General features: G+C 42.0%; 3 protein-coding genes across 6 annotated transcripts; 2 read left to right on the top strand and 1 right to left on the bottom strand.

The window, feature by feature from the left end:
* The first annotated feature begins 18479 nt into the window (after nucleotides 1-18479).
* On the top strand, nucleotides 18480-35518 carry LOC109901836 (FXYD domain-containing ion transport regulator 6-like). Of its 3 annotated transcripts, XM_020497822.2 has the most exons (10): nucleotides 18521-18821; nucleotides 29949-30005; nucleotides 30175-30201; nucleotides 30929-30955; nucleotides 32639-32659; nucleotides 33129-33152; nucleotides 33744-33818; nucleotides 34716-34752; nucleotides 35025-35065; nucleotides 35173-35518. In XM_020497822.2, exons 2-10 carry the CDS (start codon nucleotides 29954-29956, stop codon nucleotides 35181-35183), a joined length of 315 nt encoding a protein of 104 aa, XP_020353411.1. In that variant the 5' UTR covers nucleotides 18521-18821; nucleotides 29949-29953; the 3' UTR covers nucleotides 35184-35518. The 3 variants fall into 3 exon arrangements, with proteins under 3 accessions (XP_020353413.1, XP_020353411.1, XP_020353412.1); XM_020497823.1 differs by lacking the exon at nucleotides 30929-30955; XM_020497824.1 differs by lacking the exons at nucleotides 30175-30201; nucleotides 30929-30955 and having other exon boundaries at nucleotides 18480-18821.
* Nucleotides 35519-36188: 670 nt separating this feature from the next.
* On the top strand, nucleotides 36189-40612 carry LOC109901838 (phospholemman-like). Of its 2 annotated transcripts, none has more exons than XM_020497830.2 (5): nucleotides 36189-36626; nucleotides 37958-37993; nucleotides 38114-38188; nucleotides 39120-39157; nucleotides 39411-40612. In XM_020497830.2, exons 1-5 carry the CDS (start codon nucleotides 36614-36616, stop codon nucleotides 39513-39515), a joined length of 267 nt encoding a protein of 88 aa, XP_020353419.2. In that variant the 5' UTR covers nucleotides 36189-36613; the 3' UTR covers nucleotides 39516-40612. The 2 variants fall into 2 exon arrangements, 1 of the variants encoding a protein (XP_020353419.2); XR_004202503.1 differs by having other exon boundaries at nucleotides 36210-36626; nucleotides 38280-39157.
* Nucleotides 40613-40716: 104 nt separating this feature from the next.
* On the bottom strand, nucleotides 40717-49069 carry LOC109901829 (NF-kappa-B inhibitor delta-like). The gene is made up of 11 exons (XM_020497813.2): nucleotides 48920-49069; nucleotides 45257-45418; nucleotides 44886-45127; nucleotides 44531-44748; nucleotides 44251-44356; nucleotides 43953-44099; nucleotides 43789-43840; nucleotides 43496-43662; nucleotides 43084-43200; nucleotides 42681-42845; nucleotides 40717-42591 (listed from the first exon to the last, which is right to left on the bottom strand). Exons 1-11 carry the CDS (start codon nucleotides 48933-48935, stop codon nucleotides 42520-42522), a joined length of 1464 nt encoding a protein of 487 aa, XP_020353402.1. The 5' UTR covers nucleotides 48936-49069; the 3' UTR covers nucleotides 40717-42519.
* Between the last annotated feature and the right edge of the window lie 23020 nt (nucleotides 49070-72089).

Genomic DNA, 72089 nt, shown 5'->3' with positions numbered 1-72089 from the left:
GAGGTTACTCATAAGTGGATGGTATTGTTAATTAAGATGTAATTGTACTTTTTTAGGATTATGTCAATATTCTGAATTCAACATGTGGTTAATATCTAGCTAAGGTATTAGCAGGCTATTGTTTGTGTGAACGATGGCTAAGCTCCTCGAATGATCCCAATCCCTCCTATTGTGCATCTATTGTAGAACGAGGCGACGATTCTCAGAACATATGTGCTCTACAAATGTTTTATTCCTTTTGGATGCAGATGCAGGATGCAGAGAGTCAGTTTTGCTTGATTAAAACTACCTGATCTCCAAAGTCCACGTTTATAGTCTCTATCAACCACACACAACGCAGAGTTACAGCGGTGCAGTATAGCACCGGCTACACTAGCAAGGCATTGTTGTCATTTTATAAAAGGCGATAAGCAGAAATAAGGGAGTGCTATCTCATAGTAGTATATGTGAGTTTCTGTTTCAAACAATCCCCTGGCCTTGTACACAGCTAATGGCTAACGTTAGCCAAAACAAGTTATCTAGCTACTGATAGTGCAACCCTAAGTAACAGTACAGATGATGAAAAATGATCAGGCCTACTGTAGAATTTCTTGTTGAAAACAAGTTTGTTGGAACCGTTGCTGTTAAAATACAAGTCATTTTTATTCTGAACTGGAATTAACTGTTTGAAGCAAGACACTGAGGCAAACACACAGTTATTCCAGTTCAGAATAAAAATTTATCATATGACCTACTGGACTCAAACAAGGTTCAGAATGTCCATTAACTACCATTCTATATTGCATACCCTTTAGTTTGTCAATTTTCATCTCACACATTTTTACATGAATTTTTCAAAATGTAAAATTTCAATAGCTCCTTGGTTGCTCCGCTACAGCAGGAAGCGGTCTCCTGCCTGACAAAGCAGTAGATGTTCTGTTCCTGTTTGGCACCACCTACCTATGTCACTCAGGGTTCTCAACTCTGAATTACAGAAACAGTCTCAATGCTGAGCGTGACCTCAATGTTGCACTGTCAAAAACTGAGCCCAGAATAGACATGCTTGTTGAAAACTTCAACCAGCCGCACACCTCTCGTTAGGAACCGAGGTAAAGACAGTTTCAGGTTGTATATTCGACAGATATTCGCCTGTAGTTTTCCTTACCTCCACCAACAGCAGTTAGGGACCGTCAACATAGTGACAAATCACTTAAAAAAAAAAAAAAAGTCAATAGCTATTTAACCATTACTCCTAAAACTTTCAAAACTGGTTCTAGCTAACCTGATGGTATAGACACACATTGCACCAATTTCCCTTTATCGATTTACATCTCGCATGATTTTAAATTATTTATTTGCATTTTTGAATTTCTATAGCTCATTAATCATATTACCTACTGGACTCAAACAAGGTTCAGAATGTCCACTAACTACCCTTCTATATTGCACACCCTTTAGTTTGTCCATTTTCATCTCACATGATTTTACATGAATTTTTCAAAATATAGAATTTCAATTGCTCTTTGGTCATGTGACCTAATGACCTCAAACAAGGTTCAGAATGTCCACTGAATATGCCTTCATATCGCACACTCTGATGTTTGTCTAATTTCATCTCATGCTATTTGACTTAAATCTGTAAGCTTTACAGGCCATCTACATCAAATCTTTTTTGTTTTACCTAATTGTCACATAACAGCTACCCATTCATTATTGAAAAGTGAACTATCAAACCTGCATTACAAAGACCCCACAGCTGAAGGTGTCCTGCTGCATGGTGGGAGTTATTTCCCCTCCTTTACACTTTATGTCCACCCAGTTGTTTTTTCCATGGCAGGATCTTCTCATTTTGGAGTACGCTTTTTGTAATGTAAACATAATGGAATTCTGATTACACAGGCCAAATTTGTATGCTGTTTTCCTTATCACTATAATCTGGTAGTAATTTAGTAGTAGAGAGAATTTCCTTTATGCCCCCTTCTACACACAGCCTAAATTATAGGCACAGAACCATTTCCAGGACAATAATAAAAGTAGCATATAGGATCCAACCCTATCACAGAGTGAATAAATGTAGAGCGTTTGTAGACTTTAAGAAAAAAAATATTAAGTGACAATTCCATCAGTACATGCTTAAATAAAGTCATATCACAGATGACAGTGCCCACCAAATCTATGACAATAGAGAATGAATTGTAAGCACCAAAGTGTGTTTGTCAAAATAATATCTGAAAATGTCAGTTGTTGAACATACATTGCTATTGCAAATAGAAGTATTATGATATATGTTGAGGAATATTCCATTTACCAACACTACATGTATTACAGACATAAGACATTCCCACATATAGTATATATTTTTTAAATGTATTTTTTATTTCACCTTTTATTTAACCAGGTAAGCCAGTTGACAACAAGTTCTCATTTACAACTGCGACCTGGCCAAGATAAAGCAAAGCAGTGTGACACCAACAACAGAGTTACAAATGGAGTAAACAAACGTACAGTCAATAACACAATAGAAAAGCCTATATACAGTGTGTGTAAATTAAGTAAGATTAGGGAGGTAAGGCAATAAATAGGCCGTAGTGGGGAAATAATTACAATTTCGCAAATAAACACTGGAGTGATAGATGTGCAGAACATTAATGTGCAAGTAGAGATACTGGGGTGCAAAGAAAATAAAAAATATAAATAACAATATGGGGATGAGGTAGTTGGATGGGCTATTTACAGATGGGCTATGTACAGGTGCAATGATCTGTAAGCTGCTCTGATACCTGATGCTTAAATATAGTGAGGAATATATGAGTCTCCAGCTGCTATGGTGACCAGTGCGCTGACATAAGGCAGGGCTTTACCTAGTAAGGACTTACAGATGACCTGGAGCCAGTGGGTTTGGCTACGAGTATGAAGCGAGGGCCAGCCAACGAGAGCATACAGGTCGCAGTGGTGGGTAGGATATGGGGCTTTGGTGACGAAACAGATGGTACTGTGATAGACAGCATCCAATTTGCTGAGTAGAGTGTTGGACGATATTTTGTAAATGACATCGCCGAAGTCAAGGATCGGTAGGATAGTCAGTTTTAGTGGAGGATGCTTTGTTGCGAAATAGGAAGCCGATTCTAGATTTTATTTTGGATTAGAGATGCTTAATGTGAGTCTGGAAGGAGAGTTTACAATCTAACCAGACCCCTATTTATTTGTAGTTGTCCACATATTCAAGTCAGAACCGTCCAGAGAGTAGTGATGCTAGTCAGGCAGGTAGGTGCGAGCAGCGATCGGTTGAAGAGCATGCATTTAGTTTTAATTGCATTTAAGAGCCGTTGGAGGCCACTGAAAGAGAGTTGTATGGTATTGACGCTTGTCTGGAAGTTAGTTAACACAGTGTCCAAAGAAGGGCCAGAAGTATACAGAATGGTGTCATCTGCATAGAGGTACATCAGAGAATCACCAGCCACAAGAGCGAAATCATTGATATATATACAGAGAAAAGAGTCGGCCTGAGAATTGAACCCTGTGGCACCCCCATAGAGACTTCCAGAGGTCCGGACAACAGGCCCTCTGATTTGATACACTGAACTCTATCTGAGAAGTAGTTGGTGAACCAGGCGAGGCAGTCATTTGAGAAACCAAGGCTGTTGAGTCTGCTGATAAGAATGCAGTGTTTGACAGAGTCGAAAGCCTTCGCCAGGTTGACGGCTGCATAGTATTGTCTTTTGTCGATGGCGATTATGATATCATTTAGGACCTTGAGCGTGGCTGAGGTGTATCCATGACCAGCTCGGAAACCAGATTGCATAGTGGAGAAGGTACGGTGGGATTCGAAATGGTCGGTGATCTGTTTGTTAACTTGGTTTTCAAAGACCTTAGAAAGGAAGGGTAGGATAGATGGAGGTCTGTAACAGTTTGGGTCTAGAGTGTCACCCCCTTTTGAAGAGGGGGATGACCGTGGCAGCTTTCCAATCTTTGGGGATCTCAGACGATACGAAAGAGAGGTTGAACAGGCTAGTAATAGGGGTTGCAACAATTGCGGCAGATCATTTTAGAAAGAGAGGGTCCAGATTGCCTAGCCCAGCTGATTTGTAGGGGTCCAGATTTTGCAGCTCTTTCAGAACATCAGGTACCTGGATTTGGGTGAAGGAGAATTGGGAGAGGCTTGGGCAAGTAGCTGTGGGGGGTGCAGAGCTGTTGACCGAGGTAGGGGTAGCCATAGAAAAATGCTTTTTGAAATTCTCGATAATTGTAGATTTATCGGTGGTGACAGTGTTTCCTAGCATCAGTGCAGTGGACAGCTGGGAGGGGGTGCTCTTATTCTCCATGGACTTTAGTGTCCCAGAACTTTTTGGAGTTTGTGCTACAGGATGCACATTTCTGTTTGAAACAACTAGCCTTTGCTTTCCTAACTGCCTGGGTATATTGGTTCCTAACTTCCCTGAGAAGTTGCATATCGCGGGGGCTATTCGATGCTAATGCAGTATGGCACAGGATGTTTTTGTGCTGGTCAAAGGCAGTCAAGTCTGGAGTGAACCAAGGGCTATATCTGTTCCCTGTTCTACATTTTTTTGAATGGGGCGTGCTTATTCATGATGGTGAGGAAAGCACTTTTAAAGAATAACCAGGCATCCTCAACTGACGGGACGAGGTCAATATCCTTCCATGATACCCGGGCCAGGTCGATTAGAAAGGCCTGCTCACAGAGGTTTGTGAGACGTTTGACCGCGGACCCATGGCGGATGCAGGCAATGAGGCAGTGATCACTGAGATCCTGGTTGAAGACAGCAGAGGTGTATTTAGAGGGCAGGTTGGTCAGGATGATATCTATGAGGGTGCCTGAGTTTACGGATTTGGGGTTGTACCTGGTAGGTGCCATGATAATTTGTGTGAGATTGAGGCCATCTAGTTTAGATTGTAGGACATCCAGGGTGTTAAACATATCCCAGTTTAGGTCACCTAACAGTACAAACTCTGAAGATAAATGGGGTGCAAGTAATTCGCATATGGTGTCCAGGGCACAGCTGGGGGCTGAGGGGGGTCTGTAACAAGCGACAACAGTGAGAGACTTATTTCTGGAAAGGTGGATTTTTAAAAGTAGAAGCTCAAACTGTTTGGGCACAAACCTGGATAGCATGACAGAACTCTGCAGGCTGTCTCTGCAGTAAATTGCAACTCCACCCCCTTTGGCAGTTCTGTCTTGGCAGAAAATGTATACACATACGTAGAGGCATTTTCCAGCTATGATTTTACCACTCAGAATCCAGAATGGATATGACAATGGGGCCAGCACAGGATGTAATACACCCTTACAACAATCTACTTTTTGTTCTTCTTGACTTGTTATCTGGTGAACTGCTACTATGTGTCAAGAAAAGAGCCCCAATTAGGGGTTAGTGTACTCCAGTAAAAAAGGGCTGGTTTAGATGAAAAACTATTGCTCTGTGTTCTTGTTTATAGGGGCATGAGAGACTAGTCAGTGGTAGAATTGAGTTGGCACTTTATTGGCCCAAACACCCATTGACCCACAAGGTTGAGGTTACTCATGGACAGTAAAAAAAAAAATGTTTTTGCATTGATGTATTTTGTCTTCTAACTGTCCAAGAATAGGATCCAAAGTGTTAGGACATATTTGTTCCCATTAATACAAAGAAGGATGTCTCTTCTCATACCTCTGGCACTTTAGTCAGACTGCCAGACTGTGTAAAAACTTTATGATGGGGCTGGCAATGGAGTTCCCATTGACTAATTAATCAGGAGAGACTAGACCAATCAGGTAAAGGTCAACGATGCCAATTGAAAGTCAAGGGGTGTGTGTCCCTTTTGGAATCCTCTCTCTTTACAGAGAACCCATGTGGTTCAAGTCAAGAGTGACCCTTCCCATTTCAATCTGCTCTGCGCATGTCTGAAAGGGACAGAGCCAGCAGCCAAGAGAGTTTTTCACAGTATGTCATAAAAAATACATACATTTATAAGTGTATGTAAAATGCTAATATGTATTAGATCCAGTACAATGGAATAACTATGACCGGAATTTGAATACAGCGTGTTCCGATTCCTCCTTCTCTTTCTGTCCAGCAGGGTCAACCAAAAACACTTGGCCTGATGGTTCATGCAGATACTGGGGAAGCAATATAGAAATGTATTGATCCCTTAATAAATGATTTTACTATTAAATGATCCATATCACAACCCTCATACCTGTTCACAAAAATGTACATAAATCAATTTTGGAAAAATGACTTTACTCACAAAAGACGTAGGAATTTATTTTTCCAGTTAGAAATAGTAGGCTATGCATCAAATAACTATTTTCATTAGAAAAACGAACCCTCAAATGCACGATTGCATTTTGTAAGTTGTCTGCAGGTGGCTTGTTGTGAATACACTCAAATATCAAGTCATTATCAGGTTATGTAAACTGCATTCTAATACTCAACATAGAAGGCCAGTTTCAACTGACCTGAGCCCTAGGACCATGCCCCAGGACTAGGCCAAAGAGGCCTACCTGTGCGCCTTCCTTTAAGCACCTCTGTTCGAACACCCTGTCCTTGTTCCATACCACATAGAGCCATTTGCGGATCTTTTCAGTGTCCATGTGAAAGATGGTTATTGCGAGGCTGGAACATTTTGTTAACATTAAAAAAAGTAAAATGAAGGTCTGCAAGCTTACACTTAAATTTAGAAAAATGTATGTAAAATAATGTGAGATGAAAATGGACAAACTCAAGGGTGTGCAATGTGTAGGCCCACTGAGTGGACATTCTGAACCTTGTTTGAAGTCACTAGGTCACATGACTAAGGAGCTACTGAAGTTTTACATTTAGAAAAATTAATGTAAAAATATGTGAGATGAAAATGGACAAACTAAAGGGTGTGCAATATAGAAGGGTAGTCAGTGGACATTCTGAACCTTGTTTGAGTCAAGTAGGTCACATGACCAAGGAGCTATTGAAATTCGAATGTAAAAAAAGTTTGTACTTTAACATTCCCTAACTAATTCAACTAGGAATACAAAATGTTGCTCACATTTCCACATGTTTATTAGCTTTGGAAAGCGAATGAATGTCCAAATCGTGAAAATAAGACCTGTGCAATGTTGTGTGCAATTTTTCCAACATCATGACACTTATTTGGAGTCTGTGGCTCAAGTGGTTTGAAAGGTATTGAGGTTTGAAAGTGCGAATATCTGTCGAATATCCAACTTGAAACTGTCTTTACCTCGGTTCATTAGGACTGTGTTTTTGTTTTCTGGTCTACATCCGTGTGATTTTTAAAAAATATATTTTTTTAAATATATTGAACCTTTTTTAACTAGGCAAGTCCGTTAACTTCTTACGGCTAGGGGTTCTGCTAGCGGCACCCCTCAAACATTCCTCTGAAAAGGCAGCGCGTGAAATTCAAAAATATTTTTTTGAAATATGTAACTTTCATAATTACAAGTGCAATACACCAAATGAAAGAAACTTCTTGTTAATCTACCCATCGTGTCCGATTTCAAAAAGGCTTTATAGCGAAAGCACAGTTAGGTCAGAGCCAAGTCACAAAAACACACACAGCCATTTTTCCAGCCAAAGAGAGGAGTATTGCATATTTATATCCAAAAATCTGTTTACATTGGCGCGTTACGTTCAGTAATGTTTTGCTTCCAAAACATCCAGTGATTTTGCAGAGAGCCACATCAATTTACAGAAATACTCATAATAAACATTGTTAAAATATACAAGTGTTATTCACAGAATTTAAAGATATACTTCTACTTAACTTCTTATGGTATAGGGGACGCTTGCGTCCCACTTGGCCAAAAACCAGGGAAAATGCAGCACGGCAAATTCAAATAAATTGATATAAAAATCTAACTTTCATTAAATCACATGTAAGATACTAAATTAAAGCTACACTCGTTGTGAATCCAGCCAACATGTCAGATTTTAAAAAGGCTTTTTGGCGAAAGCATAAGAAGCTATAATCTGATGATAGCACAACAGTAACTAAAGAGAGTAGCATATTTCAACCCTGCAGGCTCTACACAAAACACAGAAATAAAATATAAAACATGCCTTACCTTTGACGACTCAAATATGTCCCATAAACATCACAATTGGTCCTTTTGTTCGATTAATTCCGTCCATATATATCCAAAATGTTAATTTATTTGGCGCGTTTGATCCAGAAAAAAACAGCTTCCAAAATGTGCAACTACAAAATATTTCAAAAGTTGCCTATAAACTTTGCCAAAATATTTCAAACTACTTTTGTAATACAGCTTTAGTTAATAAAAAAAAACGTTAATAATTGATCAAATTGAAGACGGGTCTATCTGTGTTCAATACAGGAAGACAACAAACCAAGCTACTTTTCAAGTCTTGCGCAACTCTCAACAGTGTTACGCAGTTCCTAGTTGGCCCTACTTCTTCATTGCACAAATGAATAACCTCATCCAAATTCCAAAGACTGGTGACATCCAGTGGAAACGGTAGGAACTGAAAACAAGTTCCTAAGAAATATCGTTTGCCAATGAGAACTCAGTGAACAGACAGAGACCTCAAAAAAGAGAAATTCTGAACGGTTAGTTCTTGGGTTTTTGCCTGCTACATAAGTTCTGTTATACTCACAGACATGATTCAAACAGTTTTAGAAACTTCAGAGTGTTTTCTATCCAAATCTACTAATAATATGCATATCTTATTCTTGGCATGAGTAGCAGGAAGTTGAAATTGGGCACGCTATTTATCCAAAAGTGAAAATGCTGCCCCCTATACCTTAAGAACAAATCATTATTTACAATGGCGGCCTACCCCGGCCAAACCTGGACAACGCTGGGATAATTGTTCGCCGCCCTATGGAACTCCCAATCACGGCCGGATGTGATACAGCCTGGATCAGTCAGTTTATTCCAGTTCAGAAAAAAAAGATGACTTCTATTTTAACATCAACAGCGCCAACCTAGACTTTCTTTTGACAATAATTTGTACAGGCCTGATCATTTTTTATCATCTATACTGTTACTTAGGGTTGCACTATCAAAAAGCCTGCGTGTCTGTTCTGTTATGCATCTGTGTGATGTGATCAATCCGTTTTTTTTTTTTTTTTATGAACAGCAACAGTTCCAACCTAGACAGATGTAAGAGTTAATGGGGGAAATAAACATGACTAGCTATTTCATTATTTGTTTTTGTCTATATTGCATATGTTTTAGGCGTAAGGGCAATAAAATGTACCAATATGGACGTATAGTTGCATATGTTCCTAAGCTTGGGTCCCAGGAAAGCACAGAATTTCTAATTTGGGTCCCAGGCTCAAAAAGTTTAAGAACCCCTGCTGTATAGGGACAGAATGTATGGGGGGGGGTTGTATATTTACAGGAATTTATAATTATGTTAGTATTTTAAGACTCACTAAGTGGTGGTTTATTTTCTACCACACATGGTGCTGTTACAGCTATTTAAGCGTTCAAGTCCTTAACATTTCATTGGGAATTACTGGATTAGTGAACAATGGAAAAATATTAAATCTATAGGCTCCCATATAATTCTCCTTTCTCTTTTGTCTCAGTTGGATGGACAGCTTGTGTCCCTGCCCCTGGTCCTGAACAGTCAGCTGATGGTGTTCTGCAGTGGCCAACGAGCGGTGGTGGAGACTGCTGCGGGTATCACGCTGACCTTTGACTGGCACAGCACGGTGCACGTCAATCTCCCCAGCCCCTACTAGGGGCCAGTCTGCGACCTGTGTGGCAACTACAACGCCATGCCCCAGGACGACCTCACTATGCGGGACAGTCATCCCGCTCCCGACGCCACCTGGCTGGGTAAGAGCTGGCGGGTGGCCCTTGTGCCTGGCTGCTCCTCTGGATGCCAGGGGACACAATGCCAGTCCTGCTCTGACACAGAGAAGAACACGTACAGATCCCGCTGTAGCATCATAGCAGACAAGGCCGGCCCCTTTAAAGAGTGCCATGGCAACGTGGACCCTGCTCCGTACCTGGAGGACTGTTTTCGATGCCTGTTATAATTTGGATCAGCTTTAATATTCCAGATTGTGGCTTATACACATGTTTACTTAATTTCCCATCCTCAACGAAACAAATTGTGTATATACTTTTTTTCACTCCTAATCGGAGTAAACTACAACTCAACCCTCTTCCTTGTCCTACAGTTCTCTCCTGTCCAGCCAACAGCCACTATAGCCTCTGTGCCCCAGGTTGCCCTGCCACCTGTACAAGCCTCTCTACATGTCGCCAGTCCTGTTTTGAGGGCTGCCAGTGTGACAAAGGCTACCTGCTGAATGGTGACGCCTGCGTACCCATGGCCCAGTGTGGCTGCTCTTACGGGGGGGCACTACTACAGGAAGAGGGAGACCTTCTACCCCAAGGGTCTGGAACAGTGTACCTGTGGGGAGAACGGAGCAGTGGTGCCGGGGAGGCCTGTAAGGTGGTAAACGGGGTGTTGGGGTGCCACCCAATTGGGCAGGCCACGTGTTTGGCGTCAGGCGACCTCCACTACAAGTCATTCGGAAGCAGGTTCGACTTCCAGGGCACCTTCGTCTACATGCTGGCCAAGGTGTGTGAAGACAAAGGCAGATAGACCGGCTTCACCGTGACTCAAGGGATTGAAAAGTATGGCTATGGGAAGGTGGCTGTCACTAACATGATCGCTGTGTCTGTCACACCTATGCCATCAGCATTGTGCAGGGGATGAGCTGGAGAGGGGTGCGTCACCTGAGTGGGTTGATTCACTGATGTGGTCATCCTGTCTGGGTTGGCGCCCCCCCTTGGGTTGTGCCATGGCGGCGATCTTTGTGGGCTATACTCAGCCTTGTCTCAGGATGGTAAGTTGGTGGTTGAAGATATCCCTCTAGTGGTGTGGGGGCTGTGCTTTGGCAAAGTGGGTGGGGTTATATCCTTCCTGTTTGGCCCTGTCCGGTGTCCTCGGATGGGGCCACAGTGTCTCCTGACCCCTCCTGTCTCAGCCTCCAGTATTTATGCTGCAGTAGTTTATGTGTCGGGGGGCTAGGGTTAGTTTGTTATATCTGGAGTACTTCTATTCAGTGTCCTGTGTGAATCTAAGTGTGCCTTCTCTAATTCTCTCCTTCTCTCTTTCTTTCTCTCGGAGGACCTGAGCCCTAGGACCATGCCCCAGGACTACCTGACATGATGACTCCTTGCTGTCCCCAGTCCACCTGACAGTGCTGCTGCTCCAGTTTCAACTGTTCTGCCTTATTATTATTCGACCATGCTGGTAATTTATGAACATTTGAACATCTTGGCCATGTTCTGTTATAATCTCCACCTGGCACAGCCAGAAGAGGACTGGCCACCCCACATAGCCTGGTTCCTCTCTAGGTTTCTTCCAGGTTTCTTCCTAGGTTTTGGCCTTTCTAGGGAGTTTTTCCTAGCCACCGTGCTTCTACACCTGCATTGCTTGCTGTTTGGGGTTTTAGGCTGGGTTTCTGTACAGCACTTTGAGATATCAGCTGATGTACGAAGGGCTATATAAATACATTTGATTTGATGACCAGCCTTTCGAAGCACTTCATTGCTACAGACGTGAGTACTACTGGTCAGTAGTCATTTAGGCAGGTTAACTTTAGTTCCTGTGCCCAAGAACACAATTTTATTTGACCTTTATTTATACAGGTTTTTGTCATTGAGATAACATCTTTTTTCCAAGAGAGACCTGGTCCAATAGCAGCAGAGGGAACAACATTTCAGACAAAACAATTTACATACACTACATTAAACAAAACTATAAACAACAAAAACATTGTACATTAAAAACACAAAAGTCTTGACTAAAAACAGCTGGACTAAAAACAATTACACTCTATGATATATACATCGATCAAGTCTGTAACGATTGTCATCAGGAGAAGAGGACCAAAGTGCAGCGTGGTGCAACAAAAACACTGAACAGAAAATAACTACCCACAATCCATAGTGGGAGAACAGGCTGCCTAAGTATGGTTCTCAATCAGAGACAACGATAGCCAGCTGCCTCTGATTGGGAACCATACCAGGCCAAACACATAGAAATAGAAAACATAGAACACAAAACAGAATGCCCACCCCAAACTCACGCCCTGACCAAACTAAAATAGAGACATAAAAAAGGAACTAAGGTCAGGACGTGACAAAGTGTTTAAATTCCACCAACGAAACTAGATCATCACATTTTAAAATGTTCATTACAGAATTCCAGGACCACAGCGCTAAGTAACTAAAACTATTTCTACCATGTCCTGTTCTAATTTTTGGTACTGTTAGAAGCAAATCACAATGGGACCGTAATTTATATTTATTTACTGACCTGACTAAAAAAGTACAGAGATAAAATGGCATTTTACCCAATATGGCCTTATAAATCAGTGTATACCAGTGTTTAAGCCTACGCAAGGCCAACAGCGCTGTAGAGATCACAATGATGTGTTAGACGTTTCCGATTTGAAGGCTGATTTGAGGGCTGCATGATACACTGAATCAAGTGCTCTTAGGGTAGGTGCTGAGGCCTGCATATATATAACATCACTAACATCTAAAACCAACAGTAATGTACATCGTACCAGCTCCTTCCTGGCCTCAAAAGAAAAACAAGCCTTATGCCATTAATACAATCCTATTTTCAGCTTGAGCTTCCTTATCAACTTCTCTACATGCACAGTGAAGCTCAGCTTATCATCAACCCACACACCCTAATATTTGTACACTTTAACTTGCTCTATAGTATGTCCAGCCAATGTAGCAATGACATGATTTGTAACATGCCTTGCGTTTGAAAATATCATGCATTTTATTTTACCCGAATTTAGAATCAGCTTTAAATCATACAGATTCTGTTGTATGTGTCACGTCCTGGTCTTAGTATTTTGTGTTTTCTTTATTATTTTGGCCAGGCCAGGGTGTGACATGGGTTATCTATGTGGTGTGTTTTGTCCAGTGGTGGGCCGTCAGGGCCAGCAAGGCCTTCTCTGCTGGCCTAAACATCATCAGAATATTTAAAAAATTTAAATATATTTTCCCACATATGTATTAAATTATTCCCCAGAGTAAGAGTTACACTCTTCATTTCATAGCGTTCCTCTTGGTTGCACTGCTTCCAGCCCCAGGTTGAGATTTGGAGGGCTGGTCTTTATGTTAGATCTTTTATCCAATCATATTCAGCCATAATGTGTTGCCAGGGGTCTAAAATCTGCCTTCAGGCATTCAGAATCAACAGTGCGGGCACTTGTAGCTTAAAGTGAATGGAAATTAAAATTTAGTGTCAACCAATCAGCTTTAGAGTTGGCTATTGTAGGCCTGCTGGCTGGCTCCAGTGTTACACAGGAGCCAGCTAGCAGGCGTAGTGCGTGCACGTCTTTTGATTGGATTACCAATATTGAGAGGCAGGTCCTATATGGGCAGGTCTCAGAACTAGGAAACTGAAATTGATCAACGAATTAATTTGCGTACTACTAAGCTGTTTTTTCAACCCACAATGGCGGAAGGAGAAGATATCGACTTGGTCGAGGATATAATTATAACGCCATTCTTAAGACAAACTTTTCAAAAAAAGTTAGAGGTAGACTCCGACGCTACAAAGCCTGTCACAGGCGGGAAAGGGTTTCGTTCGCCACTTTCAACTATGGGCACTATCAATGACTCACAGGCTCCGAGAAGCACTGCAAACTGTACTGCTGGGAATGCCTATTATTTGCAAGTGATCGATTTGGTGTTTGGAGCCACACTGGCTTTGCAAACCTGAGTTGTCTAACCAAGGCAGCAACGAGACACCTAAGTACGGCTGGGCACTTACAAGCAATGGTGCTTTTGAAAACTTTTGGGGACACCCGAGTGGATCTACAGCTCAACGAACAAGCGCGCAGGGCAACGAAGCTGCACAATGAAAAGGTATTGTACTCTTCCCCTGCAATTCTCGGAATAAAAATGTAAATTTCAAGGTGACGCAACGCCTGGTTATACTGCGTTTCTGTCTAAATGTATAGTGTCTAGAGCCATGGCATCATAATGATGGTAATAAGAGGTGGATTAATTCGGGTGGGACTGTGTAGGACTTCACTGAAGGCCCAGGCCCCAGAATCACGGCACGCTACTGGTTTTGTCTAGGGTTTTTTTGTAGGTAATGGGATTGTGGTTAGTGGGGTTGTCTAGAAAAGTCTATGGTTGCCTGGATTGGTTCTCAATCAGAGGCAGGAGTTTATCGTTGTCTCTGATTGGGAACCATATTTAGGCAGCCATATTCTTTGAGTGATTTGTGGGTGATTGTTCCTGTCTCTGTTTGCACCAGATAAGGCTGTTTAGTTTTTTTTTTAACGTTTATTGTTTTGTATTGTATCGTCATTATCTTTATTAAAAATGTATGAAGATAACCACGCAGCATTTTGGTCCTCTCTTTTGACACAAGAAAACCTTTAACAGTATGATGTTAAATGCTCTTTGAGCATTTTCAAAAGCTAAAGATAAACTAATACCACTTGAATAAAGAACAGTATCATCTGCATAAAAATGAACATCCGCTGTTTCAATAAGATCCCCAATGTTGTTGATATACAAAATGAACACCTTGCGGAACAAGGTGGTCTGCTTGAAAGACACTTGCCAGTTGGTCAGCGCATGCTCGGAGTACACGTCCTGGTAATCCGTCTGGCCCTGCAGCCTTGTGAATGTTGACCTATTTAAATGTCTTACTCACATCATCTACGGAGAGTGTGATCACACAGTCGTCTGGAACAGCTGGTGCTCTCATGCATGTTTAAGTGTCATTTGCCTCAAAGCGAGCATATAAGTAATTTAGCTCATTTGGTAGGTTTGTGTCACTGGGCAGCTCGTGGCTGTGCGTCACTTTGTAGTCTGTAATAGTTTGCGAGCTCTGCCACATCCGACGAGCGTCGGACCCGGTGTAGTACGATTCAATCTTAGTCCTGTATTGATGCTTTGCCTGTTTGATGGTTCGTCGGAAGGCAGAGCGGGATTTATTATAAGCTTCCAGGTTAGAGTCCCGCTCCTTAAAAGCGGCAGCTCTTCCCTTTAGCTCCGTGCGGATGTTGCCTGTTATCCATGGCTTCTGGTTAGGGGAGGGAATTACGGTCACTGTGGGAATGACATCATCAATGTACTTATTGATGAAGCCAGTGACTGATGTGGTGTACTCCTTAATGACATTGGAAGAATCCTAGAACATATTCCAGTCTGTGCTAGAAAGTTATTCCGGTAGCTTAGCATCTGCTTCACCTGACCACTTTCTTATTGACCGAGTCACTGGTGCTTCCTGCTTTAGTTTTTGCTTGTAAGCAGGATTCAGGAGGATAGAATTGTGATCAGATTTGCCAAATGGAGGGTGAGGGAGAGCTTTGTACGTGTCTCTGTGTGTGGAGTAAATGAGGTATTTTTCTCCTCTGATTGCACATTTAACATGCTGATAGAAATGAGGTAAAACTGATTTGAGTTTCCCTGCATTAAAACCAGAATTGGTCTGTGGTGGTATATAGACAGCTACGAAAAATATTTATGTAAACTCTCTTGGTAAATAGTGTGGTCTACAGCTTATCATGAGATACTCTATACTCTATACTCAAAACCTTGAAAAACCGTGCACCAGCTGTTGTTTACAAATAGGCATAGGCCACCGCCCCTTGTCTTACTAGAGGCCGCTGTTCTATCCTACTGAAAAAAATCTTAAAACCCGCCATCTGTATGTTAATCATGTCTTCGTTCAGCCATGACTCGGTGAAACATAAGATATTACAGTTTTTAATGTCCCGTTGGTAGGATATACTTGCTCGTAGTTCATCTATTGTATTATCGATTGATTGTACATTGGCTAATAAGACCGATGGCAAAGGTGGATTACCCTCTCGGCGACGGATCCTTACAAGGCATACGGACCGTCATCCACGATAACTTTGTCTTTTCCTCCTGCCAATGACGGGGAGGAGGGCCTTGTCGGATGTCTGGCGTAAATCCTTCCCGTCCAACTCGTTGAAGAAGAAGAATTCCTCCAGTACGGGTGAGTAATCGCTGCACTGATATCAAGAAGCTCTTTTCAGTCATAAGATACGGTGGCAGAAACATTATGTACAAAATATGTTACAAATAATGCAAAGAAAACATACACAGTAGCACAATTGGTTACGTGATCATAAAACGCTAGCCATCTCCTTCGGCACCATTATTATGTCCAACCGGGACATCAGGAGGGATCAGCCGAACGTGAAGAAGACAGTTGACTGCTCAATGGCGCTGCCCATGCTGTCACAAATGCGATAATGGCACAGATACAAAAATGAGTTCCCTATCCATCTCTATGGAAGGAATAGATAGAAAAGGTGTGTGTTCAATTAGTAAGCCTAACGAAGCCAACAGTCGATGAAAGTCGGCAAGTGAGAAGTTGGAGAGGTGCATCTGACAGCTAAAAGTCGGACACTAGCTAGGTTTCCATCTAAAACCTGGCAACAGGTTTTCATGGGAATATTCTAAAATCCTCAAAGAAAATATGCACATTTTCCCACCAGTGGTATGTTTCCAGCAAACTGACATGTTGAGGATAAAAGTCAGTGTGTGATGACACAATGCACACACTTTTTAGTTTTCATGTACCAAATAAAAATGGAATGTTCAATGTGTTTCCATTGCATTTTCAACTCTACCTATAGTTTTGTCACAAACTGTTGCATGTGCTTACTCTTGGCATGTACACTCTAGCCAACAGCTTGCAGATACAGTGGTTAGTCTACATGATGAGATTATTGTGGATAAGAGCAAGAATATTGTTATTTGTCAAACGACAGTCAAGCATCAATCATCATGTCATCAGAATAAGACCCCTCAACATTTATTGGAAAGGAGCATAAAAGTTCATACTGTGCACTTTCACCACCCATGTGAAGTTCATAATTTATTTAATCTGTAGCCTAATAAAGTAATGCTTTCCAGAGTCGTAGTGGGAGGACCACACACCATGTCATCACGACTCCAAATTTACTTCAATGATGATTATTCTTTCAATATTTGCACATAAAGGCGTTTCCACCATAATTTCTCGCATAATTAAGTTTATTGACACAAACAGATCCCACCATGTCAAACCAACAAATTATGTAGGCATTTGTAAAATTGTACCGAAACTTCCTGTTTCCATGACAGCTGTCATGATTTATTTTAATAAGGTATGACTTTACTCCCATAACTGGATGGAAATGTGGTTAGTGTCACCAAACTGCATTACACTCAAAATAATTTGAATTCAGATTCTAATCTGGTTGACGACACTAGTTAGCTAGCTAACCAAACCCATTATGATTGATAGCTAACTTTACTGCTACATACAAAATAATTGTTTGCAACAATAAGAGTCAAGTTTAATCTTAATGAATGTCTTAAAAACAGTCCAAAACAACATATAAGCCTGTTAGAAAAAAATTATATTATGAAATGTACAGGCAAAATGCAAACCACCACAGAATCTGTTGAGATCTGGTTACACTTCCGCATCCAGTTGAGCAGTGGCTCTCCCTGACGGAGTCATCCTTGAATCCCGCTCAACATCCACTCGAGGGCTCCAAGATAGACTGTATAGCCCGCAAGGGGGAGCCCTTGAGTGGATGTTGAACTTTATGCAGAAGTTGAATGTATAGCTCACCTGGACAGCCCCGCCATGGTGAGCCCTTGAGTGTATGTTGAACTGGATGCGGAACTTTCACCTCTAGTTCAACATCCACTTGAGGCTATTACTCAATGACTCGAGGGCTAGGCAGGCTACTCACGGCAGTAGGCCTACATGGAAAAGTCTTGATGTGTGGGATAGCATGTAGCTAACTTTTTAGGGCCCAAGCCAAGTTGGCATAACCTATAACCAAGCATAGCCTTTTGTTTTCTTTCCAAGGTTTGTAATTTTATTGTTTTGTTCTAGCCTAATTCCCACTAACCTGGAACTGACTCTGTTCTGTTGCCTCTGTTCGAAACTGCTGGGCCAACCTTACAGCTGCTGGGCCAACCTTAGAGATAAGACCATACCCCACTTTCTGCATGCTTAGGAAATCATTTGACTCCCACTGAATGTTACCTCACTCAGACCTAACATACAGTGCTAAACTTGTTTTGAACTGTCAAAATGCCAAATAACTGCACACATTTTTTATTTTATTAAACAGACTAAAACCGATTCAGGGTAGCCCAAACAGCCGATAGTGGGCGCTATATCTGCACTATTGTCTAGGATTGACGTGCCTTCCCGGTAATACACTCGTGTCCCCCATGGACCGGCTCGTAGTTGTACATAAAGCATCATCAAAGATTTGTATAACTAACCCAAGATAGACCACAGACTCTCGTTACCAATGGGAGCAAATTAATCGTAGTGGGCAGAACAAGCAAGCGTTTATAACATGTATTTTCGTTTTAGGATGGTGCACACCCTAAACTGAACGCGGTGTACAACAAATTGTCCGAAAATGTGAAAATGGTGGTAAAAAAACAAACATCAAAATAGAGTTGGTGGTAAGGTTGTTTACCCCTCAGTAGCAGGGTAATTCTGGAGGGCAGGTTGCATTTCTTCTCAGACTAACCCCCTCCCCCTTCTTTCCCTCGCCAGACGCTAAAATATATCCGACTACGAAAACTTTGCTGGATGTTTCAGGAGAAACATTTCAGGACCAGATTTTCAGTAATTTCCCTACATTAAGTACGCTCATTAAATCGTGTTTTATCAGTTTTGCAAAAGCGGACTTTTTGTGTCGATAAATTAGAACACTAGAAACATTGTTTCTGAAGGAGCGGAGGCAAGGCAGAGACCTAAGCGTTTTTATTATTCATCTAATCTCCACAGTCACCTATTTTCCATTAATTGGACTTCTGACAGGTAATTTGTTTTAATTTGCCATAAATCTTTTACCAAAAGGCAATTTTCCCCGTCAAAACATGTGAACAACTAACAACACGTGCTTTAGGGAACAAACTGTTTTTGACCTGTGCGCATAGCTTTAAAGTTTGTATAATTTGCTCCATTTATGTAAATAGCCTTGCAAGTAAGTCATGTTTAACGTTGGTTTAAGAACATTTAGTCTATAGAAAGTTCCCCATATCATTACATTTAAACGATTTCTAAATATCTTTGAGAGCACGTGACCATATATTTTGTATTTATTTCACCTTTATTTTATCAGGGAGTCCTACTGAGACCAAGGTATATTTTACAGATGAGTCGTGAATTACAGAAAATACACACATCAAAATATAAATTCACATTTTTTTTCAACTTATGGTGAAATGCTTACTTAGAAGCACTTACAGCAGTGCAGTTCAAGAAAGAGTTCAAGTATTACCAAATAAAGTAAAAATGAATACAAAACCAACACAATAAAATAACAATAACGAGGCTATATAGAGGGAATACTGGTGCCGATTCAATGTGCGGGGGTACAGGTTAGTCGAGGTAATTTGTACATGTATGTAGGGGTGAAGTGACTATGCATAGATCATTACAGCGAGTAGTAGCAGTGTAAAAACAAATGGAGGGGGGGGGTCAATGTAAATAGTTCGGGTGGCCATTTGATTAATTGTTCAGCAGTCTTATGGCTTGGGGGTAGAAGCTGTTAAGGAGCCTTGTGGTCCTAGACTTGGCGCTCCGGTACCGCTTGCCATGCGGTAGCAGAGAGAAATGTTTATGAATTGGGTCACTGGAGTCTTTGACCATTTTTTTGGTCTTTCCTCTCACACCGCCTGGTATATAGGTCCTGGATGGCAGGTAGCTTTGCCTTACGGTCAGATGCCAAGCAGGTGGTGATGCAACCGGTCAGGATGCTCTCGATGGTGCAGCTGTAGAGGATTTTTGAGGATCTGGGGACCCATGCCAAATCTTTTCAGTCTCCTGAGGGGGGAACAGGTGTTGTCGTGCCCTCTTCACAACTGTCTTGGTGTGTTTTTTTACACCAGATCTTGAACTTGAAGCTCTCCACCCCCTCCACTACAGCCCCGTCAATTTTAATGGGGGCCTGTTCGGCCAGCCTTTTTCTGTAGTCCACAATCAGCTCCTTTGTTTTGCTCACAGTGAGGGAGAGGTTGTTGTCCTGGCACCACACAGCCAGGTTTCTGACCTCCTCCCTATAGGCTGTCTCTCGGCGATCAGACCTACTACTGTTGTGTCGTCAGCAAACTTAGTGATGTTGTTGGAGTTGTGTTTGAACAGGGCGTACAGAAGGGGACTAAGCACGCACCCGTGAGAGGCCCCAGTGTTGAGGATCAGCGTGGCAGACTTGTAGTCCAGGATCCAGTTGCAGAGGGAGGTGTTTAGTCCCAGGGTCCTTAGCTTAGTGATGAGCTTTGTGGGCACTATGGTGTTGAATGCTGAGCTGTAGTCAATGAACAGCATTTTCATATAGGTTGTTCCTTTTTTTCAAGGTGGGAAAGGGCAGTGTGGAGTACAATTGAGATTGCGTCATCTGTGGATCTGTTGGGGTGGTATGCAAATAAAAACATTTAAAAAATCTTCACATATTCAAACAGTCCATTTATAATTTCCAACGGGCTATACATTTTGGTGAGGTTTTTTCTCGCCTGAGTAGCCTCTTAGCCTTCACTGCCAAAAATAAAATGAAACTATCTAGTGTTCAGCAGAATAACAACACAATTTCAAATACAGCTAGCCTAGTCAAATAATTAACATCCAATCACGTTAACCGTTACTCTCTTGTGGGAATTCCACTAACGGTCCGTATGTAGCCAAACGCAGCTGCTGCTCATTCCGTTTGCTCAAAAATGGATACATGTTTTAAAAAAGTACGGCCTCGTCCATAGAGACACATACCAGCTCTATTGGTAGTACTGCTACTACCAGCAGTACTACACCTGCACCTGTCAATGACACAAGTTGTCCTGCTTCCACGAGCACATCCAATGATAACATCAGTAATTCTACATTTGTTGTTAACCCAGCTACCATGGACACTGACAGTTGTGAATCTGATGCAGCCCGGGAAAGTACCGAACAACAGACAGGGACATTGGACCATCAAGAGGCGCAAATATTAAATATGATGAGAACTACATTGATTTGGGGTTCACTTATATGGGGTTCACATATATTGAGTAGTGCCTTTCCTCGGCCACAGTGTGTTAAAAGTACTATCTCACAACTCGACGAAACAGGCATTTAGAAACAAAATATGCCAATTTGAAAAATAAGCCACGGGAGTTTTTTGAGCGAGAATAAAGATGACATTCGATTAGTAAGACATGTATAAAAGCAACAGATACCATTAATATGAAGGGTCTAGAAGCGTCGTATATGGTGAGCTACTGAGTGGCTAGGACAGGCAAGCCCTACACTATCGTGGAGGACTTAATTCTTCCTGCTGCCACGGATATGGCTGGGACAATTCTGGGGGGAAAGGCCCAAAAAAACTATACAGACAATTGCTTCATCAAACAGCACTGTTTCACAACGCATCAGTGACATGGCAGGAGATGTTTTAAAACAATTACTGCTTCACATACAAGCCATATCTGCGGCAGTGTCCGCGCTACTGCTGTATGAGTCAACAGAAGTGGTGGACCTGGCACATATTTTGGTATTTGTCTATTACATTTATGGGGGGTCAATTAAGGAAGATATCCTCTTCTGCAAATCACTGGAAACCAGGGCAACATGAGAGGATATTTTTTTAAGTATTGGACAGATTTGTGACATCAAATGGTCTTAGGTGGTCAAGATATGTTGGTATCTGTACTGATAGCGCAAAAGCCATGACAGGGAGACATAGTAGGTGCTAATGCGCGTGCAAGCAGTTGCTCTCAACGCCACTTGGGTACACTGCAGCATCCACCGAGGGACTCTTGCTGCCAAGGGAATGCCTGACAGCTTGAAATACGTTTTGCACACTACAGTGAAAATGGTTAACTTTGTTAAAGCAAGGCCCCTGAACTCTTGTGCATTATCTGCACTATGCAATGATATGGGCAGCGACCATGCAACACTTTTACAACATACAGAAGTGCGCTGGTTATCAACGGGCAAAGTATTGACACAAGCTTAAAGTTCTCTAAACTGACCATAATTATCTCTTGTCTGACCGCTTGCATGATGACAGAGTTTCTCACACGACTGGCCTATCTGGGTGATGTTTTTTCTCATCTGTATGATCTGAATCTAGGATTACAGGGACTCTCCACAACTATATTCAATATGCGGGACAAAATTGAGGCTATGATTAAGAAGTTGGAGCTCTTCTCTGTCTGTCTTAACAAGAACAACACACAGGTCTTTCCATTCTGTGCTTCCTTTGTGGCAACAGTTTGGGGAATGCTCTTTCCTGTTTCAGCATGACAATGCCCCCATGCACAAAGCGAAGTCCATACAGAAATTGTTTGTCGAGATCAGTGTGGAAGAACTTGACTGGCCTGCACAGAGCCCTGACCTCAACCCCATCGAACACCCTTGGGATGAATTGAAACTCTGACTGCGAGCCACGTCTAAAATCAATGCCTGACCTCACTAATGCTTTTGTGGCCGAGTAGAAGCAAGTCCCAGCAGCAATGTTCCAACATTTAGTGGAAAGCCTTCCCAGAAGAGTGGAGGCTGTTATAGCAGCAAAGGGGGAGCCAACTCCATATTAATGCCCATGATTTTGGACTGAGGTTAAAAGTATTTTCTAAGAATAACTTAGTTTAAACTTAGTTTACTTGCGGGTGAACCTAGTCTTCTTTTAAAGTAGAATGCTGTAACAAACACGATTATTGGCCTTTGCTATAACTCTTGCAGCATTTGGCAGATTAAGATATTGATTGGCAGTCCTTTGTTGTTAGTCCTGTTCTTAAGCCCTGGTTTGAGTGTTTAAATCCCTGTATCTCTCTAAACCATGCCATACTGCTCCAACTCAGAGACCATAAGTATGAATAGTTATAGTCGCCGTATGGAACAGCTTTTCTATGTCTTGGGCTAGGGATGGAACAGGATAGGGTCTGTGCCAAAAGATGGGGTCTGATCAGAGTCATTGGGGCTAATCGTTTTAATGGCTATGTCAAATTATTATGTTAACTACAGTGATGGCTATCTGATGCCCATTACAGTATGGTATTTCTTCATACGGAAATCTACATAATGTATAGCATGAGTTCTGTCACCTCATCTGCTGCCGGAGTAGTTCTTAATTATCATATTTCAGTTGTACAGAAGTCCCGAGGACAGTGACTTAATCTGACAGGTGATGCAATGAATACATAATTAGATATATAATATGGCTAATTTGTATGTACACCGTTCAATTCTTCCAAAATCCCACAATCATGTTCTGCATGAATCAAATATGCTCACAGTTCCCTAGAGATTAGTGTCAGGTGAGTACATTCTTCTGCAGCACTCCAACAAACAAGATTTTGTTTAAAGAAACATTTAGGCTTATCTGCTGTCTGTAACAAAACTCAGGACACTTTCTGCCGAGGGTGCCAATGCCTCCACAAACAAAACTCCAGTGTGGGAGTTTGGTTTAAGAGCCACAGCCAGTTAACACTTGATGTGAAAATCTAGAAGGGCTTGGAAGAACATCTGTAGAAAGAAAAACAAACTGTAGCGGTATGCGGCATACCGTCGTGAGCAGTGACTGCACATTCCAGCTGAGAAAAACCCCCCAGCTGAGTTACAGTGCCTTCAAAAAGTATTCACACCCCTTGACATTTTCCAAATGTTGTTGTTACAGCCTGCATTTCAATTGGATGAAACTTAGATTTAATGATATAATGTCAAAGTGGAATTATGTTTTTCAAAAAAAAAAGAAGAAAAAAAAAGATGAAAATCGGAAATGTCTTGAGTCAATAATTATTCAACTGCTTTGTTATGGCAAGCCTAAATAAGTTCAGGAGTGTAAAATGTGCTTAACAAGTTGCATGGACTCACTCTGTGTGTAATAATAGTGTTTAACATGATTTTTTTTTATGTCAACCTCATATCTCTAACCCCTCTGTAAGGTCCCTCAGTCGCTGGGAGTGAATATCAAACACAGATTCAAACACAAAGACCAGGGAAGTTTCCCAATGCCTCGCAAAGAAGGGCATCTATTGGTAGATGGGTCAAAACATTTATTTAAAAAAATAAAAGCGGACGATGAATATCCCTTTGAGCATGGTGAAGTTATTTATTACACTTTGGATGGTGTATCAATACACCCAGTCACTACAAAGATACAGGCGTCGTTCCAACTCCGGAAGGAAACCGCTCAGGGATTTCACCATGAGGCCAGTAGTGACTTTAAAACAGTTACAGAGCTTAATGGCTGTGATACAGTAGGAGAGAACTGGGGATGGATCAAAGTCATTGTGGTTATTCCACAATATTAACCTAATTGACAGTGAAAAGAAGGAAGCCTGTACAGAATAAATATATTCCAAAACATAATCCTGTTTGCAACTAAAGGCACTAAAGTAATACAGCAAAGAATGTGGCAAAGCATTTCACTTTTGTCATGAATACAACATGTTATGTTTGGGGCAAATCCAATACAGCACATTACTGAGTACCACTCTCCATATTTTCAAGCATAGTGGTAACTGTATCATGTTATGGGTATGCTTATAATCGTTTAGGACTAGGGAGCTTTAAAGGATAAAAAATAAATGGAATGGAGCACAGGCAAAATTCTAGTGGAAACCTGGTTGTCTGCTTTACACCAGACACTGGGAGATGAATTCAGCTTTCAGCAAAACAGTAACCTAAAACACAAGGCCAAATCTACACTGGAGTTGCTTACCTAGAAGAAAGTATATGTTCCTGAGTGGCCAAGTTACAGTTTTGACTTAAATCTACTTGACAATCTATAGCAAGACCTGAAAATGGTTGTCTAGCCATAACCAACAACCAATTGGACAGAGCTTGAAGAATTTTGAAAATAATATTGGGCAAAGGTTGTACAATCCAGATGCAGAAAACTCTTAGATATGTACTGAGAAAGACACTCAGCTGTAATTGCTGCGAATGGTGATTCTAACATTTATTGAGTTAGGGGGTTGAATACTTACTTAATCAAAATATAATAGTAATTTATTTCACAATTATTATTATTTATTTTTTACAAATGTTATAATTTGTCTTCCACTTTGACATTACATAGTATTTTGTGTAGATCGTTGACAACACATTACAATTAAATAAATGTGAACCCCACTTTGTAACTAAACAAAATGCAGAAAAAGTAAAGTTGTGTAAATACTTTCTGAAGGCAATGTATGTCTTTAACCCACTGACCAAATATCAAGTGCAACTCAACCCGGGTCTCTCCTCCCTGCACCCCAATACTGCCAGGACAGGACACCCATGTTCTACGGTGCAGAGACTGAAATAGCCCCCTCTTCCCTTACCCCGAGTCAGGAGCTAAAAACATAAAGAGATCATGGGAGAACTGTTTAAGTCTAGCAGCAACAGACCATGGCCTCCATAGCAGGTCAGCTATAAGATCACAAGATGTTGGGGTTATTTGAACGCGTCACCTCAATGTTTAATTCCTCCCCACGGTCAGGGGCACAAACAAGGAATGTGAAGTCAAGAATAATTCTATAGATGTACCTTTCCCCTGTAGTTTCATTTCTTGAGAGAGATTGGTGTGGTTTCAAGAACAGTGCTTTCTTTGATAGTGAAGTGTTAAAGTTGCAGGGTGTTGTGACTAGCTCTGCTGGTCCCCTCAGATACAAAGCTGTATGTGTTCAGTAACAAGGCTGATGTTAAACCACTGGGATCTGCACCTATTTCTCCCACAACCAGACCTGTCAGACACTGGTGGTGGGAGAACTTCAACACTCCTCTGGCCAGGACAACTGAATCCTACAGACGAATAACCATATTTGTGACATTTAAAAAATGTACAAAAAGAGATACACATGAAAAATCATTATTGGACACCCTTTTTCAATAGTGAACCGGTTTCACAAGCTTTCCACGCTCGAATTAACAATCATTTTAAATGTAAAGATAAACAGTTATTCCACCAGAGCCTATGTGCACCACTCAGAATGGACGGACAAGCGCACAACCTTTCTGTTGCTGATGAAAATCGCCGAAATGTAGGAAAGAAACGTAAAACAAAACTAAAAGAATGGAAAGACAGGCAAAGGAAGATCTTACGGGATGCGGGAAAACCCTATACAAATCATAAGGGTCAAGAAGAAACTGGGAAAAGCTGTCCAAAAGAGGTATGTGGATGAACCGTATATCAAACAATCAAGCTAGCTAGCTATAGAGTATAGTAACTAACATGTATGTTCTGGGTTGTCTAATTTGTAACTATAGAAGAAACATAGCTAGCTACTTTTTCTCCATCCACCGGATGATTCGACATGGCTACAGTAGCTAGCTAGTTATATGTAACGTTACACTGTATCCTACAGGGATTGCACACCGGGGGTCCATTGAGGTGGCAAGCTGCATATTGAAGTGGGTGAAGACAGAATTTACGCCAACCACCAAACCAGAGGTGCGCAAGTTGATCATCTTCAGTGACAGATGCTGTGGGCAAAATAACAACTGGCGGATGCTCAATCTGATGTCGATGCTCGTCTCAATGGGTTACTCTACCCAAGTTGAGCAGAAGTTCATGGTCTCTGGTCATTCTTTTCTTCCTTGTGATGGATCTTTTGCCACCATCGAGAAGAGGCGCAAGGTGTCAGTCCTTCATACACCTGATGATGTTTCAAAGATGATACTTGATGCACAACTAGCAAAACCATTCAAGGCGATGAGGATGCAATGTGAAGACTTCAGGCACCTCCCAGATTCTGTCCTCAAGCGACCAGCTGGACTACAGATCACCTCAGTGAGGTGGTTAAAAGTCACAGGTATTGCACAGAGAATAGTTTACCAACATCCCATCATCATGCAACATGTTGTTCTAACAATAAAATATCCTAATGCTTGACTGTGAAAGTTGTTTATTGATGTCAGGAACTTAAAATGTTTCTGTTCTAATTTCAGTTGAGGATCCTTGGAATCTGTACGCCAGACAGAGCCACAGTCTATTTGAGGGATTGAAATCGTGGCTGATCTCCAAACCAAAACAAGGAGCTACACCTCAACCTCCCTATTTTGCAAGCCACTACCCTAGAGCATATGAGAGTCCTCTGCCCATCAAAGAAACAAGTACCAAGATCTGATGACCTGCTCAACTACTTGCCAGCTGCTGCACGCTCTTTTTATAAATCACTGCAGAGTGAATCATTTGTTGTTAAACCAAGCTACATAATTAATGTTTTTTTTCTGTGAGTTTATGATCCCCTGAACCTGTGTAGTATGTTGAATCTGAATACATTTCAGAAGACATGTCACCCCTATTGTAGGAAATTAAATGTGTTTTCTATGTGAGTCCATTTGTGTATGATTTGAACCAGCACAATATATTGAATTAATTTAATTTTAAGATGTTGTTCCTAGTGTAGAAAATGTTATGTACAATGTGTTATGTAGAGAATTTTTTTGTGTGATCATTTTGAATCTTTTTTAATCTGAATGAATTAAAAACCAATAAGTCGTCACATACAGTATGTGAGTATTCATTTGATCTTGATTCCCTTTTTTTATTCATTACAATATACAGTATGTCTCTCTGTCACCACATTTAGCATGAACTCTAAGCAGTTAATACTTATTTACTGCTGTCACCTCAGTACAGAAGGACATTTCTTGCCTTTAGCATGGGTTTAACGCAATTCAAAACTTAATTGCTGATCATAGTGTTAAACGCAAAGAGAATGGTTTTCTGAACGTTATGTAATATTGACCTTAAGGACCTTCATAATGGACATGCATATTGGACCTGCATAATGGACATGCATATTGGACCTGCATAATGGACATGCATATTGGACCTGAATAATGGACATGCATATTGGACCTGAATAATGGACATGCATATTGGACCTGCATAATGGACATGCATATTGGACCTGCATAATGGACATGCATATTGGACCTGCATAATGGACATGCATATTGGACCTGCATAATGGACATGCATATTGGACCTGCATAATGGACATGCATATTGGACCTGCATAATGGACATGCATATTGGACCTGCATAATGGACATGCATATTGGACCTGCATAATGGACATGCATATTGGACCTGCATAATGGACATGCATATTGGACCTGCATAATGGACATGCATATTGGACCTGCATAATGGACATGCATATTGGACCTGCATAATGGACATGCATATTGGACCTGCATAATGGACATGCATATTGGACCTGCATAATGGACATGCATATTGGACCTGCATAATGGACATGCATATTGGCACATCACATTGATCCATATTTGATATGTACAAGTTGTGCTTGTTTTGATTTAATTAATTTAATTGTATTCTATTTTTGTAGTTATTCTATGGTATGTTCACATTGAGGGCTTCATTTTAAATGAGACTAATATTTCATGACTCAACTTTTAAGAAAAGTCATCAGTGCTAAAGTTGATAGACCACCTTTAAATGAACCTCCGTACAAATGAATTAACTACATATTGCATTTAGGTTATTTACATGAAGGGCATCTGTACTTGAAAGTACTTAACATCATATCAGGTGTTAAAAAAGGACATCTTACAAGAGTCATGCAAAATGTCACATATACTGTTCTTCCACAAACTGAGATCATCACTGGAGATATACTGTTCTTCCACAAACGGAGATCATCACTGGAGATATACTGTTCTTCCACAAACTGAGATCATCACTGGAGATATACTGTTCTTCCACAAACTGAGATCATCACTGGAGATATACTGTTCTTCCACAAACTGAGATCATCACTGGAGATATACTGTTCTTCCACAAACTGAGATCATCACTGGAGATATACTGTTCTTCCACAAACTGAGATCATCACTGGAGATATACTGTTCTTCCACAAACTGAGATCATCACTGGAGATATACTGTTCTTCCACAAACTGAGATCATCACTGGAGATATACTGTTCTTCCACAAACTGAGATCATCACTGGAGATATACTGTTCTTCCACAAACTGAGATCATCACTGGAGATATACTGTTCTTCCACAAACTGAGATCATCACTGGAGATATACTGTTCTTCCACAAACTGAGATCATCACTGGAGATATACTGTTCTTCCACAAACTGAGATCATCACTGGAGATATACTGTTCTTCCACAAACTGAGATCATCACTGGAGATATACTGTTCTTCCACAAACTGAGATCATCACTGGAGATATACTGTTCTTCCACAAACTGAGATCATCACTGGAGATATACTGTTCTTCCACAAACTGAGATCATCACTGGAGATATACTGTTCTTCCACAAACTGAGATCATCACTGGAGATATACTGTTCTTCCACAAACTGAGATCATCACTGGAGATATACTGTTCTTCCACAAACTGAGATCATCACTGGAGATATACTGTTCTTCCACAAACTGAAATCATCACTGGAGATATACTGTTCTTCCACAAACTGAGATCATCACTGGAGATATACTGTTCTTCCACAAACTGAGATCATCACTGGAGATATACTGTTCTTCCACAAACTGAGATCATCACTGGAGATATACTGTTCTTCCACAAACTGAAATCATCACTGGAGATATACTGTTCTTCCACATTCTAAAAATTAAAACGGCAATAACAAAAGTATTTTTTGAAATAACAAAAAACTATAAATAGTTGTTGGAAGATATGGGTGAATTATTTGTCAACCATAAAACACCTAATGTGGTACACACAATTAATAATATACAAATAACTGAAAATGGAAAAATTGTCACATATGGTTCTTTATCTGTAGGATTCAACTGTGTAAGCCTGTTATGTTTCCTCATTAGGAGCCCAGAAGTCTTTCCATTACGTTATGCTTGAAATATGTAATTGTCATGTATCAACTTGAGTCCCCCCAGGGGATTGAACTTGGTTCTCAAATAAAATATTTGCTTTCTGTCTTGTCATGTTTCTGGTGGTTGTTTCCCTTTGTCTCCAGGTGACATGGATCTCTCTCTGTTGGTGGCATTCTGCTCCTGTGTTCCTCCTGCTTTGGGTGAGCTTTTTCCTTTCACTCTTTTTCTTGTTTGAGCTTCTCTCTCAAATACTTGACCACAGCTCTTGAATGGTGACTGAGGAGCGTTCACAGTGTGGTTGAGGGAAGTGTAATGTGTTATTCAGAGTGCCGGTGATTAAAGAATGAGCTGGTCTGTCTGTACTAACAGGGTCAGGATTTGGCAGGGAGATGCCAGGTAAGTTTGCAGTGCATTGGATGCCTCAGTTGTGTTAAAGGAATGAGAAATGCAGTCTGTCTGCCTTGGAATGGACACAGTATGCATGGCCATCTTTGTTGTTGGCTTATCAGTTGCCCTAGAGCAGTGTTTCCCTGCTCCAGTCCTCGAATAAACCCCTTGTTTTTTACAGTAGACATTTTTTGTGTAGCCCTGGACTAACAAACCTGAATCAACTTGTCAACTAATCATTGAATCCTCGATGAGTTGAATTTGGTGTTTTTGTCCGGGGCTTCAAGACAGCCATACTCTAGAACAGGGTTTCACAACTCTCTCCGCTGCCCCCACCCCCCAGACATTTCACACTTTTGTTTTAACCCTAAATGGGCACACCTGATTCAATTAGTCAAAGGCTTGATGATTAGTTGACTAATCGAACCAGGTGTGCCCATTTAGGGTTAAAACAAAAGTGTGAAATGTTTGGTGGGGGTGGGAAACCCTGTCCTAGAGTATGGCTGTCTGTAGAGAAACTGGAAAGGTCATTCACAATGCAGTGGTTTTCAGCAGAGTTAGGAAGGGGGTGTTCCTGGGGCATATATCATTGATTTAATATTTTACAGTGTTAGCCAATGCATGTAGGGGAGACACTGCAATGTGATAAAGGAAAGTTTGTAGTGTCATATTTTAGAGAACTTGTCTTAACAGTGCCAGTGATTTAAAGAATGAACTGGTCTGTCTATACTAACAGGGTCGTCTATAGGCAGGGACATGCCAGGTACGTTTGTTTTATTGGATGTCTCAGTGTTGTCATAAAGGAATGAGAAACACGGCGTCTGTTTTGGAATGGGCACTAAGCATGCACAGCCATATTTGTTATTGTCTGGTCAGTTGCACTAGAGCAGCTTTTCATCAAACTCAGTCTGGCGGTCTCCCCTGGGTGCACATTTTGGTGCACTACACAGCTGATTGAAATATCTCCTCATTGGGGTGTCAGGAAACTCTGCCATAGAGCAAATGTGTCGAACTCATTTCATGAAGGGCTGAGTGTCTGTGGGTTTTCACTCAACTCTAATTAGTTAAGAACTCCCCTCACCTGGTTGTCTAGGTCTTAATTGAAAGGAAAAAGCAAAAACCAGCACACACTATGCCCTCCATAAAATGAGTCTGATACCCCTGCCCTAGAGTATGACCAGCTTTGCTCTGTCTGTACTTACATATTGCACAACTATATTTATTTAAATACTATTGTGTAAGGATTTCAAGTTATGATTAAATCCAGTTAATTTGAAATGGGCTCATTGAGACTGGTGTAAGAAAGAGCCTTTGCTTTCCTGGCCAGGATTAGCCTTTTTCTCATGTGAAGGATTTTAGTAATCGGTCATTTGAAGTGCAGCTAAGCCTCTCATATTGTAGTAGCATGTGGTGCTAGGCAGTCCTACACTGCACTTTGGGTTGTGTTGTGCTGACTTGTTCCTGAGCAGATTGCGCTGCATTAGTAGTTTTTCTCCACAGTCAACAGGGTGATTTGGGCAGGATATGAGTTCCCCTGGTAATGGAGAGGAATGACACCAAACGGAAGTGTTTGTCGGACATTAGGCTTATCTACTGCACCATAAAAAGCCCTGCTGACTCGGGTTGTCATTCTATGACATCCTTTAGAAGAGGAAATTTAAATGTCAGCAGATATAAGATGAGCCAATCAGAGGAGCATTTTGTTAGAGCTGAGCAGTGATTAATGTAATACACTTTGGAACTTTCTAGAAGTGGTTCTATTACTTCTGTACTAAACAAAGCAGGAGTCATTTATTTGTTTGGTGATCCAGATAGTGTGACATCCATGTGATTTAGATTCTTAATGGTATTGTGAGGACCGATGTGACATTTGGTTGATTCTCAAACGGTTACTCGCTCTGCGTGCGCACGCACACAGTGAAGTCTGCTTTATTACAGCACCTACCTGAGCTGACATGGGTCACTGGCCTTAGGAAATGACTGCAGAGTGGGGATGGTTAGTAATGCATCAGGACTCTGTGGTGTCATTGTAGCATTAGCATTTCTACTCCTTTCAACAGAGCTGCTTATGGGACACTGCATTTTGCTACTTCTCCTTTACTGTTATGAGGGAGCCACCTGAGTGTTGCCAGATTGTATTTAAAAGCATGAACTGTGTATTGCATCACCCAGTGGTGTAATCTGTAAGTGCATGCCCCATTCCTAAACTTTCAGTACAAGTGGACTATTTAATTTGTTTAAAGCATAGAACACTACAACCAGTCTTTACTATCATGTGTACAGTAGTCACTATTGACATTCAATGTACACCTCTGGAACACTTGACTACAGTTCTGAAAGTCAACACAGCCTCAAACCAGTTCTGAAAGCTTCGTAGTTCACACCAAGCACACAGTCAGAGCTAATGCCTGTCAATCACTAATGCTTTTGGTCTTTTGTTTTCCAGCATTAACGATGGATGAAAAAGGTAAAAGTTTCTTGTTTCAAATGAACATTATTGTACCAATTGTATTTCACTTTAAAGAGCATGTTGGCATAGAGTTAAATCACAGTTTTTGGTCACTCGCCTTTTTCACTGCAGTTACACTCAACCCCGTTGACGGTTGAATTAGTTTAGCTCCAAACATGGTGTGTAAGTTTCTATTGAAAAGGACCACTATGAATGCGTGTGATTTTGAAGGAGATGTAATTCCCACTAGGGACACAATGTTTTAGAAGTCTCCCAGTGGATCCTTTACAATGCATTCCATCTGGCCTCATGCGCAGCTCTGTCTTCAATCTGCTTTGGCTGGCGATGGGACAAGTGTCTAATGTCCTTTTTTTTAAAATACTATAGCTGCAATTTCAATGTAGATTGAATAACTGTGAATAATAACATTCTACAAAATACGGTCCCTCACTAAATGTATCTGGTTTTCATGTATTCCCCCTCCCAGACTATGACGCTGCGTTTCACTACGGTGAGTGGGGGATGGATCAACATGGACTAACTCCACTGGGGGCAAACGTGACACTTCTCAGGGAATATCAGGGAGGTCAAGACGGGCTCGCGTTTTCCAGGAGCGTCGGAAAACATTGACCCTTCGGGCCACGCTTCCGGAGTTCAACTGGCAAACCGTTCTAGTCCCTCCCACTCTGCTGTAGTCTCATTTCTAAACACATCACAACCATAATAGAGATTCTGTCATCAAACCTGTTCACTGCTCTATCCTGTCTTCAGTAGGTCTATGCATTCAGACACATTATAGGATATATTCAGCTCTTACAGTGAATATCCTTCCATGTTTGAGGCAGTAATATTAATCAGAATATATATATCTATAGATGTGAACCTGATGGATTCATCAATCGTGGCATATACAGTAGGCACCTATGTTTGAATTGTCTCAGGAATGTGATTGATTGTGTCATAATTGCATAGCTTTGCAATTGTATGTACAATTGTGCATATGTATGTACTGAATAAGATGTTTTAAGTTACACTGTGCCTTGCACATATTCTGCAGTAGTGGGCCTTAGTGTGTAGGGATAAAAATGTATTTCTGTTTCAGACTATGAATCTCTGAGGATCGGTGGACTGATCTTCGCTGTGGTACTGTTTGTCATGGGCATTGTCCTCATCGTCAGTAAGTCTGTCGGCCCAACTACAGTTATATTTAAAATACCATTTGAAGTATTACACTTCCATTGAAATAAAATGTGATTAGTCCCATAAGTTTATTTTACTGTACCAATCTCATTCCATAATTATTGTAGTTCTGCAGTGTTCATCATGTTGATCCATTGGACAGCCCCTCTTTACCAGTCCCGTCCTTATAAACAAGCCTGGGATCAGTTACTTGCTGGGGGCTGGGATGCAGGCCAACATGCCTTGCACAACCCCCAGGACACCCAACACCTCTCTACCCTGTAGACATCTTCACATATAGGGCACTGACTAAAACTGGCCTGGACACTAAGCAGCCTTGTCCCCTCCCTCCTCACCTCCTGCCCTTGCCCTCATCCACCCCATCCCAGGCATAGCTGGAGACCTCCACCCACCCTAACTCTTACTCCAGGCATCCATTACATTAATCAGCCCATACATTAGTCATAGATATCACAGGGGACAGAGGGAGTGCCCCCTCCTGCTACTGCACATGTGCAAAGAGAAGGCTTTGGGTCTTTAGTGTTTTGTTCAAGCTGTACAAATAATCATTTAGAATAATCAAGCAGTTTGTACATGTTTTACTGGATAGGGTCTTGTAAAATTCCAACTTCTATACACATCAATTACTGAAGTATCTTCATTCTAGTGTTAGTTTAGCAGGCGGTATCTTCATTCCAGTGCTAGTTTAGCAGGCGGTATCTTCATTCCAGTGCTAGTTTAGCAGGCGGTATCTTCATTCCAGTGCTAGTTTAGCAGGCATGTGTCTTTGACATCTAGGATGGAGAGAGTCCTGTCAACTCAAGCTATCCTCAGAGTATATCAGCTTTCCATCATAGTAGCTCTTTCACACTAATTTCTCTCGCTCTCTCTGCAGGCCGGAAATGCCCATGTAAATCAAGTCCGAAGTCACGGTAAGTTGGGCAAAGAAGAGCTAGTGTTGATTAAACATGGCAGAGAAGACCTTGACTGAGTTCATTGTAAGGCTATTAAAGTGTTATCTCTAGACTCTTAATGAGAGGAGCTTTTAGAATATTCTTAACAGTTAGAAGCTTCAGTACTCGGTTTGATCTTTAATACATTTCCCCCCCTATGTTTTAGGGTTTAGATGGCTTGGTTTGGTACTGTATACTTTTTAATCACTGGCCAAGTGGTGGTTTACCTGTTTTCCATGTTCATCTCTCAGGCCTGCTGGAGTACCTGAGGCAGAGGCAGGGGCTGTGACAAGTAAAAATCATCTATCATTGTTTTCATTTCCATGTTGGTCTTTATCAAATGTCTGATTTGTATTTATGAAACCAATACATCTCATCATGACACCTATCTGCTCTCAGGTCCCAAGTGATGTGAAGTCTCGCCACCAGGCGGCAGCACCGGACTGTAGAGTGCTACTATGGCCGTCTCCCAGAGCACGAGGCTCCTTTTTTAAATTCCATCCTGCTGATATGTTCTCTTGGCATCTTTTTTTGCTTTTCTCTTTTTTTCTATATGAATGAATCTATAGCGACAGTATTTTGAGGACATAATTGGTTGATGCAGTAGGGTTGTTTAATTGTAGGCTATAATTACACCTGTCATACGTGATAGACACATTAACAAGAGATTTTGTAAGTTATAACTTGACTAACTATTTTAAATTGTAATATTTCCACACTGAAATAAAGTGATGTACATGGGTAATTGTGTATTGTGTTCCAACTTTTCCCACTGTCAATCACTGGCACGGTCTCGTCCCAGTAGCGCAGTTCTAATGGTTCTGCAGCACACCCCTTTTTGCTGACGTTGCACCTTTCTGCAGGCAATAGTAGACCAAATCATTCAACCTCCTAACAAGTGCCGCAACATCAACAATGCTGTAGCCTATTGTTTAGAACCATTGTTGCATGCTAATCTGTGGCCTATCATTTTATAATGAAAGTAACTCTATTGATATATTCTTGGCCAAAGGAGGTCTAGCTGCAGGATGGATGGGGGAGGGGACCTTTCAAAGACAGTTTTTCAATAGTGTCCGATTTATTTCCTTTATCTCGGAAAGTGGCAACATTCAAAAGAAGAGGGGGGTTGACTGCATAATGAACCTTTTTATCATGACATTAGAAAAATACTTGAAATCATAATTCTCCTTTGAAATTAAGAATTTCCCTAAATTATCTTGGTCACTCAAATATAGGCTAACTAAGGCATTCTTTGTGAAATAATGTAGCTTATTAAACTAGAGGCTAAATTATTGCATAAAATATCGCATGCATTTTCTGCCTACACCACCACCAGGGACTTGCAGATGTTTTTTTACTATACATTTACTCTATTTTTATATAAATAAGAAGACGGGAAACCTCTCCCTTGTTGCTAGGGATATCTTGGCTCCTCGTGCCGCATTACAGGAGGAGAGACCTGTTAGCGCATTCCTCCCCTCTCAGTCTCCCACGCCTCCTCGGGGCATATTGATAGTAGGCTACTCGAGTGCGGTAGAATACCGTCGGCAGTGGAAGGCACATTTTTCTTCACGGCCTGGGGGATACCTCAATAGACTGAGGCTGCAGCATTGAATAGCCTATAACCGAATGCAGTGCCTGTGCATCACCACCAGAGGACTCTCGTGCGTTCTAAGTGTTTGTGCAATTGACTTTATTGAGCCGCAGTTTCCTTTTCTTCTTATCCTACTCCACACCTCAAAAGTGCGCGTCTTCCCATTTTCTGTCCGCTGACCTGAAAACCTGCATCGGGGCGCAAGAGAAACTCAGCAGACAAAGACAGTATATCCACACTGCAGTCATGTCAACTGAAGGTTTGTATTTTTCTGAATGTAGCTTATGCTAAGCGATCTTTAAATTTAAATAGAACAAAACAATTGAAACTACTAGTGCGTTTCATAATGTTTTTGTTGTTCTTCAGTTCAGTGTTTTAGGTACAGGTTCTTTTCTCAGGCTGTTCTTGCACATCAATTATTTAGGCTAAGCTTGCTCCTAGACTCATCCCATCCATTTCTATTTCATGGAATTGATGAACAATTGGTGCATTGCTGCTAGCGCGCCATTACAGTCTAGGCTACTTTTCCCATGTTTTGGATCACTTTCCATTTAATCTATCTATTGCTTATTATTTTTCAAAATACGTAATACTCACTGTATTTTTTGTAAATGTATGGTTTTCTTATAATTTGTGAATGGTTGTGTTGGCTTGCCCATCGGGGTGCAAGAGGGGAGGGGTAGAGCGCTGGGGAGAAGTTGAAAGCGCCAACTAAGCCATTACATAAAGTGGGGGTTCAGCAACATAAAGCCGCATTGTTGACGCTCGGATCTTATAGCCCACTGCTCGTTAAAGTCCAGATTTTGCATATTTACTTGGACTATGGCTGCGAGCTCTCATCTGAAGATGTTGGAGCACAGTTCATCACCAAGGGTGTGGACAACACTTTAGTGTATAAAATAAAATATTGTATTAACAATTATTAGGATTGTTCTATTTTTTAACACATCCGATATGGATAATCGGTACAAGCAATTTGATTGATTGTCTTGTAAATCGCGTTGTATTGAACGCCTCTCGTGCGCTTCTAACCCACTTTCTGTGGGCGGTCTTTTCTGCTGAGCAAAGACTCTGCATTGATCAGCGCTCCGCAGTCAAGCAGCACGGAGACAGCTGTTGTCGTCTTTAAGATAACGCCTAGTAAAGTGGAAGATTTACGCATAAGATATTCCTTTTTGTGTAGCGCGTTGATTTTATTTACAGTTGGTCTATTCGTGTGATCACATTAAGCAAAAATAACGCACTAACTCAAATTGCAATTGCTTTCATCGCTATCACGAATATGCCAATTTAGAATCAGTGATAAATACGAGAGCAAAATCTGTCCACATTACTTATATCTACTCATATCAATATCGTTTTCCCAAAACCGTCCCGTTCTGCTGTCCATGGTGCTGAACCGACTCCCATCCCAAAAAGGGCGTTCCCATGAGTTTGGACTCGGTCTATTGGCTGTTTACTTCTCCAGCACTGCAAGATTCTGACATTTTTTACAACTTACATTACATCATGTTAGAACCTTGTTATTAGGCCTAGTGTTGATAATACATGGTTGTGTGTTCTGGTTAATCATTTGTGTTTTCTTTACAGGATCGATTTTACATGATCAAAGTGACTTCGAATATGGTGAGTGAATTCACCCGAATAGATTCATTTGTTATTTGAGTCACACCATACATGGCATGTGAGTTGTACCATGTGACTACTACTAATGGTCATGATTATAGATTTTTTTTCTGGTTTCAGATTATGAGACACTTCGAACTACAGGGGTCATCATTGGTGTGATCTTGTTTGTGTCGGGTATCCTAATAGCTCTTAGTGAGTATGCTTGCACACACTCCGCCTAGTCTGTCACATGCTCAACTGTAACTCTCTGAAGGTTACTGTAACTTTTTGATCTCTTCAACAGGTAAAAAACTCACATGCTCAAAATCGTCTTCCAAGTAAGAGTTTGTACATGGCTTGGCAGTTGCTCCGCCTGTGCATGTGGAATGCATCAGACTTTGGAAGAGGAGTCCCCACCAAATACAGGATGGCTTTACTAATACTATTTTACTGTTACCGTGTCTGTCCTTTCCCCCTCTCTCCCTTCCACAGTGGAGCCCATGTCTGAATGCTGCCTATTGGTTAAGATATTACAGTCCCGCCCTCCCTCTCTAAATCCAACAATACTGCCCACCCAGTCAACTAATTAAGCAGTCACCCTTATACAGAGCATCATATTACTGTCAAATATCTCAAGATAGTCTAGTAGTCTAACTCTGAAAATCAAGTGTTCTTGTCAAACAAGCAATATTAAGGAAATGTCCTGCATTAGGGCTTTTTGGGGCCCCTGGTTGAGAAAGGGGGCTGTTGTTGCATGGGTTGGCAGTGTGGATGGATGTCCTCAAAGAGTGTATGTTTACAGCCAATGGCATGCTGACCCAGTCTCTCCCTCTCGCCTACCCTTTGAGAGAGGACACTGATTGGGAAGATCCTGACAGATCACTGCATTTTGCCCCAAATTGAATCCTATGATTGTCAAAGCTTTGTGGCCCCAGCCCCTTCTGTGCATGGATACAGTTGACCTAATCCATCTAAAATACCTTCTCTTTGGTCAGAACACACATGATCTTGGTTACATTGTGGTTGTTTCCACAAAGCTTTGAGGAGAACTGAACTGTCGGAACTATCCAGGATTGCTTCCTTTAATTCCCTTTCTCTCCTTGTGTCAGAGTGAATAACTGTTCTCTTGTCTTCTCGTCTTCAGCTCTAATACAGCAGGCACCCAAATACCAAAGACAGATGGTGAGAGAGAGAGAGAGAGAGAGAGAGAGAGAGAGAGAGAGAGAGAGAGAGAGAGAGAGAGAGAGAGAGAGAGAGAGAGAGAGAGAGAGAGAGAGAGAGAGAGAGAGAGAGAGAGAGAGAGAGAGAGAGAGAGAGAGAGAGAGAGAGAGAGAGAGAGAGAGAGAGAGAGAGAGAGAGAGAGAGAGAGAGAGAGAGAATATATATATATATATATATATATATATAACACACTGTCCTCTATCTTGTGTTGCAGTGCCACCTCCAACAGTATAGGCGAAGTGTACATGGAGGCGAGGGAGAGTCATCATGGGAGGTGCCGCTGAGAGGCCAACACACACACTCACTTGTTTATGGCTGACACACACCAGCGCCCATTGGAACATCAAGTAATGGTGCACACCCAGCCCAAGCTGACCAGAAGAATGACGGAATTGTCATTCTTGATTTAAATTAAATGTATATCAAGCCAAGATGAAGATTTGACTCTTAAACGTCTTTGTTACTTGTGTATTAGGTGCTATCAATCTACCTTGCCCAGCAAAAAAACATACCTGGCACAAGATCAGCTTTCAGGTGCGCTGTAAATGTATACCATGATGTGGGTAGTGTTGAAACAGAACTGAATGCTGTGCTCTCTCTGTTCCTTGCTTTTGACTTCATGCACACACAAGACAGTTGATTGCATGTCTCGTTTTACTGTATAGTACTCTCAATGCACTTTAGAAATCTACAACTTTATTATCCAGTTGTGTGAGAGGTCTTTAACGTTTAGGATTTCACATTGGACCTGTATTAACAACCTCAAGCATGAATTAAGATATCAAACCAACCCCATTATCCCACTGTTTTACTGAAGGTTGGCTCAGGATCTATCTGCTGTCATTTTTGATGTGGATAATGGGTGGATTGTCGTGGGTGGTTGTGTTCTAGGTAGCAATGAGAAGAATGTCAACCCCATGTCTAATGTTAATTTTACAGCAATTTGAAACAGAAGCAGGAATGAAGTCTCCTGTCATTCTTTGGGGTCTGTAAGAGGGTGCCACCAGTATAGTATTGTATGTCAATGGCCTTTTTCTTTCTCCTAATGCATTCTAAGTTACATTGCACGAGTAGAATCATTCAAAGCACTAAAAAGGTATTACCTTGGGTTGAAGGAACGGGCATTTTAAAAGTGTTTGAGTTTAAGCTTAATGAAAAGGTCAATACATTAAGATAAGAAGGCACAGCAACTACCTGCAAATAAACGGTCTGTATTATCATTATTTAGTGCTGTTTCTAACTTGCTGAAAGTACAATGTCTGTTATCTTCAGCTCTTTTTATTTACCGGTATGTAGCACTAGTAATCCCTGATACTGAGCCAATGGCGTAACAGTTAACCAAAAGCAAATGAGTGATTCTCACCAGAGCTAACTAATAAGACTGCTGCAATAAAAATTACCCTGTATACAATGGTCTTATTGATGTATTGTTTACAGTTATTTCCCATATCTTTTAATCTGAACCTTTATCAATACGTACATGTGATGTAAAATGGAGTATAAAATAGATGACAAATAGAGATATTTGAAGAACAGATTTAATGCCAGCGTTAAGTTCAGTAAATCAGGCAATTCAGTAAATCAGAAGGATACATTCAGTGAAAAGTAACAGCAGTATTACACGTATTACAAGTATTACAACGGTCTAAGTAGTATATAGTCCAGAAACTTTGAGCCAAATGGAACCAAGCAGCCAAAATCAACAGATTCTCTAGTACCATTTTTAAATGATAACATGAGGGAGGATAACTAATGTTAACTCACCTATGATTTAGACCTAGGAACATACAAAGAACATCTCTGTATGTTCCTAGACTAAGACTGCCCAGGTGGAAAAAACTAGGGGAAATCACATTTGAAAATAATTTATTCTATAAGTTTGGGGAAATCTTGTGTCATATCTCCAATGAGATATTTATTTTTATTACATTTTTTATGCCACTGGCAGTATTGAAAGTGTTATATTCACTATGACAATATTTCAAAGGGCACATGCATGCTACCTCATTGGAGATTAAAAAGAAGAAAAAAAAACTGTCATAAAAGGAATAAGTGATGGATGTTTTCTTGTCACCACAAAACATGTTGTGGTATTTTCAATCATGAGTCATATATCAACATATTCCCTTTAAATATAAAATGTTCTTTCCACAAGTTATAGTATGAATGAGACAATATACAGTGGTGTAAAGTAATTAAGTAAAAATACTTTTAAGTACTGCTTAAGTCGTTTTTTGGGGGTATCTGTACTTTACTATTTATATTTTTGACTACTTCACTATATTCCTAAAGAAAAAAATGTACTTTTTACTCCATACTTTTTTTCTGACAACCAAACAAACTCGTTACATTTTGACAGGGAAATGGTCCAATTCACGCACTTATCAAGAGAACATCCCTGGTCATCCCTACTGCCTCTGATCTGGCGGACTCACTAAACACAAATGCTTTGTTGTCAATTACTGTCAGAGTGCTGTAGTGTGCCCCTGGCTATCCGTAAAAACATTTTTTTTAAATAAATAAATAAAAATGTTAGCAATTCAATTGACTTTTGATACTTAAGTATATTTACTTTTACTCAAGTATTTTTTTACTGGGTGACTTTCACTTTTACTTGAGTCATTTTCTATTAAGGTATTTTTACTTTTATTCAAGTATGATTTTTGAGTACTTTTTCCACCACTGACAATATATTAGCTATTCAATGAGTGCTGTGAGTATATCAAATATAAAAAGAAAAGACCTAGTTAAGTTATAAAAGACATTGAAAGCATGAGCACAATGGTACACTGTGTCACATGCTTAGTGAAACAACAAACACCTTTCAACAAACCAATATGATTTCTGACCATGGTGGGAAGTTTTGACAAGAGAATGAGTGGGGGTGGGAGCCCAGAAACCCTCCTCAGATATACCTCTAAAGAGGGCTTCCCGGCTGGGGGGGTACTCACACAATGAGTCTGTGCAGCTTTGAATATAATGTAAACGATTTCATAGAAATCAAGGTTGTACTGAGTGACAGTAATATCAGGGGGGACTGGAATACCACCTGTTACCATTGCTCATTACTAGCTAGCCATTATTAAATTCAGAACTGAATTCAGATAGTGACCAAAATCATGTCAATCAAATGTATTGTTTCAAAGTGAATGCCTTAGTATATATTAGAGATTTGCCGTGTTTGAAAATCCTCACATGAAGATACGCTGGAATCCCTCCCTCTTGGAAGTACAGATGTCTGGATTCAACCTACAGTTCAGACCTTCAGTACTTCCTCTGAAAAGAGGTGGAGGGATACACAGGGACATAAAAACTAGTCCGGGTCACTCTTGGTCCTGTAAGGACATTACACGTCGACGAGAGGAAGCACTTCGCTTCTTCAGGATGAGCTTGAGCTGAAAACAGATGGGACAGGGATAGGTGAGCTGAGATTATATGAATTAAACAAAATGGCCATTTGCTGTCTGTCTGTCTGACCACTCACCTGTTCCCCGTGGGGTCCACTCTGCAGCAGGTGTGCAGGCTGGTCATTCTCCAGGTTGCGGATGCTGGGGTCGGCCCCTCGGCCCAGCAGCAGCCTCATCATCTCCTCTTGGTGTGGGCTGCCATGGAGACCAGCAGCCATGTGCAGCGCAGTATGACCATGGGCCTGCCGGTGAGGAAGTAAAGGGAATCATGAAGCTGTGAGTATAGACCAACACTATGGCAATAATTAGATATGCACACACTGTCGATGAGTCTCCCTTTCTTTTCACTCTTTTCCTTTCGCCTTTTCACACACTGCTGAAGATGTTCTACCGCTCCTTTCTATTTTCATGGAGTCTCTCAGGACACAGGTCAGTTTCTCTACACCTTTGAAGAGGGGACAATCTCACAGCAGCACTGACCTTCATGTTGACAAAGTCCCTCATGTTGTCTAGGGGGGTCTTCAGCAGATGGCGAACCAGCTGGATGTTCCCCTCCTTCACAGCCAGGTGAAGAACAGTCTTGTTACTTTTGATTTCCTGGAAACAGAGGAAAACACTGTATGAAGCCTCCAAATGAAACTGCAACGCGCCGAAGTGAGGAAAATATTCAAAACCCATTCAAGATTTTTGCAGGTGTGAGGTTGGGTAGACAAAAAGCTGACTAATAGCGCCATATTTGATTTATTTTCTACCAAAACGAACCATGCCATTCCCTCGGGAGGACGGAGGTATAGATGGTGTTTTCTACTTATTGTGTACTGTCACCACTTGTAGAACACTGGCTCTAAAATACTAACTCTTGTACGTTACATTTAAGTAGTGCATTCAGTACCTGGCTGGTCAGGGAGGCTCCAGTGTTGAGCAGCATCTGCAGCCAGGAGAGCTTCTCCTCTGCCAGGGCATGGAGGCTGGCATCACCCAGCCCGGTGGAGGAGAGGGAGGAGAGAGTCTTCATGGTGTCACTGTGGGAGATGGCTGCACAGTGCAGAGGAGTCAGACCTGAGACAGGAGTGGGAAAATTGTTTATTCTATTGTTATTACTTATTCTGTTGTCTTATTATATTGTTTGTCATGTCTTTTGAGTAATGGTTGTGTTGTTCTCATTTGACATAAGCTGGATGTTACCTTCAAAATTGCGAGCCTCCAGGTTCACTCCAGGCCCAATTGAGAGAATAACCTACAAATACAGATCCAAAGATTGAAAGTGGTTATTCACATCATTCTGTTATTTATCTAGATTGAGCCCTAACAGATGATAACTTTGGTTGAAGGCAGTGCTGCTGGTTTACCTGCATAACCCTGGGGAAGCCATAGGTGGCAGCAAGATGAAGTGCTGTTTGACCTTTGACATCACAGGCATTTATATCCGCTCCTAAAGACAACAGATCCTGGACGATTTCCGGATGGTTAGCAGTCACCGCCACCAGCAAAGCAGACTGGGAAACAGGAGGGGGGGGGGGGGGGTAATGCTATTAAACTAAGGCTCAGTATGTGTGGCATCCACACATTTATTTTAGAGGAAGCATCTCATTTGTGTTGAACTCAATCCTGTGTTCTCTAAAGAAGAAGTGTCTCCTTGGTGCATACCTTCCCCTTGTGTTCCTTGGAGTCTAGCTTGCCCAGCTCAGCAAGCCTCTCTGCTGCAGCGAATGCATACTCCCTCAGGCCCTTGGCTGTATAGATGTGCAGAATCCTGACAAGACAATACAAAGTGACAAATTGGTTTCAGGTGACATCTACAGTCGAAAATGTAAAAAGTCATGAAACATAAGACATTTGCCAAGTTTCTCTTAACATTTTCTTAAACTTAGACAGGTCTACTTTCTCAACATCAGGTCACAAGCTGATGTCACAAACACACACTTACGTGTCTCCGTCGTCATCCTGCCAGGTGGTTCTGCTGTAGTCCATCCCTCTGAGGAACATCCTGGCTTCCTCCAGCTTAATGACATCCATCTGGCCACTAAACACCTGCTGGACAAGCTCTGTGGGGCCCAGGGCCCCCGACGACCAGGAGAAGACAGCAGACTGCAGGGGCCCAGAAGGAACCAAACTAGACACAGCCTCGGTCACTGGACACTCCGTCTGTAAAGGTAAAATTGGTATCATCATAAATGCTATAGCACGTACTGTTCATGTACTTAATAGCAAGTGAACAACAAGTAGTCAAAAGGACGATGTAATGTCAAATTGCTTCTGCTCGAGAAACCAGTCCTCCTTACATAACATTGGGGCATCCTGGTGTCTGGGTAGTCCTGAATCTGCTGTGTGCTGTAGCTGGAGGCCATCTGAGTGCTGTAGGCCGGAGTTTGGCTGTAGTCCATTGAGGAGGATGGGCTGGAGAAGTAATTGTTCCCCATAGGGGAGAATGGACCTTCATGTATGGCCGAGAGGGCTTGGTGCTCATCCATAGGACCCCATCTCTCATACCCCACTGCCATGTCTGAGTAGCTGCTGGCTACACCTGGGAGGGTCACAAGTTAACCCATCTGTCAATGTCAATGGAAAAGTATTTGAATGATTTCACAATGTATTTGACCCAGGTCTGGTTGGGTTGCAAAGGGCTTACATGGGTGCTTCAAGCAGTACTCACCTGTTGAGGTAGACTTCTCTGGTGTAGACACCTGTTGGGAGAGGACAGTGGCAGTGGAGACACCGGTACTGGTTGTTGCCGTCGAGGAGGTTTCCCTCTTCCTCTTCTGCTCCAGGAGTTTCTTCACTGTGGGAAGAGTGTAACACGGCTTCTCCTTCGGTGCTATGGAGACAGAGGTAATGTTGCAATGAATGATATTTGGTGGATAGTCATGAAGTCGACCATGACATTTGTTCTCTATTGGGGTGCTTTTCTACAATGGTCTACTATTCTTATCAGACATGTATTACTACAGAGCGACACAGCTAAAGCTCTTGGTATAGTGTTATGACATAATATGAAGTAATGTGGTAATTTTGGATAACGCTTCATTCTTTAGTTTTTGGATTGAAAGGATTGGCAGAAAGAGGCCATTCTCCTCCAGCTCTGTGATTTCCCATGATTCATCTATGATATCATGTTTACTCTCTTTCCCCATCACTTTCTGTTCCATTCAGCAGCCAGAGGAAAGAGAGATAGTGGTGAAAAATATAGGTATCTGAGGTTTCCAGCTTGATATTGCTTGTGTGCGGCAAAGCAGGGTAGTTTTTCCTCGAAGTCATCACCCCACACGTGAAAGACAAAGCGACATTTCCACCGAGGAGCATAAACAGGTAGAGAGAGAGCTCTGAGGAACCTATTCCATTAGGAAAACAGGCTGTGAGGTCAGAACTAACAGACAGATTCAATAAAACCACTACCATGTGGAGGCTTGCCACTGCACATTTTCTGTGACTCTTTCCTGTCTAGCTCCGTTACGCTGGCTGTGGTAAACCACAGCACCTTCCTGTCGCTGCTGTGTGTGCCGCGAGCACGTTACACAGCCAGATGTGAAGAGTGAACATATAAACGTGGGCCATGTCTGCTCTGCTGTGTGACTGGGCTGGCAGCCATAACATAGTGTCTGACTATTAGCATGATGATTCATAAATGTGGTCATGGAGCAGATAGTTTCTCACAGACATCTCACATCACCTGTCCTTTTCTTAGAAGACAATCAAGCCATAGAAAGGGGGCTTTTTGGGGTGTGAGCCTGAGTTTTTGGTCTAGTTGCAATAACATATTTGAATGCTACAGGAGTCTCATCTATTCCCCAAGGGGGTTCGGTGAACATAGGAAGGAGTGATAAAAACACACTTTTGTAGTGCCATCAACACAGTTTCAGTGGAACGTCAAAATCTCTGACTTGAGAGCGAGAGTATAGTGAATGCCTGCGTGAGGGCTGTGTTGCGTTTTCACTTTAAGTATCCCTCTCACAACGAGCAAAGTTTGGTATCACTTGAAGTCACTCAAATGGATACAAAGGAGGAACTGCCTTTCTGTTCTGCCATTGTGGAAACTCCAGAAGTTATTAACATTCTGTTCCTTGTCTCTCTCTTCTCTTGGACCTGAGTTTTACTTGTCTCTCTCTTCTCTTGGACCTGCATTTGACTTGTCTCTCTCTTCTCTTGGGCCTGAGTTTTACTTGTCTCTCTCTTCTCTTGGACCTGAGTTTTACTTGTCTCTCTCTTCTCTTGGGCCTGAGTTTTACTTGTCTCTCTCTTCTCTTGGGCCTGAGTTTTACATGTCTCTCTCTTCTCTTGGACCTGAGTTTTACTTGTCTCTCTCTTCTCTTGGGCCTGAGTTTTACCTGTCTCTCTTCTCTTGGGCCTGAGTTTTACTTGTCTCTCTCTTCTCTTGGACCTGAGATTTACTTGTCTCTCTCATCTCTTGGACCTGAGTTTTACATGTCTCTCTGTTCTCTTGGACCTGAGTTTTACTTGTCTCTCTCTTCTCTTGGACCTGAGATTTACTTGTCTCTCTCTTCTCTTGGACTTGAGTTTTACATGTCTCTCAATTTTTTCCCTAATTTATTTCCTCTTTCCTCAGTTACCTGTCTTGCTGAGTAAGGAATAAAAGACAGACTACTGGCATTTGTAATACTAAAAATAAGACAGGAGATGCCAAGGATTTTTAGTTAAGCTAAAATTACACATTACATCAATTACATGTGCAATTTTCATACCTCATAACAATGATTATAAACATTACTGTAAGAGACTCCTATTGTATTATATTATTATTTAAAATGCATTGCTACTGCTGTTATAGGCCAAATAAGAATACATTTGCCAAACTATGACATATTGGTCAAATGAAACTGAAAATGGGTTTTGACCATCTCAAGACTTTATTCCAATGTATCTAATGAGTTCATCTTCATACAATACATCATCAGATGCTGTAAAGTCATTAGTGAATCCCCCTGACGTCATTGCTCAACCTTCACCACAGTGTAGGAGGGATGAATACCAAATGAGGGGATGCCTCACAGGGGTGAGAAAGAAAGGGTGATCTACACACGGAAGGGCAGCTCTGGCCACTGGTGCATACTGTAGACAGCAGGTGTGCCTACCCAAAAATAATCTCATGCAAATATTTGACTAGTAGTGCATGTTGGGGGATAGAATAACCCCCATACATATACAGGATAGGCTACAGTCGGGTGTTAACCCTTAAAGGCAGTCTACTATCCATGTCCAAAATCAGTATTTATTTTAAAACACCCACAGAGAGGGAGAACTGTCCTCAATAGTTGTTCTTTGTCACCAAGCAAGCAACAAAGGTCCCAGCTGTATTCTGTAATATTACCTACACAGTGATGTAGTGCTCTATAAAGCATATTGCTACTTGAGTTTGGGTATAGAATAATTCACGTAGTACTCTACAAGTCCATTTGAACCTAGAGTTACAGTACATCATTAGGCAGACAAATAATTATATCAGTGCAGAAAGTTCTTTACATCAGCCTATTGCACTAAACGTATTCAAAGGTCGATTTTTACAGTTGTCAAAGTTGGGACGTTAGTTAAACGCATGACAAGGAGACAGAGCTGCTGGGATAGCCTGTCTGAACGTTGTTGCAATGTAATATTTAAATCGCGGAAACCCCTGGCCATTTAGTCATGCGCGTGGGCGGCGGGGATTCCGACGACCTTTCTATTTGCTGGCTCGATATGCTGCGGTGCGGAGCAGAGAAAACGAAGTGAACTTCCTCAATGACTGTGGCACTATGTAGACTAACATACTGCATAGAGTTGACTGCTACACTATGCCCGTCGCCGGCAGTGGCAAATCACGTTCATTAGTGCGTGTGTAAAATAGCCTATCCGGGTTCCCCCTTTACACCCAGCATTAAAAGGGGGACTGAGATGGAGCGAACATGGGCGAGGGTTGAGAGAGTTTCCCCGCTGTCTGTTTTCAATACGCAAAAGTAGGCTATTGTTTTCATCATTGGCTGTAAATGTTGACTTAACTTCTTAGTATTAACGTTTTAATAATCTCACATTCGTTTGATGCACTCAATTGTATGATATGATATAGGCCTACACACTTTATAACAACCCTCATTTATTTTGAATGTTAGTCCTGACTTGTAGGCTATTGTCTAAGCCACTTATTCATCAAATGATGTAACTTAGACATTAGGAATGGATGTTCAAACTGAGCAGCAAGAGAATGTAAAAAATAGCATTTGATTGTCAATGTCACAACATCCGCTATATGATCACAATATTCGTATCTAGGCGTATTAGTAGCCTGCGAGTCAATGTCATATTCACCATCAACATAATAAACACTCACATTTCTGCCAGTGCATGTCAGAATCCCTTTTTCTTTGTAACACCTTGTCAGCTCCTCTGGTCTCTTCTTCAGGGTTTGAATTCGCAGCGGTTCCTGGTCCTTTCTCTAAGTGTCAGACTTGTATGATGTGACTCGTGTGTCTCTTCTGTCAAAGGCTCGTTGTTGTCTTGCTACTATGTACACACAGAACACGTTGCCGGTGACGCCATCCCCATTGCCAACACCACGCCCACTATAGTCTGTGAAAATTGGGGGCGCAAGAGCACCACATCAATGCGCAGCGCAACGCTCCACTTGCTCAGAGATGGAGGGAAGAGGAGGGTGGAGACAGAGATAATATTTGTTATGTTAGACAACTAACTTTCCTGAATATTTCCTGAATTAACAATGCATGTTCTGATTCAAAGAGTGGAGAAGATTCTAGCGACCAGGTTACATTCTAATTTGTTTGTATGTGTTTTGTGTGTGTCAGTGGCAATTGTAGCATGCATATCTTGGTGGGGCAAACACTAAAAAGTGGGATGCATGCCAGCAAAGCCACTACACAACACAACACTAAACAATACATTAATTGCAGTATAACGGTGACAAGCTGTGATCACAAAAGGCCTACATAAAGTTGTCCAACAGCAGTCCCAACATCTTACCACTGCTTACACCTGGCTATCAGTGGAGCCTTGTCTGGCAGCGAAACAGTCGGTTCAGCCTCTTTTACTGCCTTTAAAAACACACAGCTGATATGGCTGACTTGCTTAAACAATAAGAGCGGATTAGAGCCAACCCCTAATTTCCATTATGCCCCCCCTCCCCAAAAGGCACCATTCTGCACTAACTGTAATTTTTTTTGTCAAAAGACTCTATATATCACTAAAGATAAAAAAATATCATCATAAAATTGACTTATTTTAATTTAGCCTACAGCATGTGAAATTCCCCTTACTGAACTCAGGACTAAGTCAATACAATCACAGAAAACCTTTATGATGTCACCTCAATGAAAGTTAACCAAATCAATAATGTGCTAGTTAGGTTGTAATCGTTTTGCTGCAGGCTACACACATTATCATGATGAAACTGTGTGCAATTATATCCAATGTTATGTAAGCTAGTTGGACAGAAAACGGAATATTGTCCCCCTATGTGTAATAGCATTGCAAGCAACATAGGCTAACAAACATAAGTGTTATACTAGCCTATTTCATTACATGCATAATATTATACTCATAAAGAGATGACATAGCTGCATACCTTTATCTTTTGTGTGTTTCTCCTCTTCTTCTTTCCTCTTTTTCCTAAACTGGGCATCTGACGCCTTAGACCTTTTCTTATCCAATTGTGTTGATTTGTCACTCCAGCAATAATACATTACCCATCCCCCAACACTGTCAACCAAGAGTCAAGACTAAACCAATTCACCTTGGTGGTGTGCAGACTGGTTTTATATAATTCTTAAAGATTTCGCACAAACCAGAAAAAAAATGCAACAATATGTCTTTGAAACTAAAGTTGAAGTCGGAAGTTTACATACATCTTAGCCAAATACATTTAAACTCAGTTTTTCACAATTCCTGACATTTAATCCTAGTAACAATTCCATGTTTTAGGTCAGTTACGATCACCACTATATTTAAGAATGTGAAATGTCAGAATAATACTAGTGAGAATGATTTATTTCAGCTTTTATTTCTTTCATCACATTCCCAGTGGGTCAGAAGTTTACATACACTCAATTAGTATTTGGTAGCATTGCCTTTAAAATTTTAACCTGGGTCAAATGTTTCGGGTAGCCTTCCACAAGCTTCCTACAGTAAGTTGGGTGAATTTTGGCTCATTCCTCCTGACAGAGCTGGTGTAACTGAGTCAGGTTTGTAGGCCTCCTTGCTCGAAAAGCACTTTTTCTGTTCTGCCCACAAATGTTCTATAGGATTGAGGTCAGGGCTTTGTGATGGCCACTCCAATACCTTGACTTTGTTGTCCTTAAGCTATATTCCCACAACTTTGGAAGTATGCTTGGGGTCATTGTCCATTTGGAAGACCCATTTGCGACCAAGCTTTAACATCCTGACTGATGACTTGAGATGTTGCTTCAATATATCCACATAATTTTCCTTCCTCGTGATGAAGTGCACCAGTCCCTCCTGCAGCAAAGCACCCCCACAACACGAAGCTGCCACCTCTGTGCTTCACGGTTGGGATGGTGTTCTTCGGCTTGCAAGCCTCCCCCTTTTTCCTCCAAATGTAATGATGGTCTTTAAGGCTAAACAGTTATATTTTTGTTTCATCAGACTAGAGGACATTTCTCCAAAAAGTAAAAAATCTTTGTCCCCATGTGCAGTTGCAAACCGTAGACTGGCTTTTTTTATGGTGGTTTTGGAGCAGTGGCTTCTTCCTTGCTGAGCGGCCTTTCAGGTTATGTCGATATAGGACTCGTTTTACTGTGGATATATATACTTTTGTACCTGTTTCCTCCAGCATCTTCACAAGGTCCTTTGCTGTTTCTCTGGGATTGATTTGCACTTTTTGCACCAAAGTACGTTCATCTCTTGGAGACAGAACGCTTCTCCTTCATAAGTGGTATGACGGCTGCAGGATCCCATGGTGTTTATACTTTCGTATTATTGTTTGTACAGATGAACGTGGTACCTTCAGGCATTTGGAAATGGCTCCCAAGGATGAACCAGACTTGTGGAGGTGTAACGATCGTTGTTGGAAGGATTGGACCAAGGTGCAGCATGGAAGGCGTTCATCAAGTTTATTAATGTGAACCAGCAACAAAACAATAAAGAGTAACAAACCGAACGTGCAGCTTTGTAGTGCAAAAGGGCTACATTACAAAAACAAGATCCCACACACAACAGATGGGAAAAGGCTGCCTAAATATGATCCCCAATCAGAGACAACAATAGACAGCTGCCTCTAATTGGGAACCATACCAGGCCAACATAGAAATAGAAAAACTAGAGTACCCACCCTAGTCACACACTGACCTAACCAAATAGAGAATAAAAGGCTCTTTAAGGTCAGGGCGTGACAGGAGGTCTTGGCTTTCTTTTGATTTTCCCATGATGTCAAGCAAAGAGGCACTGAGTTTGAAGGTAGGCCTTGAACTACATCCACAGGTACAGCTCCAAATGACTCAAATTATGTCAATTAGCCTATCAGAATCTTCTAAAGCCATGACATAATTTTCTGGAATTTTCCGAGCCTTTTAAAGGCACAGTCAACTTAGTGTATGTAAACTTCTGACCCACTGGAATTGTGATACAGTGAATTATAAGTGAAATAATCTGTCTGTTAACAATTGTTGGAAATATGACCTGTTTAAAGGCACAGTCAACTTAGTGAAGGTAAACTTCTGACCCTCTAAAAAAATTACTTGTGTCATGCACAAAGGAGATGTCCTAACCGATTTGCCAAAAATATAGTTTGTTAACAAGAAATTTGTGAAGTGGTTGAAAAACGAGTTTTAATGACTCCAACCTAAGTGTATGTAAACTTCCAACTTCAACTGTATATATTCACAGTATTATGAATTAATTGTTGTTTATTTGGTAGCATTTCGTAGTGTGACTGATTTTACTAATTGCATTAGTTCTGTACAAAGTTAGAGTTGCGCTATTTGATAGATTCCCCTGCTCCCCATACCTCTGGCTTCCAGTGGGGAGACCTGAGGTCAACCTACCCCCATCCCCTCCCCATCTTGTACTTCTGAGTGGGTAGACCTTCCCAGTAGCCTGCCTAGCTCACAAACTAGAATTAGGGTGCCAACTACGCCAAGGTTAATTAACCCACAGTCCCACACGGTGACATGATATCATTAACGTGACGTACAAATGAGCGAAAGAAAACCGATCACGCAAATGTCACCATTCCGAATTTCTTTGTGAGGGCAAGATGCCGCCTGGGTGGCTGTCCATGTCACTTGTACCTAAACCTAAATCCTCCACTGGTCGTAGTCAATATAACTATTTGTTTAGCACTTTTGAAATCTATGCAACAATATGTCTTTGAAACTAAAGTTGAAGTCGGAAGTTTACATACATCTTAGCCAAATACATTTAAACTCAGTTTTTCACAATTCCTGACATTTAATCCTAGTAACAATTCCATGTTTTAGGTCAGTTACGATCACCACTATATTTAAGAATGTGAAATGTCAGAATAATACTAGTGAGAATGATTTATTTCAGCTTTTATTTCTTTCATCACATTCCCAGTGGGTCAGAAGTTTACATACACTCAATTAGTATTTGGTAGCATTGCCTTTAAAATTTTAACCTGGGTCAAATGTTTCGGGTAGCCTTCCACAAGCTTCCTACAGTAAGTTGGGTGAATTTTGGCTCATTCCTCCTGACAGAGCTGGTGTAACTGAGTCAGGTTTGTAGGCCTCCTTGCTCGAAAAGCACTTTTTCTGTTCTGCCCACAAATGTTCTATAGGATTGAGGTCAGGGCTTTGTGATGGCCACTCCAATACCTTGACTTTGTTGTCCTTAAGCTATATTCCCACAACTTTGGAAGTATGCTTGGGGTCATTGTCCATTTGGAAGACCCATTTGCGACCAAGCTTTAACATCCTGACTGATGACTTGAGATGTTGCTTCAATATATCCACATAATTTTCCTTCCTCGTGATGAAGTGCACCAGTCCCTCCTGCAGCAAAGCACCCCCACAACACGAAGCTGCCACCTCTGTGCTTCACGGTTGGGATGGTGTTCTTCGGCTTGCAAGCCTCCCCCTTTTTCCTCCAAATGTAATGATGGTCTTTAAGGCTAAACAGTTATATTTTTGTTTCATCAGACTAGAGGACATTTCTCCAAAAAGTAAAAAATCTTTGTCCCCATGTGCAGTTGCAAACCGTAGACTGGCTTTTTTTATGGTGGTTTTGGAGCAGTGGCTTCTTCCTTGCTGAGCGGCCTTTCAGGTTATGTCGATATAGGACTCGTTTTACTGTGGATATATATACTTTTGTACCTGTTTCCTCCAGCATCTTCACAAGGTCCTTTGCTGTTTCTCTGGGATTGATTTGCACTTTTTGCACCAAAGTACGTTCATCTCTTGGAGACAGAACGCTTCTCCTTCATAAGTGGTATGACGGCTGCAGGATCCCATGGTGTTTATACTTTCGTATTATTGTTTGTACAGATGAACGTGGTACCTTCAGGCATTTGGAAATGGCTCCCAAGGATGAACCAGACTTGTGGAGGTGTAACGATCGTTGTTGGAAGGATTGGACCAAGGTGCAGCATGGAAGGCGTTCATCAAGTTTATTAATGTGAACCAGCAACAAAACAATAAAGAGTAACAAACCGAACGTGCAGCTTTGTAGTGCAAAAGGGCTACATTACAAAAACAAGATCCCACACACAACAGATGGGAAAAGGCTGCCTAAATATGATCCCCAATCAGAGACAACAATAGACAGCTGCCTCTAATTGGGAACCATACCAGGCCAACATAGAAATAGAAAAACTAGAGTACCCACCCTAGTCACACACTGACCTAACCAAATAGAGAATAAAAGGCTCTTTAAGGTCAGGGCGTGACAGGAGGTCTTGGCTTTCTTTTGATTTTCCCATGATGTCAAGCAAAGAGGCACTGAGTTTGAAGGTAGGCCTTGAACTACATCCACAGGTACAGCTCCAAATGACTCAAATTATGTCAATTAGCCTATCAGAATCTTCTAAAGCCATGACATAATTTTCTGGAATTTTCCGAGCCTTTTAAAGGCACAGTCAACTTAGTGTATGTAAACTTCTGACCCACTGGAATTGTGATACAGTGAATTATAAGTGAAATAATCTGTCTGTTAACAATTGTTGGAAATATGACCTGTTTAAAGGCACAGTCAACTTAGTGAAGGTAAACTTCTGACCCTCTAAAAAAATTACTTGTGTCATGCACAAAGGAGATGTCCTAACCGATTTGCCAAAAATATAGTTTGTTAACAAGAAATTTGTGAAGTGGTTGAAAAACGAGTTTTAATGACTCCAACCTAAGTGTATGTAAACTTCCAACTTCAACTGTATATATTCACAGTATTATGAATTAATTGTTGTTTATTTGGTAGCATTTCGTAGTGTGACTGATTTTACTAATTGCATTAGTTCTGTACAAAGTTAGAGTTGCGCTATTTGATAGATTCCCCTGCTCCCCATACCTCTGGCTTCCAGTGGGGAGACCTGAGGTCAACCTACCCCCATCCCCTCCCCATCTTGTACTTCTGAGTGGGTAGACCTTCCCAGTAGCCTGCCTAGCTCACAAACTAGAATTAGGGTGCCAACTACGCCAAGGTTAATTAACCCACAGTCCCACACGGTGACATGATATCATTAACGTGACGTACAAATGAGCGAAAGAAAACCGATCACGCAAATGTCACCATTCCGAATTTCTTTGTGAGGGCAAGATGCCGCCTGGGTGGCTGTCCATGTCACTTGTACCTAAACCTAAATCCTCCACTGGTCGTAGTCAATATAACTATTTGTTTAGCACTTTTGAAATCTACAGCGGCAGAAATCAGAACATGGGTCATTCTTACAGTGTTCTCCCTGTACACCAAGTCAGAACAGTAAGATAAATAAAGGGGGCATATAAGCAGACAATGGAAGCTCTTAGAAGGTCGAGTCATGATGATGTCATTGATCTTATGGTCATAGCTCTAAGAGGCCAGATTTACAATTCCGAGTTGGATGACCATTCAAAAGGTGTTTTCCCAGTCGGAGCTCGTTTATTCATGAATTCACAGTTGTCTTGAACTCACTGAAGTAAAGTTTTCGCAGTTCCAAGTTAACAGTTGTTTTGAGCATGGCACAAATCATGCTTCATTGACAGCATGTCCAATGTTGAGTATTTATCATTTTAAACTTGGAAAAGAGCTCCTTAATCCCAGACTTGGGACCAGACAGCCACTCCCCTGAATAGCAGGCTAGTGATTGCTTTGCAATGATTGCAGTTAGCCACTGTCACCGATTCCTTCCAAACCACTCATTGTTGAATTTGTGAATTACGATATGTTTTATCTAGAATTTCTCTTCATTATTTCTCATCATATGACAAGGATGAAAAATAATTTCACAGTAGATTGTCGACTTGATTCATGATGATGACTGCTAGCTGAGATTTTGAAAGTGTTTATTTCATTTTTATTTAACAGGGCAAGTCAGTTAAGAATAATTTCTTATTTACAATGACAGCCTACACCGGCCAAACCCGGACGACGCTGGCAGAGAGAGAGTGAGAGCGAGAAAGAGAGGGAGAATAGAAAAAGAGATTTCCTTGATGTAGTAGGAATATTCCTATATGCCATCATCACGGACTACTGTATTATTTAGAAACCTTTAGTTCCTCTTCCTCTCCACTGCAGCGGTTGGTATCTGCATGAGGAGGAAATCTAACTGAACAGTCTCATTGGCTGCTTTGGTCTCAAACCAATGAGAGGAGGGGAATCCAGCATCAAAGCATACACCCACTATTCCTTATCAAACTGATAAGCGTCTACATGCATACTAGGAAAGACATGAATCTTGCTTGTCTTATTTTAGCACAATGTGTTTCTATTGACATGTTTAGCATTTCTCATTCATTGTTAAGATCAAGTCCATTGGAAAATAATTAAGTCAGTCATTTATTTGAACAATCTGCATATATTCTTTATTTTAATGGCAATTTATCCTAGATTGACAAAATCGAAGGGTTATTCAACCCAGACCTTGTAGCCTACTAGCAGCTCTTGTTAGCTTTTCAGGACAGGACAGAGCCTCCAGCATAGGATTTGATACATTTTTATACAGCTGATTCAGTGTTTCTTTGTCTGTGTGGAAAGGCTATGAAGCCCTCTAGCGTCTGTTTGATACACTTTAATACACTCACCCCATCTAGTGTAAAGCAAGTTCAACTACCATTTTCCTCTGTGCTAGGAGGGCTGAGGAGCAGTCTTGACAAGGACAGCCCATGGAGTCTTTTTAACTTCATTAATTCATTGAAGTCTTAATTAAGACACATGATAATTATCATTGGAAGGTTTGAACTGTATGATTTGAAAATAAGGTGGCATCTGTGTAGCCTATCCCATCTCAGACTTTTTAAAGAATATCTTTTTATCAGCAAGTGACCTATGTTCACAATGACAAATACACTTTTTTTTTTAAATGAACACCCACAACCTCATGTTGTGACAGTTTTGGAGCAGTGGCTTCTTCCTTTCAGGTTATGTCGATATAGGACTCGTTTCACTGTGGATATAGATACTTTTGTACCTGTTTCCTCCAGCATCTTCACAAGGTCCTTTGCTGTTACTCTGGGATTGATTTGCACTTTTCGCACCAAAGTACGTTCATCTCTAGGAAACAGAACGCTTCTCCTTCCTGAGCGGTATGACAGCTGCGTGGCCCCGTGGTGTTTATACTTGCGTATTATTGTTTGTACAGATGAACGTGGTACTTTCAGGTGTTTGGAAAATGCTCCCAAGGCTGAACCAGACTTGTGGAGGTCTACAATTTTTTTTCTGAGATCTTGGCTGATTTCTTTTGATTTTCCCATGATGTCAAGCAAAGAGGCATTGAGTTTGAAGGTAGGCCTTGAAATTCATCCACAGGTACACCTCCAATTGACTCAAATTATGTCAATTAACCCATCAGAATCGTCTAAAGCCATGACATCATTTTCTGGAATTTTCCAAGCTGTTTAAAGGCACAGTCAACTTAGTGAAGGTAAACTTCTGACCCTCTAAAAAAATTACTTGTGTCATGCACAAAGTAGATGTCCTAACCGACTTGCCAAAACAATAGTTTGTTAACAAGAAATTTGTGGAGTGGTTGAAAAACGAGTTTTAATGACTCCAACCTAAGTGTATGTAAACTTCCTACTTCAACTGTAGGTAACATTGTTTTTACTGAAGCTATATCTGTACAGCATACACTGATTGACTCAAACATTAGGATCACCTTCCTAATATTGAGTTACACCGCCCCCCTTTTCCCTCAGAACAGTCTCAAATCAATTGGGGCATGGACTCTACAAGTTGTCGAAAGCATTCCACAGGGATGCTGGCCCATGTTGACTCCAATGCTTCCCTCAGTTGTGGCTGGATGTCCTTTGGGTGGTTGACCATTCTTGACACACACAGGAAACTGTTGAGTGTGAAAAACCCAGCAGCATTGAAATTCTTGAAACAAACCGGTTTGCCTGACATCTATTATCATACCCATTCAAAGACACGTATTTCACCATCTGAATGCCACACATACACAATCCATGTCTCAGTTGTCTTACCTTAAAAATCCTTCTTTAAACCATGAGTCTAAGTCCTGTCTATGCCGGTGAGGGTTGAGAGGGGACAAAAGATAGTACCACCAAAAATCTAAAGGAAGTTTGGTCTGAAATGTTTGTCCTATATCTGAGAGATCCATTACATGGTCAAAGGTATGTGGACAGCCCTTCAAATTTGTGGATTCGGCTATTTCAGCCACATTTGCTGAAAGGTGTATAATATCTAGCCCACAGCCATGCAATCTCCATAGACAAACATTAGCAGTAGAATGGCCAGTACTGAAGAGCTCAGTGACTTTCAACATGGCACCTTCATAGTATGCCACCTTTCTAGCAAGTCAGTTCATGGAATTTCTGCCCTGCTAGAGCTGCCCCAGTCAACTGCAAGTGCAGTTATTGTGAAGTGAAAACATCTAAGAGCAACAACATCTTAGCCGTGAAGTGGTAGGCCACACAAGCTCACAGAACGGGACCGCCGAGTGTTGAAGCGCTTAGTGATAACAAATTGTCTTTTGCAACACTAACGACCGAGTTCAAAACTGCCTCTGGAAGCGATGTCAGAACTGTACGTTGGGAGCTTCATGAAATGGGTGTCCATGGCTGAGCAGCCACACAAAAGCCTAATATCACCATGGCAATGCCAAGCGTCAGCTGTAGTGTTGTAAAGCTTGCCGCCATTTGACTCTGGAGCAGTGGAAGCGCGTTCTCTGGAGTGATGAATCAAGCTTCCCATCTGGCAGTCCGATGGATGAAACTGGGTTTGGCGAATGCCAGGAGTATGCTACTCGCCCGAATACATAGTGCCAACTGTAAAGATTGGTGGAGGAGGAATAATGGTCTGGGGCTGTTTTTCATGGTTCGGGCTAGGCCCCTTAGTTCCAGTGAAGGTAAATCTTAACGCTACAGCATGCAATGACATCCTAGACGATTCTGTGCTACCAACTTTGTGGCAACAGTTTGGGAAGGCCCTTTCCTGTTTCAGCATGACAATGCCCCCGTGCACAAAGCGAGGTTCATACAAAAATGGTTTGTTGAGATCGGTGTGGAAGAACTTGGCTGACCTCAAATCGCCAAACATCAGTGCCCGACCTCACTAATGCTCTTTTGGCTGAATGGAAGAAAGTCCCCTCAACAATGTTCCACATCTAGTGGAAAGCTTTCCCAGAAGAGTGGAGGCTGTTACAGCATCAAAGGGGGGACCAAATCCATATTAATGCCCATGCTTTTTGAATGAGATGTTCAACGAGCAGGTATCCACATACTTTTGGCCATGTAGTGTATAAGAAAGATCAGGATATACTGTATATATCCTTTTATATATATATTTATATGAATATATAAATATTATTATTATTAATACTTTTTTGTACACGTATTTAACTTTTTTTGGCACTAAACAGTCTTTATAAATACTTACATTCATTTTTTCAACTGGTACCGGGGGGACTTTCATCCTAGAATAAAACTACTGACAAAACAACAAAACAACAGTGGAGTCGCAATTCAACGGCTCAGACACGTGACGTATGTGGCAGGGTCTACAGGAAATCACAGACTACAAAAAGAAAACCAGTCATGTCACAGACACTGACATCACGCTTCCAGACAAACTAAACACCTTCTTTGTCCGCTTTGAGGATAATACAGTGCCACCATTGCGGCCCGCTAACAAGGACTACGTCCACCCCTCTCCTTCTCCATTGTCGACGTGAGTAAAACATTTAAACGTGTTAATCCTCGCAAGGCTGCTGCCCTAGATGGCATCCCTAGCGCGTTCACATAGCATGCGCAGACCAGCTAGCTGGTGTGTTTACGGACATATTCAGTCACTCCCTATCCCAATCTGCTGTCCCCACATGTTTCAAGATGGCCACCATTGTTATTGTACTCAAGAACGCAAAGATAACTTAACTAAATGACTACCGCCCCGTAGCACTCACTTCTGTCATCATGAAGTGCTTTGAGTGACTAGTCAAGGATCATATCACCTCCACCTTACCGGCCAGCCTAGACCCACTTCAGTTTACATACCGCTCCAACAGGTCCACAGACAATGCTATCGCCATCACACTGCCCTATCCCATCTGGACAAGAGGAATACCTATGGTTGAATGCTGTTCATTGACTACAGCTCAGCATTCAACACCATAGTACCCTCCAAGCTCGTCATTAAGCTGAAGGCCTTGGGTCCAAACCCCGCCCTGTGCAATTAAGTCCTGGACTTAGGAAACAACATCTCCACTTCGCTGACCCTCAACACTGGGGCCCCACAAGGGTGCGTGCTCAGCCCCCTCCTGTACTCCCTGTTCACCCACGACTGCGTGGCCATGCACGCCTCCAACTCAATCATCAAGTTTGCAGACAACACAACAGCAGTGGGTTTGATTACCAACAACGACGAGACAGCCTACAGGGAGGAGGTGAGGGCCCTCGGAGTGTGGTGTCAGGAAAACAACCTCTCACTCAACATCAACAAAACAAAGGAGATGATCGTGGACTTCAGGAAACAGCAGAGGGAGCACCCACCTATCCACATCAAAGGGAAAGCAGCTGAGAAGGTGGAAAGTTTTTAAGTTCCTCAGTGTACACATCACAGACAAACTGAAATGGTCCACCCACACAGATAGTGTGGTGAAGAAGGCTCAGGAGGCTGAAAAAAATTGGCTTGTCACCCAAAACCATGACAAACTTTTACAGAGGCACAATCGAGAACATCTTGTCAGGCTGTATCACAGCCTGGTACAGCAACTGCACCGTCCTCAACCGCAAGGCTCTCCAGAGGGTGGTGTGGTCTGCACAACGCATCACCGGGGGCAAACTATCTGCCCTCCATGGCACCTACTGAACCCGATGTCACAGGAAGGCCAAAAAGATCATCAAGGACAACAACCACCCGAGCCACTGCCTGTTCACCCCGCTACCATCCAGAAGGCGAGGTCAGTACAGGTGCATCAAAGCAGGGACCGATAGAAGCTTTTTTTCAGTCTATCTCAAGGACATCAGACTGCTATACAGTAATCACTAACTCAGAGAGGCTGCTGCCTACACCGAGACCCAATCACTTGCCACTTTAATAAATGGATCATTATTCACTTTTAACAATGCTACTTTAAATAATGCCACTTTAATAATGTTTACACATTTTACATTACTCATCTCATATGTATATACTGTATTTTATACCATCTTGGCTATGCCGCTCTGCCATCGCTCCTCCACATATTTATATGCACATATTCTCATTCACCCCTTTAGATTTGTGTGTATTAGGTAGTTGTTGGGAAATTAGATTGCATGTTAGATATTACTGCACTGTCAGAACTAGTTGCACAAGCATTTCGCTACACTCGCATTAACATCTGCTAACCATGTTTATGTGACCAATAAAATTTGATTTGGAATTTGACTTGATTTGGACATGAACGTGTTAATGAGAGTCTCACCGTCATATTAATGTGTAGCCCAAACTGTTCGGATGCTACAGACAGAAGTTGGCAGATCAACTGTACCGACCTCAGACGAGTCCGCTTGTGGCGGTCCTCGAGGAAAACAGAGAACAGAGTCTGTTCTTTCAATAGAGGGGTCATAATAGTTTGTAGGCCAAACCATTCAGACACTACAGACGATTTTGTGAGAAGAACCATTTTTGGATGTCTCAAGGTCTGACAAACACCGCTCCAGCTCTGTCACCTTTCACCGCAGATGCAGAAGTGTGACATAGGCACACATCTGCATCTGATTGAGATGCATCCAATGCTAAACAAACTGATGTCTCCAGCTTAAACTGATGGAACATTATAGATTTTTTTTGTATTACCCTAATAGATTTTCTGCGGGGTGCGGATATTGATCTTAGGGTTTCACCTGTCTCCTCCCCTTCATCTACACTGATTAAAATTGATTTAACAAGTGACATCAAGAAGGGATCATAGGTTTCACCTGGTCAGTTAGTCATGGGGTGGCAGGGTAGCCTAGTGGTTAGAGTATTGGACTAGTAACCGAAAGGTTGCAAGTTCAAATCCCCGAGCTGACAAGCTACAAATCTGTCGTTCTGCCCCTGAACAGGCAATATTTTTTTTAACCTTTATTTTACTAGGCAAGTCATTTAAGAACAAATTCTTATTTTCAATGACGGGCTAGGAACATAAATAAAGGTTAAAAAAAATATGGAAAGAGCAGGCATTAATATTCTTCATGTTTTGTATACTCAGTGTATACAATATTACATTGACAATTATCTCTTTTTCATTTTTCTCCTCAAGACCCAGGTACAAGTATGTATCATGATAAACACATATCATATTAAGCATAACATCAGGACTGAGAGACACAAATTCCATATTTTTCACACACTGGGGACCAAATTTTTCACCCATCCCACTCTTGTCCTCCCTCCCCTCTATCAGATAACCCATCCTGCTACAGGATCGAACCTGGCACCATGGCTAGCATCATCGCGGCAGATGTGATCCTGACCATTGCCGTTGTCATTGTCACGTACCACTGTGCCAGCCGACGCAGACGTCGAAATGAGAGGGGTAAAAGTACCATGTAGGGTTTTTTCATGAACATAATATTTCCCTACTGCTTCCATTGGATCAAGGACCCCTGCCCTCCGCCCGCTATGAGCAATATTATATTTAAGAAAGTTTAGCTTCCCCCTTTCATTGTCATGGTTCCTGCAACGATTCTATAGCTGCCCTTTTATCCTCATTCTAGAAGTAGAAGGAACTATGAACAGCTCTATACTATTCAAGTTAAACACATAGACTCTGTAACACATGTACTGTTTATTGAGTGCTTGTAAACCATCACCTATTACCATCAGCCAACTGGAAATGACTAAATATCACTAATATTCTGCATGTAAGAAAATGTTTGAGAACTCTAATGGTCTCTCTCTCTCTCTTTCGCTCTCTCTCTCTCTCTCTCTCTCTCTCTCTCATAAAGTCTACATGAATGTCAGGGCAAATGGCAAAACCTGAGAATCCTCAGCAAGCACCATTATACTTATTAGATATATTTGTGTATGCTGTGCAATCTTGTTTTACATCATATTTGTCAATACATTCCAGTGATTTGATTTGAAGTGTCTCAATGAACTGCTATTCACTGCCACCTCCTGGTGAAAACTCAACTCTACACCTTCAGAAGTAAAAAAAAATCACACTGAAAGTTGTAATTATTTAAAGATTTACTCAAATAAAAAGGTGACACACATACACATACATATTGTGTTGACCCAGTTGGTATAGAGATGTACAGGAGGCTCCTAGCCACCATAAGCCTGACTAGAGTATTATGTATGTGTGGTTCAGATGGCTATCTGTCCTGTCCATGTCGCCTATGAGGTCAAATGCTGACTAAGTCAAAGAGGCCCACACACTATGCTTGGTTCTCAGATACTTTGTATCTCTGAACCATCTGTTTCTCTTTCTCTCTCATGTTTTTTCTCTTTCTCACACACTGCCCTTGTTGTTTCATCATGGGTTGAAGGAAGCAGAGTAAAGATGATAACCCATCTGAGAAGCACAATGGAAATAAGTCACAGACTTCTTTGCGTTTATCCTGTAGGATTCTTAATCAAGTGTATAATTTTGTAAATGTGGCTTGTTTTTAAAATATCAAATAAACAAAGACAAAATGTAATGTCCAGTTCCATGACAATATAGACAAAAACCTTAAGCATGTAGAAAACAGCCAAAAGAACCTGGGATTTTTTATTTTAATCATAAGTGTAGATTTGAGAGGAAGCAGCATGCTATACAGAGCTTTCGGGAAGTATAAAGACCCCTTGACTTTTTCCACATGTTGTTACATTACAGGCATATTCTAAAATTGATTACATTGTTTTTTCCCCTCATCAATCTATACACAATACCCAGTAATGACAAAGCAAAAACAGGTTTTTAGACATGTTTGCAAATGTATTAAAAATAAAAAACTATTCAGACCCTTTTCTCAGTACTTTGTTGAAGCACGTTTGGCAGCGATTACAGCCTCGAGTCTTATTGGGAATAACGCTACAAGCTTGACACGTCTGTATTTGGGGAGTTTCTCCCATTCCTCTCTGCAGATCCTCTCAAGCTCTGTCAGGTTAAATGGGGAAAGTTGTTGCACAGTTATTTTCAGGTCTCTCCAGAGATGTTCGATTGGGTTCAAGTCTGGGCTCTGGCTGGGCCACTCAAGGACATTCAGAGACATTGTCCTGTTGGAAGGTGAACATTCGCCCAAATCTGAGGTCCTAAGCACTCTGGTTTTCATCAAGGATCTCTCTGTACTTTGCTCCGTTCATCTTTGCCTCAATCCTGACTAGTCTCCCAGTCCCTGCCGCTGAAAAACATCCTCACAGCATGATGCTGCCACCACCATGCTTCACCGTAGGGATGGTGCCAGCTTTCCTCCAGACGTGATGTTTGGCATTCAGGCCAAAGAGTTCAATCTTGTTTCTCATGGTCTGAGAGTCTTTAGGTGCCTTTTGGCAAACTCCAAGCGGGCTGTCATATTCCTTTTACTGAGGAGTGGCTTCCGTCTGGCCACTCTACCATAAAGGCCTGATTGATGGAATGCTTCAGAGATGGTTGTTCTTCTGGAAGGTTCTCTCATCTCCACATAGAAACTCTGGAGCTCTGTCAGAGTGACCGTTGGGTTCTTGGTCACTTTCCTGACTAAGGCCCTTCTCCCCGATTGCTCAGTTTGGCCGGACAGACAGCTCTAGGAAGAGTCTTGGGGATTCTAAACTTTGTCCATTTAAGAATGAAGGAGACCACTGTGTTATTAGGGATCTTCAATGCTGCAGACATTTTTGGTACCCTTCCCCAGATCTGTGCCTCGACAAAAACAACACAGAGTTACACATGGGGTTAACACATGTACAGTCAATAACACAATAGAAAGTCTATGTACAGTGTGTGCAAAAAGAACAATCATGAAGTGGAACGACATTTATTGGATATTTCAAACTGTTTTAACAAATCAAAAACTGAAAAATTGGGCGTGCAAAATTATTCAGCCCCCTTAAGTTAATACTTTGTAGCGCCACCTTTTGCTCCGATTACAGCTGTAAGTCACTTTGGGTATGTCTCTATCAGTTTTGCACATCGAGAGACTGACATTTTTTCCCATTCCTCCTTGCAAAACAACTCGAGCTCAGTGAGGTTGGATAGAGAGCATTTGTGAACAGCAGTTTTCAGTTCTTTCCACAGATTCTCGATTGGATTCAGGTCTGGACTTTGACTTGGCCATTCTAACACCTGGATATGTTTATTTTTGAACCATTCCATTGTAGATTTTGCTTTATGTTTTGGATCATTGTCTTGTCTCAGGTCTTTTGCAGACTCCATCAGGTTTTCTTCCAGAATGGTCCTGTATTTGGCTCCATCCATCTTCCCATAAATTTTAACCATCTTCCCTGTCCCTGCTGAAGAAAGCAGGCCCAAACCATGATGCTGCCACCACCATGTTTGACAGTGGGGATGGTGTGTTCAGGGTGATGAGCTGTGTTGCTTTTACGCCAAACATAACGTTTTGCATTGTTGCCAAAAAGTTCAATTTTGGTTTCATCTGACCAGAGCACCTTCTTCCACATGTTTGGTGTGTCTCCCAGGTGGCTTGTGGCAAACTTTAAACGACACTTTTTATGGATATCTTTAAGAAATGGCTTTCTTCTTGCCACTCTTCCATAAAGGCCAGATTTGTGCAATATATGACTGATTGTTGTCCTATGGACAGAGTCTCCCACCTCAGCTGTAGATCTCTGCAGTTCATCCAGAGTGATCATGGGCCTCTTGGCTGCATCTCTGATCAGTCTTCTCCTTGTATGAGCTGAAAGTTTAGAGGGACGGCCAAGTCTTGGTAGATTTGCAGTGGTCTGATACTCCTTCCATTTCAATATTATCGCTTGCACAGTGCTCCTTGGGATGTTTAAAGCTTGGGAAATCTTTTTGTATCCAAATCCGGCTTTAAACTTCTTCACAACAGTATCTCGGACCTGCCTGGTGTGTTCCTTGTTCTTCATGATGCTCTCTGCGCTTTTAACGGACCTCTGAGACTATCACAGTGCAGGTGCATTTATACGGAGACTTGATTACACACAGGTGGATTGTATTTATCATCATTAGTCATTTAGGTCAACATTGGATCATTAAGAGATCCTCACTGAACTTCTGGAGAGAGTTTGCTGCACTGAAAGTAAAGGGGCTGAATAATTTTGCACGCCCAATTTTTCAGTTTTTGATTTGTTAAAAAAGTTTGAAATATCCAATAAATGTCGTTCCACTTCATGATTGTGTCCCACTTGTTGTTGATTCTTCACAAAAAAATACAGTTTTATATCTTTATGTTTGAAGCCTGAAATGTGGCAAAAGGTCGCAAAGTTCAAGGGGGCCGAATACTTTCGCAAGGCACTGTAAGTCTCCAGCTTCAGTGATTTTAGCCACCCTTAAGCAGTGAGGTAATGGGAGCCGCTACCTGACCAAAGCCCTGGATAAACCTCCAGTAGTAGTTGGCAAACCCTAAGAACCGCTGCACCTCCTTTACCGTGTTTGGAGTCGGCCAATTACACACGGCTGAAATGCGGTCACTCTCCATCTCCACCCCTGGGGTGGAAAGGCTGTACCCTAGGAAGGAGACGGACTGTTGAAAGAACAGACATTTCTCAACCTTCACGTACATGTCATGCTCCATCAGTCGACCAAGCACCCTGCGCAGCAGGGACACATGCTCGGCGCGTGTAGCGGAGTATAGCAGAATGTCATCGATATACACCCCTACACCCTGCCCCTGCAGGTCCCGGAGAATCTTGTCTACAAAGGCCTGGAAGACCGATGGAGCATTCATCAACCCGTACGGCATGACAAGGTACTCATAGTGCCCAAAGGTGGTACTAAATTCCGTCTTCCACTCATCCCCCTCCCGGATACGCACCAGATTGTAAGAGCTCCTGAGATCCATTTGGTTACCTGTTCAGGAGTCTTATGGCTTGGGGGTAAAAACTGTTGAGAAGCCTTTTTGTCCTAGACTTGGCACTCCGGTACTGCTTGCCATGCGGTAGTAGAGAGAACAGTCTATGACTGGGGTGGCTGGGGTCTTTGACAATTTTTAGGGTTTTCTTCTGACACTGCCTGGTGTAGAGGTCCTGGGTGGCAGGAAGCTTTGCCTCAGTGATGTACTGGGCCGTACGCACTACTCTCTGAAGTGCCTTACGAGCAATTGCAGTACCAGGCAGTGATGCAACCGGTCAGGATGCTCTCGATGTTGCAGCTGTAGAACCTTTTGAGGATCTCAGGACCCATGCCAAATCTTTTTAGTTTCCTGAGAGGGAATAGGCTTTGTCATGCCCTCTTCACGACTGTCTTGGTGTGTTTGGACCAATCTAGTTTGTTGTTGGTGTGGACACCAAGGAATTTGAAGCTCTCAACCTGCTCCACTACAGCCCCGTTGATGAGAATGGGGATGTGCTCAGTGCTCCTTTTCCTGTAGTCCACAATCATCTCCTTAGTCTTGGTTACGGTGAGGGATAGGTTGTTATTCTGGCACCACCCGGCCAGGTCTCTGACCTCCTCCCTATAGGCTGTCTCGTCGTTGTCGGTGATCAGGCCTACCACTGTTGTGTCGTCAGTAAACTTAATGATGGTGTTGGAGTCGTGCCTGGCCATGCTGTCGTGGGTGAACAGGGAGTACAGGAGGGGACTGAGCACGAACCCTTGGGGAGCTCCAGTGTTGAGGATCAGCGTGACAGATGTGTTGCTACCTACCCTCACCACCTGGGGGTGGCCTGTCAGGAAGTCCAGGATCCAGTTGCAGAGGGAGGTGTTTAGTCCCAGGATCCTTAGCTTGGTGATGAGCTTTGAGGGTACTATGGTGTTGAACGCTGAGCTGTAGTCAATGAACAGCATTCTCACATAGGTGTTCCTATTGTCCAGGTGGGAAAGGGCAGTGTGGAGTGCAATAGAGATTGCATCATCGGTGGATCTGTTTGGACGGTATGCAAATTGGAGTGGGTCTAGGGTTTCTGGGATAATTGTGATGATGTGAGCCAGGACCAGCCTTTCAAAGCACTTCATGGCTACAGACATGAGTGCTACGGGTCTGTAGTCATTTAGGCAGGTTGCCTTTGTGTTCTTGGGCACAGGGACTATGGTGGTCTGCTTGAAGCATGTTGGTATTACAGACTTAATCAGTCAGTGAAGACACCTGCCATTTGGTCAGCACATGCCCGGAGCACACGTCCTGTTAATCTGTTTGGCCCCGCTGCCTTGTGTATATTGACCTGTTTAAAGGTCTTACTCACGTCGGCTACAGAGAGCGTGATCACACAGTCGTCCAGAACAGCTGATGCTCTCATGCATGCCTCAGTGTTGCTTGCCTCGAAGCGAGCATAGAAGTGATTGAGCTCATCTGGTAGGCTCATGTCACTGGGCAGCTCGCGGCTGTGCTTCCCTTTGTAGTCTGTAATAGTTTGCAAGCCCTGCCACATCCGACGAGCGTCGGAGCCGGTGTAGTATGATTCAATCTTAGCCCTGTATTGACGCTTTGCCTGTTTCATGGTTTGTCATAGGGCATAGCTGGATTTCTTGTAAGCTTCCGGGTTAGAGTCCCGCACCTTGAAAGCGGCAGCTCTACCCTTTAGCTCAGTGCGAATGTTGCCTGTAATCCATGGCTTCTGGTTGGGGTATGTACGTACAGTCACTGTGGGGACGACGTCCTCAATGCACTTATTGATAAAGCCAGTGACTGATGTGGTGTATTCCTCAATGTCATCGAAAGAATCCCGGAACATGTTCCAGTCTTTGATAGCAAAGCAGTCCTGTAGTTTAGCATCTGCTTCATCTTACCATTTTTTTATAGACCGAGTCACTGGTGCATCCTGCTTTAATTTTTGCTTGTAAGCAGGAATCAGGAGGATAGAGTTGTGGTTGGATTTACCAAATGGAGGGCGAGGGAGAGCTTTGTACTCTGTGTGTGGAGTACAGGTGATCTAGAATTTTTTCCCCTCTAGTGATAGATATTTGGAGAACTGATTTAAGTTTCCCTGCATTAAAGTCTCTGGCCACTAAGAGCGCCACCTCTGGGTGAGTGGTTTCCTGTTTGCTTATTTCCTTATACAGCTGACAGAGTGCGGTCTTAGTGCCAGCATCTGTCTGTGGTGGTAAATAAACAGCCACAAAATGTATAGCTGAGAACTCTCTTGGCAAGTAGTGTGGCCTGCAGTTTATCACAATATACTCAACTTCAGGCGAGCAAAATCTAGAGACTTCCTTAGATTTCGTGCACCGGCGGTTGAATTTCACAAATATGTGCTGTTCTATCCTACCGGTGCAGCCTGTATCCCGCTAGCTGAATATCCATGTCGTCATTCAGCCACGATTCCGTGAAGCATAAGATATTACAGTTTTTGATGTCCAGTTGGTAGGATTTTCGTGATCTTACCTCGTCTAGTTTATTGTCCAATGATTGCACGTTGGTGAGTAATATTGACGGTAACGGTAGCTTTCCTAGTTGCCTTCTGCAGGTCCGGACGAGGCATCCGGCTCTTCGTCCTCTGTGTTGCTTCCTTTTGCGAATAATTGGGATGTCTGCCCTGTGGGGTGTTTGGAGAATATCGTGTCCTGCTTGCTGCTGTTGTTGTTGTTGAAGAAATCTTCATGTAATCCGAGGTAGTGATCACTGTCCTGATATCAAGAAGCTCTTTTCTTCCGTAAGATACGGTTGCAGAAACATTATGTACAAAATAACTGACAAATATCGCAAAAAAACCCACATAATTGCACAATTGGTTAGGAGACCGTAAAACGGCGGTCATCTCCTCCGGCGCCATTTTGCTCTATCTCCCTCCTCTATCTCTCTCCCTCACTCTCTCCCCCTCCTCGCATTCTCCTCTCTCCTTCTCCCCTCTCTCTATCTCCCTCTCTTGCCCTCTCTGTTTTTTCATTTCTCAAAAATCTTTCTGTCTCTCTAAATATTTGTTAAACTTACCTTGTTTCTCTCCCTCCCTCTCTCTCCTCCATCACCTTCACCTTGGCTCCCTGTTGTTCTGCTCCCCTCTTCCCCCCCTTCCCTCGTTCTCCTCTCTCTCTCTCTCTCTCTCTCTCTCTCTCACTCCTCTCTCTGCCCTTGGCTGTCTGTCTGTCTATCCTATTATCCTTTCTCTCTTTCACTCCCTGTCTGTGCCCCCTCCATGCCACCATATTTTTATCCTCTCCCCTATCCCTCTCTCTCCGCTTGCTCCCCCCACCTCTCCTCCCCTCTCTCCCAGATGACCCTAAGAACACGTCTGTATTTGCGCAGCCCTCCAGTGTGATCGACGCGGGCCGTGACGCCTAGTAACGCGATCGGGCCCAAGCTACACCTTCGCTGAGGTCAGCCCCGGGGAGAGCGGCCAGTACTACTGCAAGGCACGCTCGCCTGTCCTCACTGTCAGGGTCAGAGGTCAGTGGACTGGGCAGGATGGAGGGAGGGTAGAGTAGGAGGTGGGGAGTCTAAACTCAGTGACCCAGATGGCTTCTGTCTGTGTGTTTCTTAATTTATCACTACTGTAAATGTAATGTCTGTCTCACAGACATGTTTGGCAAGATACCCTACCTAAATGTGTCACTGTATGCCCCTTAGTCTGCCCAGTCACGATCCCAAAGTTTTTCTGCTTTCGATTATCTGACCTGTGAGTCATATATGGATAACTTTCAATAACTGTAAAAGGGGAAGAAGAGCTGAACTTTGATATCAGATAACAGAAGTCTAGAGATTTGATCGTTTATTCATGGAGCTGACAAAAGCTGGATATTTTACTCTGTCTTCCTGTCTATGTCTGTCAATCTTTCTGTCCCTCTTTCCTTCGCATCCTTCTTGGCCTTCTCTTTACTCTCCTTCACTCTCACTGTCATTACCCCAAACATCCTCATTCTCCCCTCTATGATGGTGACTTCTGTCAGATTTACTCAGACTGAACCAGTTGTTGCTCTCTGATTGGCAAGCAGACTGAAAGTTATCGCCCTGGCCTCAGCTGTGGGCGTGTCTGCTGGTCTCATCACTCTCACTGTGGCCATCATGATCAGGTGACGCACTACAACCATTATGTGATAAAATAATATATAGAAAAATAATGAACAAAGAATTGTCGTTGGTTGTATTTATATGGAATAACAGAGGCCATCGGTGACAGCTGACACACTGTTCTACGAGTCAGTCCAACAGACCCTTCAGCTGAGGACTGGCAAGATGTCCGACATCCCGGTAGGTTGAACAACAACTCCCACTCTGCACCACTAGAGGGAAACACCATGGTCCACTTGTAATAATCAGGTCATGCCATTAGAATTACTCATGGTTAGATTCCCATCTTCTTTTGAAAGATCAAAGGTAACAATATGTACTTACACTTTAATGACACTGCACCTACCATGTAAATACATCAGCACCTACCATCATCCGGCCCCATTTTAAACCCAGGTTTGGGTTCTCTCTATTGAAGTGACATCAACCCTTCTTCAGTCCTCTCATAGGAATCCCCCTATTTTCTCTGTGTTTGATAGGAGGAGCCAGAGGAGGTGTGTGAGAGGGCCGATCCCTCCATCGTACCCCTGAAGGATGCTCCACCCTGCACAGAGGCAGACGGCATCCTCAACTACAACACCGTGCATCACTCCAGGATCCCCAGGTAACCAGCCATCCTCCATCTCTCACTTCCTCATCATTCTCTTTCTCCTCCTACCCTCTCCCCTTGATCTTCCTCTCTTCTCTTCTTCTTTCCCCCTCTCTCTCTCCTTTCTACTCACCTTTCTCCTTCTCTCCTCTCCCTTGTATACTTTCTCCTCCCTCTTCTTCTTTCTCCTCCTACCCTCTCCCTTCCTCCTCATGCTTATCCTCTCTCAGTCCTATCCTTCTCTCTTCCTCTTTCTGACATAC

Source organism: Oncorhynchus kisutch, linkage group LG13 (assembly GCF_002021735.2).
Source record: "Oncorhynchus kisutch isolate 150728-3 linkage group LG13, Okis_V2, whole genome shotgun sequence".
NCBI lineage: Eukaryota > Metazoa > Chordata > Actinopteri > Salmoniformes > Salmonidae > Oncorhynchus > Oncorhynchus kisutch.
This window is presented reverse-complemented; position numbering and strand designations above follow the sequence as displayed.

Excerpts from the sequence above, each read along its gene's own strand:
- LOC109901829 (XM_020497813.2), bottom strand. Across the intron at positions 44,357-44,530 it reads CAGGATGACGACGGAGACAC|GATTCTGCACATCTATACAG; the intron begins GTAAGTGTGTGT and ends TTGTCTTGTCAG. Across the intron at positions 43,663-43,788 it reads GGAGGCTCGCAATTTTGAAG|GTCTGACTCCTCTGCACTGT; the intron begins GTAACATCCAGC and ends CTCCTGTCTCAG.
- LOC109901836 (XM_020497822.2), top strand. The coding sequence starts at position 29,954 with ATGGATCTCTCTCTGTTGGTGGCATTCTGCTCCTGTGTTCCTCCTGCT. Across the intron at positions 30,202-30,928 it reads ATTTGGCAGGGAGATGCCAG|GGTCGTCTATAGGCAGGGAC; the intron begins GTAAGTTTGCAG and ends CTATACTAACAG. Across the intron at positions 30,956-32,638 it reads TATAGGCAGGGACATGCCAG|CATTAACGATGGATGAAAAA; the intron begins GTACGTTTGTTT and ends TTTGTTTTCCAG.
- LOC109901838 (XM_020497830.2), top strand. Across the intron at positions 38,189-39,119 it reads GGGTATCCTAATAGCTCTTA|CTCTAATACAGCAGGCACCC; the intron begins GTGAGTATGCTT and ends TCTCGTCTTCAG. Across the intron at positions 39,158-39,410 it reads CCAAATACCAAAGACAGATG|TGCCACCTCCAACAGTATAG; the intron begins GTGAGAGAGAGA and ends CTTGTGTTGCAG.